This window comes from Macaca mulatta, chromosome 14, assembly GCF_049350105.2.
Source record: "Macaca mulatta isolate MMU2019108-1 chromosome 14, T2T-MMU8v2.0, whole genome shotgun sequence".
In the NCBI taxonomy this organism is placed as follows: Eukaryota; Metazoa; Chordata; class Mammalia; order Primates; family Cercopithecidae; genus Macaca; species Macaca mulatta.
This window is the reverse complement of record NC_133419.1, coordinates 24946279-25018367: the sequence shown is the minus strand read 5'-3', so window position 1 is coordinate 25018367 and position 72089 is coordinate 24946279.

The following is a 72089-nucleotide window of genomic DNA, read 5'->3' as shown; positions in this document are numbered from 1 at the left end:
AAAGATAACCTGCCCCTATTTTTAGGGCCTCATGAAATAAGAATTGTTTTGCAGTTATTTCTTACAGATTCCTTTACAGTTTATTTTCAAAGAAATAGTAAAAAATATTTTAAAAATATATTTAAATAAACCAATATTTATGCACAGGAATTTCTTGCATAATTTGCAATAATGATAAAGTGGAAACAACATCAAGAAAAGACCAGCTAAATACCTTATAGTGTGTTCACCTAAGCAATACTATGCCACCATGAGAAAGAATGAAGCAGCTCCACGTGTAACAACATGGAATAATGTCAAGTGAATAAATGCAGGCAAATGTGCATGGTTTGAATGCATTAAAAAATTATATGTATATTTGACTAGGCACAAAAATTCTTTTGGATAATTCACTCCAAACTGTTAACATTGAAAGCCTTTGAGGAAAAGTGAAGTTGGGTTTGGGACATTGACGTTTTAGTTTAGTCTTTTATATAGTATGTGTCTGTTTTTGTTTTTCTAACGAGTAAGCATTAATCTAATAATAACAAATGTCAAAAAGCAATCTTAGAAAACAGATGTTCCAGTTAGATATTTGGTCTCTGCTTCCTCTTGCAGGTGGTGGTAGAGAGAAGTACAGCATTCATTCTCCAAATGCTACCAAGGTGTACAAAACCTCGAGCTCCTTTCAAAGTCATTTTAACTTTACTTTCAGAAGAGAAATGAAGTCTCATCTTTGTGGGAAAAAATGAACCCTTATGGTGGGTAGGTTTGTGGGGGATGTTAAATCATATCAGGATTTAAGATCCCAATAGATCTAGTAAAATCCAATCATTTTCCCCCTCCTTTTCATTATGCTGAAACATCTGGACTAGAGGTTGCTTTATGAAGTTAATTGCAGATAAGTTAAAAATCTATAAAAGGATCAGCCTCTACATGAGGTTAGCCAGCAGGGGGATATGCACACTCTTGCCAGAACACACTGAGATGAGTAGAAAGGGATGGGGTATTTTTGATGACGGGAGGAAATTTTGTTTGCATCCTTGCTGTTAGCCTTACAAAGGTTCAACACAATGCAGTATAAGTCTTTCTACCTGCCTCTTATTATCTCAGCTCTATCTGGAAATTCTGCTGCTGTTAATCCAACACTTTGTAGACTTGCTACACATTGCCAGTTCCACAAGCACTGACAACTGTTGAGTGAGAAGTTAAGAATGGAAGAGAAATGGGAGTCGAAGTGAATAGAGCCATAAATGGAGGAGCAAATGAAAATAGCGGAAAGGAAAATGAAACAAGCATGAAATAACCAGATCAGATATAGTGACACTAATGGTCTTGTCTCATGACACAAAACACTGGAACAACTAAATTATTATCTAAACTCTTTCTCATGTCAGAAAAATTAAAACAAATCTAATTCACTGACATTTAGCTATCTTAGGCCATAGATGTAATTCCACTCCACCCACTTGGCTCATTTAAATGGTAGGAAATGCTATTAAATTCTGCTCATACTTCCACTTGTTTATTCACTTGTTTGTCTAGCATGCACTGAACACCGACTCTATGCTAAGTACTGTGTACTGTGTTTAATGCTGGTGATAACAAGAATAAATCAGTTGCATTTTTTTTTTGAGACGGAGTCTCGTTCTGTCGCCCAGACTGGAGTGCAGTGGCGCGATCTCGGCTCACTGCAACCTTCACCTCCTGGGTTCAAGTGATCCTCCTGCCTCAGGCTGCTGAGTAGCTGGGACCACAGGTGAGTGCCACCATGCCTGGCTAATTTTTTTATTTTTAGTAGATATGGGGTTTCACCATGTTAGCCAGGATTGTCTCGATCTCCTGAACTCATGATCTGCCTGCCTTGGCCTCCCAAAATTCTGGGATTACAGCTGTGAGCCACTGCACCTGGACAGTCACAGTTACTTCTATGGCCTCCTTCCCTACAACTCTCATCTTCCTCACTTTGATCCAGCCACTTTTTTTAAGCCCATCTGTGCTTGCACCTTTAGGGTTTTGTGTGGTCTGTTTGCTCCACTTGGGATGTCCTGTCCCTAGACATGCATAGCTATCTCTCTCAGTGTCATTAAATCTTTGCTCAAATATCATTGTATCAAGAATGCCTCCTCTGCCCAGTTCATTTAGCTCTGCAGCTACTGATCCTCTGGCACTTCGTTCCTTAGCATTTATCAGCTTCTGAGATACTATATACTTTATTTCTTTATTAAGTGTATAATTGATCATCTATCTCTGCACTGCAGAAGGAAAGTTTTTGAAAGCAGGGATGTTGTTGATTTTGTTCATGAATGTATCCTGAATACTTAGAATAGTTCCAGGTATAGAGAAGTTGTCCAAGAAATATTTGTTGAATGAGTGAATAAGTGAACAAGACACGTACAAGAAATGTTTTAAATTTCCTGCTCTTCTTATTTCTGAAGACCTTCTTTCCATTTCTGACCTATACTGACTCAAATCTCACTCTATTTCTAGTAGCAGATTCTCTTTTTTTCTGGTCAAGTTTTTTCCTTCTTTCTGACATCTGACCTGTGCTTTGCATCTGCTAGGTGAATTGCTTTCTGTATTGGAATGTTTACACAACCTACTAAAATTTTGCATTTAAAATCATCTTCAGAGATATTTAAGTAAAAACAGCAGTATGTATCAAAAAGTGGATATGTAGAAAACATAGGAAAAACATGAGTAAGTCTAGTATTCATAATAATACAGAGGGTTGGCCAGGGGCAGAGAATGGTCCAGAAGAATCTGGGATGGAGAAAAATAAAAGAAAAAAAAAAACTTCACCTTTAAAAAAATAAAGTTGAGGACCAGGCACGGTGGCTTACACCTGTAATCCCAGCATTTTGGGAGGCTGAGGTGGGTGGATCACTTGAGGTCAGGAGTTCAAGACTAGCCTGGCCAACGTGGTGAAGCCCCGTCTCTACTAAAAATACAAAACAAAATTAGCCGGGCATGGTGGTACACACCTGTGATCCCAGCTACTCAGGAGGCTGAGGCAGGAGAATCACTTGAACCCCAGAGGCGGAGGTTGCAGTGAGCCAAGATCGCGCCATTGCACTCCAGCCGGGGCAACAAGAGTGGAACTCTGTCTCAAAAAATAAAATAAAGCAGAATCACAAATTCTCAGGTAGGCCAGGCATAGTGGCTCTCGCCTGTAATCCCAGCCCTTTGGGAAGCCAAGATGGGTGAATTGCTTAAGGTCAGGAGTTCGAGACCAGAGTGGGTAACATGGTGAAGCCCTGTCTCTATAAAAAATACAAAAAATTAGCCAGATGTGGTGGCAGATGCCTGTAGTCCCAGCTATTTGGGAGGCTGAGGTGGAAGGATCACTTGGGTCTGGGAGGTTGAGGCTACAGTGAACCATGATTGTGTCACTGCACTTCAGCCTGGGCAACAGAGTGAGACTCTGTCCTAATAAAAACAAAAGACCAAACCCAAAAAACAAGAAAAAACACAAAAGTCCAGCAAATTCTCAGGCAGAATGACTTGTCTTAAACCTATAAAGTCTCTATTCTTCTTTCAAAGATTATCAGATTAAAAGAAAACTTAATAAATATGTTATGAGGAGTCAAAAGTCACTGAAATGTTTTATAAGGCATTCTGAATCAGAAAGGCTTTATTTTCAAGAATTGCTTCCTTCCAAAAACTAAAATTCAAATTAATACCTGCATAACAGAGTCCTATGAACACCAGCCCTGTCTGCGCCCCAGAATAAAATAAATTCTTTAAATTTTTGTTGTTGTTGTTGGCAGGGTACGGTGGCTTACACCTGTAATCCCAGCACTTTGGGAGGCTGAGGCAGGCAGATCATGAGGTCAGGAGATCGAGACCATCCTGGCCAACATGGTAAAACCCCGTCTCTACTAAAAAAATACAAAAAAAATTAGCTGGCATGATGGCACGCACCTGTTGTCCCAGCTACTTGGGAGGCTGAGGCAGGAGAATGGCATGAATCCGAGAGGCGGAGCTTGCAGTGAGCAGAGATAGTGCCACTGCACTCCAACCTGGGCGACAGAGCGAGACTCCGTCTCGAAAAAAAAAATAAAGAAAAAAAAATATTTTGTTTGTTTGTTTCTGAACTACTGTTATATTCCTACCCAAAGGATGTTAATTGTCAGCCTTGGATTAGACAATCTTGATTCCTTGAGTGGCTACACAGGACTTTTTTTGATTATAGAAGAATGATGGTATTGAAGAGTTGGCTTAGAATTCCAAAAGGATTTTATAACTGTGCTAAAGGCTTGTTATGTGGCTTTGGCAAATAAATTATCCTCAGTGAGTCTCAGTTTTCCCATCTGTAAAATGAGTTCATTTGGAAAAGCTGATCTCTAAGGTCTATCTCTGACATAATATTATTTTAGAAAATAACTTATGAGTGATGGTAATATTTCCCATCTAGCTGAAAGTCAAGTACTTTATAGAAATAGTTGCTGTTTATATAAGTTTCTGCTGGGAAAATGCATTTATATCTCTTGCTTGTAGAATTGAGAAATGTATCTCTTGCTACTGTAGCTCTAGCAACATGAGCAGAAAATCCCCTTCCCTTAACTAGCAGGTTGCTTGAATAAAGTCATAATTGGAGTAAATGATATGACCAGCATTCCTCACTCTTAGCCCAGTCATTTATAATTAGTAGTTATGGACAGAAAATATTTTTCAGTGGTCTTGGTACAGTCAGCAGATATCAAGAAGTAAACATGAAAAAATAATCATTTGAAAATTTAAGAAAATGTAGTTAAAATGAAATCAAGAGATCTGTTCCTATATATTTAAAAAGGCTTGAAGTAAGGAGTGGATGTTTTGTGAGTAGGTTACTCATATTTAGTAAATACATTTCTAAAGAGTAGAAATAATTGCCTACACTTTTTAATGAAAGTCTTAAATAATTGTAGGAAAATTGGGTGGTTTTATTTCATAAAATGAAAGGTCATGTTGTTCTTCAAAATTTTACTTTTCCAAATCCTGAAATGATATTAAGGAAGTAGATATAGTGATAATAATAACAAAATAGCACTACTAATATTTATTAAGTTTCAGGCATTGTGCAACCTCCGCCTCCTGGGTTTAAGCGAATCTCCTGCCTCAGCCTCCCAAATAGCTGGGATTACAGGCATCTACCACCATGTACAGCTAATTTTTGTATTTTTAGTAGAGATGGGGTTTCACCATGGCCAGGCTAGTCTCGAACTCCTGACTTCAAGTGATCCATGCGCCTCATACTCCCAAAATGTTGGGATTACAGGCTTGAGCCACTGTACCCGGCTGCGATGAACTGTTAAACTCCTTTCTCTTATTTACTCTTTGCATCCATCTTAAGAGGTATGTAAACTTAGTTTCATTTCACATTTTACTTAGTTTAACATTGACTTCTTTTAGACTAAGAACTCCTAGACTAGCATTCATTGAGCTAAGGATTCATTATGGATCTCCAAAATCTTTTGAATCAGGTGCAGAAAAAAAAAAAAAAAAAAAAAAAAAAAAAAAAAAAAACCACCAAAACATGTAAGGGTATGTGGATTTCTAAAGGTGAGAATATATGATACCCTTCAGAGCCTCAAAATGCTCTATGACTTTTCATCTCTAAAAAGTTTTAAGAATCTCTTTGAAATAGATATTTAGAAAAAGTAATCTGATACAAATTTAAAAGATGATGAGAAAGAGTTTATAGAAGAAATGGGATGCACTATAGGAGATTTTAGCTAGCATTTATTGCATTTTTGCAGGAACACTAAAATTGATTATTTGATTAGTGATGTGCATAGATTTGTGAAGGATATGCCAACTTTCCCCTTTTGCTCTTTTTCTCCAGCGTTAAATACATGAAATATGACCTAAGTTATTAATCTAAACATTATTCTCATTAGTTTCAAAGCGCAGTTATTGCTCCAAAGTATTTTAACAAATGGCACCCTGCTTCATCTTGGCTTTGCCTTCACATTCAAGACCAAACAAAGCTTGCTACCCCCTCCTTCTCTTCGATGCTGAGCCAAAAAGCAGAGCTTGGTATCTCCAATTCCAGCTGTGCTTTTGTTGTGCTTTACATCAATCAAAGCTTCAAAAAGATTCTAGAAAGATTTTTCTCAGTTTTCACATCAGAGGAGTTAGCTTAAAATCACTGTGCAGTAGGAGGGCACTGATAAGGAATCTCAGAAGGAAGAAAAGTGCACGTATGGCGGGGGGCGGGGGGTGGCTCTGGGAGAAGGTTGGTGAAGGATTATTAATGTCCTAGAAGAAGAAAGTTTTCTGATGGAAAAGCAGTATAGAAGGTTGGTGAAGGATTATTAATGTCCTAGAAGAAAGTTTTCTGATGGAAAAGCAGTACAGTTTGAAGCACAGTGAAAGAGTTATTGACAAAAATCTACAATCTTTCAAGCAACTCTAGATGTTACAATAGGCACAGTGGGTAAAGGAAGGGCAAGATTTACATAGTCAGATGAACCCATTTGAACTTCTCTTACACAGATACAATTATATTCCTAAAGGAATAGAAAGCCTTGCAGTTTTCTGGGACTGGCAAAAGAGCCTTTGACTGTGGCTGGCTGGTCAGCACAGAAATTTCTTTGTACTTTTCATGTGTGTGTGTGTGTGTATATGAGATTAAATTTAAAAATATATATTATATATAGTAGATACATATTTATATATATATATATGTTTTTTTTTTTAAATTGAAGTCCCAATTACTGCCATCCTTGCCTTCTACTACCACAAATCAATCTCTATAATATGTGGTGTTACGTCAAATAAAGAACAATCGGCCAGGCATGGTGGTTCATGCCTCTAATCCCAGCACTTTGGGGGGCTGAGGTGGGCAGATCATGAGGCCAGGAGTTCAAGACCAGCCTGGTCAACACGGTGAAACCATGTCTCGACTAAAAATACAAAAATTAGCCAGGCATGGTGGTACGCGCCTGTAATCTCAGCTACGCAGGAGGCAGAGATTGCAGTGAGCCGACATCGTGCCACCGCACCCCAGCCTGAGCGACAGGGCAAGACTCGAGACTCCATCTCAAAAACAAAACAAAACAAAAACAAACAAACAAAAACCAATCAGACATTCTTAACTATAAGGTATTTTGAGGTTTGTCAATTTTGCCTTGCTAGGCAACCAGTCTCTTGTAATTCTTAGTATGGCGTTTTTCCATTCATTCTTTTTTCTTTTCCCATGCCTATCACCTCTTTAATCTCCACCTCTTTTGCCCCTCTCCTTTCTTTCCTTTTTCTTAACTTTGGTGTTAAAAGTCCCCAAATATTAAACTTCCTGTTAAAATGTTTTGTCATCTATTATATATGGAATATCTAAAATGCCCCAAGAACCATATTAAATACTTCATATGCATCATGCTTTTCTCATAGTAATACCAGCACCAGAGCTATTATCCCCATTTTACAGATAAGGACACTGAGTCTTGAGCATGCCCATTTTGCAATGATACAAAATTGAATATGTGTAGAGTTGGGTCTACTACGCAGGACTTTCCTATTCCAGGGACTCAGCCTATCCTCATTACACTATCATAACTCACAGTACTGAAGATTTACTACAACCCACCCTTGTAGGATAGTTCCAAAGATTTATGATCAGGACCCAAGGAAAAGTCAGCCACCTCAACCTTTGATTCTTGTCTTACCCTCAACAAGATGTGTGTGAGCACAGGTTTTACCAGTGACTTGGTATAAAACTTCAGACAGGTAGTCAGACCTCTTTGATTTTCATATCAGCTGGCACTTAAAATTTTTACTCTATCCACACAACACTGATACCTTGGTGGACTTATATCCTATTAACCTATCCACCCACACATGCCAAGCCTTTTTTTTCCTCTTTGATGTGCCTCTTGCTAATCATCCTGCCCAAGACTTCTCCTTTTAAGTTGCTGCATTTGTATTTTAAGATACAGATGAATCTCCATAATCTTCTTGAAATCCCCTCTGAACTACTTCAGTCCATTGCAGTCTCTCCCGATGTGCTGGTTACTCACAGTGTATGTTACAACACTTTCTGTGCCACAATGTAATAAAACTTATTTCTTGAAAAAGTTTAAGTGTCTTGAGGAAAGCAGCCATTTTATGTTTTAGCCTTTCCCTTTGGTTCTTAACATATTGCTAAAATTACACACTAATAAGACTGAAGTTTCTGTCTGAAAACTACTTATTACTTTGGAAAAGGTAGGACTAGCAGAAAACTGGCAGGCGCTGTCCAAGTGCTGAAATAGTTTTATTTTGGTTGCAGGACATTTAGTATAAAATTGGTCTTCTCCACATGTTTATGGATATCTCCATGTTATCTCAAACTCTAACAGTTTCTTTCTGTTTGAATCTTCCAATTTTACTTTCATCACCTGATTTATTATACTCTGGTTGATTTAGTGGTTCTCAAAATAATTGTGCTCTTTATGTTCATTTTATCAAAAATAACCTTAATGACTCCAAACAATGACCAACCCATAAATAAAAGTGTTATTTAGAGAATTATTATTTTCCCAAGAGATACACTTTTTAAGATCAATAAATAGACCTAATGTTAACAATGAATGTAAAATCAGTAAGTTTATTTATTTTCATCTTGAATGGATATGTTTTGCTTTATGTAACAAATAAGTGTTTCTTGTAGAAAATTAAGGAAAGCATAATGAATAAAAGTCATAATGCAGAGTTAATTATTTAAATTACTAAAATACATATATCTCCAAATACACACACTTCCACATAGCAGACACACTCACACATAGGATTATATTGTACATATATTTTTGTGACTTTTTCACCTACTATGCAAACAGCACTTAGGTTACAAAGTTAACTATAATTCAATAACTGTTTTTAAAAGCTGGATTGTAGATACAATCTCTCTTGACATTACATGATTTTCAACTATTCTATACTATGTTTTGTATATATCATCATATATTATAATTTTTATGTGTTATACATAACAGAACAATAGGAAACATTGCTTGGATATCATACTTCAGAAATTGAGACACAAAAAAGTATTTTAACCGATGAGTTATTGATATAATATATGGGATGAGGTGGGGAGATTGTTTGGAAGGAGAATGGAAGTGCCAAGGAGAGTATTTCAGAGCCTGTAGTTCATAAATCTTAACTTTTTGATTTCCTATAAAACGAGGTGGGCTGAGAAGGGAGAGATAGAGGAAATTGAAAGGAAAGAAAAATTATATAGCTGCTAGCTCCGAAGATGAATTCATAGTGACAGGCTCCCTGACCAAGTTTTGCCTCTCAGCAGCAGATATACTGCAAGACAGAGAACACTCGCATGTACATATATACTTACATATATGTCTAGGTTTACAATATGTAAGCCCATGATATTTATAATGTTGCCCACAGATGATATATGTATAAAAGGAAGTAGTCCAAGGACTTAAAAGTTTGGGAAGATGTGGTTTATGAAGAGCTACTGGTGAGAAACCAGAAGAGTGAGGTGTCCTACAAATGAGAAGAAAGCATTTTAAGTAGGAAAGAAGGACTGGCTTTGTGAAATTTCCAGTTGTTCCAGAGAGTATGAGGACTGAGGAATTTTCAAAAAACTGGAATGAATGCTTGATTAGACAATTATAAAGTTTAAAAAGCCCTAATGGGAAGATTGTGTTCAGGCTCAATAAAAATAGAGGTTTAAACAACTATTTTTCCTTCTTTTCTTATTTCTAAAATTTCTTTATCTGACAGTTTAGTTGAGAATTCAGCAAATCTATTAACTATGATATTATTTGTTTGGGTTCTGTCTCACCTAGCACTCTCATGGTCCCCCACCTACAAAATGTTGATAATAATACTTGCCATTTAGGGTTAGTGGATAGAACATTGGCAATGCACCTAAAAATCTTGGGATGAAATATTCCAGGAAGACACAATATATGTTATTATTATATTCTGCACTGCTCTTTCCTATATGAAGTTTGCTTATTTCTCACCTACCCTAGAGCTTTGACAGGGCGTTCCGGGAGGGTGAGCTGTATTCTTCTGTTATCTGGTAGAGTGTGATAACTGCTAACCTTGCCAATGAGGCAAAAATAGCCAACTCCAGGGCATCTCTTCATTTCCTTGGAGGGCTCCAAAAGCAGCAAGACACATGACTGCTCATTATTCAGCAAGTGGAAAGGCCTGGACACTCTTTCAGGAAGACTAAGAATTAGAACAAAAACTCCATGGGAATCTTTGGAGCAATGGTAGCCCATGATTTTCAACACAATCGTAAGAACTCAATCAGGTGGGTAAAAAATGCCAGACCTACACTTATCTTTTCTGCTATCCCTGCAGGCTCCATGCACAGTTGTTCTTCAGAGTTACTGTTGAACATAATAGAACTCTATAGCTAGTATTATGTCACTTAAGAGAAAAAATAAGCAAACCATCTGAACAATGGTGGCTGAAGTGTCATATTTGATTTAAGTGTACCATTTTAAGTAAAGAGATGTTTTATTTTGCCTGAGTTTTATGGATTTCAAGAAGGGAATATAAAAGAGAAAGAGAGAATGATAGAGATTGACTGGTTTATTTAAAAATGTAACGATATTTTTAAAAGGCCTTAGAATCTTTATTAGTTAATCACTAACCTATTTTTTTGCAACATGCTGAAAAAAATCAACATAATTTTCCCCCAAATCACAAGGGCATTCTTTACCACCTTGCCTGCCAGATAAAACTGAGTGTCAGGAAAGCTAAACATCTGGGTGGGAGTAGGATAAAAATATCTGGGACACCACCACCATATGTTGCAACAAAATGGCCAGCTCCGTTCATCCAGGCTTTGTTTATGCTTTATATTAATGCACCCAGTCAGGGTAACCAGGCAGCCAACTAGCAGCATATGCTCTTCACACTGTGGCTGCCTTGATTCCATTTTCAGAGGGAGTACCCAGGCAGACATTACCCTGTGCCCAACCATTTAAACTGCTATGGCCCAGGCACTTGATCAAACTCCTGAATCTTGAGATGTTAATTTTACCCGCTTCACAAACAGACAGGTAAAACTTTTTGAATTGATATCGATGGTTTTTAAGAGAACTCTGAAGAAAAGATGGGGAAGAGTGATGGGAGGATTAGCCATCTTGCTCCATCTGCATTGATTTACTAGATATTCCTCAGTTCAAATCTTTTCCATTGGCTCTCCATTCACTGGAAGAACAATGGTGAGGACTTTGGCTTCTACTTCAAATAAAACTGGAAGGAATTAGGGAATTCTGAGTAGAGAAGGCACAGGCTCTGACATAAAATTTACAAAGATCACCCTGGCTGCACAGTGGAAAAACAGATTGGAGGGGCAGACATAATGAGAACAGATAAAAATATCACAAATTAAAATATTTATATGCAAAACAATATGCAACTCTTAACCCAAGTGTTGTTTTAGCTCATACCAGTTAATGCCGGGATCCTATAGGGGAATGAGGTGATTGAGAAGGGGAAGGATGGAAAAAATATCCATGAGCATTTGGTTTTGCCTTGTTTATTCTTTTTTCTTTTTCTTTCTTTTTTTTTTTTTTACAACCTTGGAATATCTGTAGGTCATAATCACATCCACACTTTATGTATTGGTCTCTCCAAAATAAATGGTTACTGTAGTCTAGCTTGCATTACTAACATGACCAAAAATTAGCTATGCTCATTTATTCAGAAGACTAACAATTATTATAATTAAATATAAACGCACAGCTTTGGGAAGCCCCATAGAGGGCTTTTTGGGTAGCTTGAGGCATTCATTCATTAATTCATTTCACTTTTAATGACGGCATGCTTATGAACAATAGAGATTCAAAGGCACATGAAACATAACTCCTGCCCCACAAAAGTGTCACTCTAGGGAAGTAGGAGCGTGACCTGAGTAATAAAGGCAAATTGCTTGGCCAGGAGAAATACATTGCCTAGAAAATGCTCCAGTCTAGGCATACAAAGATGGCAAGGGTTAGTTGAACAGAATCTGTCAAACCAGCCTCTCTCCTGTCCTGCTTGAAGAGCCTGGTGTGTGCACCCAAGAGAGAAAGCACAAACTCACATGCTCCAGGACTCAGTAGAGCTATTACAGACTGAATGTATGCCTGAAATGAGCCTTCAAGGCTTGAATGGGAAGAGGCTGAGATGCCATCTGCCAGAAGTGGCCCGAACTGTAACATACCAGCTGACCTGGAGAGAATGGCAGCAGGGATTTCAGAGTGCTAGACCCCAGCACGGTGAAGAACAGCACTGTCAGCAACTGCTCCATTGAGGACTTCAACTACAGCTGGAGTTCCCAACTGAGGCTGGAGACCTCTGGTTGCTTATTGATCGAAAGCCTGACTGAGAGGCTGTTAGAGATGTAAAGGAAGAGAAAAATGGGTCAGACCTCTGAGGCCAGAGGTGGTCTGGGATCAGTAGTTCGAGCTCAGGGGAGGATGGTCCACTTTCGCTCTGGACCAGTCAGGGGTGAGCAGCTGCTAGAGATTAAAAGCATTGTTAGTCTTTTTTATTATATTTTTTGTGGGCTTTCACTTTTCTGATAGTTGTTTTTGATTTCTGGAAGCCAGAGTGAATCATGTTCTCCTAATCAATAACAGAAGCGAGAACTATGAGTGAGTGCTTATTATCCAAGGATATTTTCTTTTTAGTCACCATATTAAGTGGCCCAAGATAAGGATTAGGCCAACCTGCATAATTGTTTCACATATACATATTGTAATTGCAGATCGCACTACTCTGTCCCAACTCCCTACAGTCTGTGTTTCTCAGAGAATCCATGGTTATCCTTGTAATGTGTAAGTTGGAGACTGTCTTTCCAATGACTTTTTTTCTTTTTTTTTTTTTTAGATGGAGTCTTGCTCTGTCACCCAGCCTGGAGTGCAGTGGCACAATCTTGGCTCACTGCAGCCTCTGCCCACCATGTTCCAGCAATTCTCCTGCCTCAGCCTCCTGGGTAGCTGGGATTACAGGCACCCGCCACCATACACAGCTAATTTTTAGTAGAGACTGGGTTTCGCCATGTTGGCCAGGCTGGTCTTGAACTCCTGACCTCAGGTGATTCACATGCCTCGACCTCCCAAATTGCTGGGATTACAGGCGTGAGCCACCGTGCCTGGCCGTGACTTTTTCTTTTTTTTTAGATGGAGCCTTGCTCTGTTGCCAGGCTGGAGTGCAGTGTCACCATCATGGCTTACTGAAACCTCTGCCTCCTGGGTTTGAGCAATTCTTCTGCCTCAGCCTGCCGAGTAGCTGGGACTACAGGTGCACGCCACCATGCCCGGCTAATTTTTGTATTTTTGGTAGAGACGGGGTTTCACCACGTTGGCCAGGATGGTCTAGATCTCTTGACCTCATGATCTACCTGCCTCAGCCTCCCAAAATGCTGGGATTACAGGCGTGAGACACCGCGCTCCGCCTGGCAATGACTTTCTATTTCATTAGAAGTATGAGGCAATGCCCTTGAAGTGACCTTCATGTCTTATGCTCACCAGGCCTCATTGAATATTAACCTCAACTCTGTCAACTCTCCTCTCAGCACACTGTGATCTCAATGAAATGACCTACAGTTTTTCACCACTAGGCATAGTCTAGTGCCACTGTGGGCTCTTACACTTTTTGTTTGTTTTGCCTGATATATTCTTCCCCTAGTTGTCCCTGTAGCTCACTTTCTCATCTTCTGCAAACATTTTCTCACTTCACCTTTTCAGTAAGTCCTTCCTTGACTGTCCTTAAAAAACAAAACCAAGAACATAAACCAAAACCAAAACCAAAGCAATAACAAAAAAACTATAACTGTCACCCCCCAAATTCTTTTCTCACCTTTATTGGTCTCCAAATTCATACTCTAAATTTATGCGTAGGTTCTGTTTGTTGTCTGTATCCCTCCACTAGAATTTAGCCTTCAGGAGGGCAGGGACATTTGTCTTTTTAAGCACTGTTGTGTCCCCAGTGTCTAGAACAAAACCTGGCTAATAGTGGACGCTCAGTAAACATATTGAATAAACAGATATCTATCTGACTACATTAAAGGACTCTGAAAGAGAATAAAAACATTTTATATATCCTTTGTATGCTACACAGTATGTTAATGAGAGATGAATTTGGGCCCATCATAAATGCATATATTTCTTGCCTGATTGGGGGATATTCTGAAATCGCCTACTCATAATTTATCAAATTAAAATTAAGTATCTCACTTTTGTTATTTTATTTTTGCCAAGGCCATGTTAATAATGTCAATATATATTCTTAAGTACTTTTTATCTATATGCCTTGGAAATCAAATTGGGATAAAAATAATACTAGTTTTTCAAACATCCAGGGTTATAAGTAGAACTTTTTTTTTTTTTTTTTTTTTTTTTTTTTTTTGAGAGGGAGTCTCCCTCTGTCGCCCAGGCTGGAATGCAGTGGCATGATCTTGGCTCACTGCAACCTCCACCTGCTGGGTTCATGCCATTCTCCTGACCCAGCCTCCTGAGTAGCTGGGACCACAGGTGCCTGCCTGGCTAATTTTTTTTTTTTTTTTTGTATGTTTAGTAGAGATGGGGTTTCACTGTGTTGACCAGGATGGTCTCGATCTCCTGACCTTGTGATCCACCTGCCTTGGCCTAGCAAAGTACTGGGATTATAGGCATGATCCACCGTGTCTGGCTTATAAATTGCTACTTTTTTACTGATAGAATTTCAAGGACAAGGAAACTAGAAATAACTGGTTAGGAAGCTCAGAATGTATGTGCTATGGGATTTTCTAGTTTACTGGTTTCCTTATTTATAAAGTGTGAGAATTAGGCTCAGAATTAAATGATATTTATTAAGTTCCCATTATGAGTAATAAGGCCTCTTGTATAAACTAATTCATTTATTCCTTTTTTTTTTTTTTGAGACAAAGTCTCCCTCTGTTGCCCAGGCTGGAGTGCAGTGGTGCGATCACAGCTCACTGAAACCCCCACCTCCCAGGCTCAAGCAATTCTTCTGCCGCAGCCTCCCCAGTAGCTGGGTTTACAGGCATGCACCACCACACCTGGCTAATTTTTGTGTTTTTAGTAGAGATGGGGTGTCACCATCTTGGTCAGGCTGGTCTTGAACTCCTGACCTCGTGATCCACCCATCTCGGCCTCCCAAAGTGCTGGGATTGTAGGCATGAGTCACCACACCCAGCACATTTATTCTTTAAATGCCTATGTGAAGTAGTTACTACTACTTTTAAAAGTGCAAAAACAAATTTGGAAGAAAAAGTAACATGGCTCAGGTCCTACAACTAGTTATGTGGTAAAGCCTCAAGCAGCAACCTGCTAGACCAAGGGAAGGCAAACTATAACCATTAGGCCACACACCCCCTGTCACTTGTTCTTTTAAATAAAGTTTTGTTTGAACACACTCATGCCAATTTGTTTATGGATTATTACCAGCTGCTTTCAGCATTGCAATGACACAGTTGAACAGCTGCAATAGAGATAGTCTGGCCTGCAAAGTCAAAATTATTTACTATGTGGATCTTTAGAGGAAAAGTTTTCAAAATCCTGTACTGAACTATAAGTTGCATGAGGGCAGGGAGCTTGTCTGTTATTCTCTCTGCTGCATTCCCAGCACCTAGGACATTTCCTGGCATAGAGTAGATGCTGATAAATTTGTTTTAAATGAATAAATTAATGACCCAGATCAGTGTGACTCTTAAATGACAAAATCTTTAGTTTGGTCTTTTTTTTTGATACATTTTTTTTCTCCGAAGCTCCAAACTGATTTTCTAGAAAGATTTACTTAAATAACAATCCCATCATATTTAGGGAGAAATTACCATCAAAATATATTTAAAGTAGAATACATATTTTCAACCTCAGCCTTGGTCGTAATTAACAAAAGGCCAGGATAATATTCCACCTTTGGTAAATTTCTCACAATCCCTCATACTTATTAAATATCATTCTCTTGAAAAGTAAGTTGAAAGGCAGGAAAGAATTTCCATATTCATTCTCTATTGATATGTAATCTACTTGCTTCACTTTTTAAGTGAAAAAGTACTTTTCTATTGAGGGACATTATTTATTCATACAGAGTAATAAAGATATAATAAATGGTGATCATATTATAGCTCTTGTGGTGATCTGAAAACCCAGCTTTGTTCTCTCCACCTTCTTTATAGCTAAAATTAATAGATGCTGTACAACACAGCTAACAGTTCTGCTGAGGATGCACCAGGCTGAAGGGAGTCTGTTCACCTTGTGCACAGCTGCAATCTCTTAGCCAGTAGGGAATTTTTAATTTTTTTTTATTAGTGCAGCAAATAGGTAAGATAGGGTTGCTCTTATTTCCTGTTTGAACAAGCCTGTTTTTTGACTTCATACTCAAGTTACTAAACCCATTACTTCTAAACACTTACTGGAATAAACTATGCATCAAAAGGAAGTATCAAATAAACTAAGCAGGGTTCGATTTGATGACTGCTGAAGATTGTTGGGGAAGCACTCCTCCACTCTTTTTCTGGGCCATTCTGTTGGGTTTGACATCAGTGTAGTCTTCAGGGATCAGTCCCTCATCCAGTTCTCATCATCAAAGGATTTCATTCTTATAACTGCATTTACTGGTGAGTGTTGAACACAAGGCTCCAGTTGGGTCACTGAAGGACAGGTTGTAGATATTTGCTGAACTGCTCTCTTTGAGTTGAAATTTGTAATGACTCTCTGTAGCTGTTTACAATTATTTTGCAAATTTAAGGGAGATATACTGCTGGAGATTAAAATCAACCCAGAGAAGAGTAGATCCAAAGATAAAAAACAACAACAGTATGATTTCTGGTTGTTTAGTATGATTTGCTGTAACCAAGCATGCCTGAAGGTATTTCTCTGACAACTTTTTTTGTGATACAATGCATTCTTTATTTTACTTAAGACAGGTTGATCTGGGTCTACCATTTGCAACTCAAAGAGCCTTGGCTAATTTAGAATACAGATTTATTTGGGGATTTTTCTTTCTGGAGAGTTCAAATGTTTAAAAAGAACACCATGTTAGAATGGAACATGAACTAAATCTGGAGTCAGAAGACCTCATCTCAAAATTGTAGTCTTTCAATTATCTGAGTTTTTTGAAGTGTTCTATGAGAGGGTGATAATAATATCTGTACCCCCCTACATTACAGGGTTGCTGTGAAGATCATGTAAGACAATGAATGTGAAAATTCTCCAGAAATTGAAAGTGTTGGGTAAAAGTAATGGTAGATCAAGTTCCTTCAAAACACACAGCAGGTCATTTCACATCATAAAAAGATGAACCGGCTGGACATGGTGGCTCACGCCTGTAATCCCAGCACTTTGGGAGGCCGAGGCGGGCGGATTACCAGGTCAGGATATCAAGATCATCTTGGCTAACACGGTGAAACCCCGTCTCTGCTAAAAAATACAAAAAATTAGCCAGGTGCGGTGGCGGGCGCCTGTAGTCCCAGCTACTCTGGGAGGCTGAGGCAGGAGAATGGCGTGAATCCGGGAGGCGGAGCTTGCAGTGAGCGGAGATCCAGCCACTGCACTCCAGCCTGGGTGACAGAGACTCTGTCTAAAACAAACAAACAAACAAACAAACAAACAAACAAACATGAACTGCCTAGTATTCCTTTACTGTAAAAGTCATTACAAAAGTAGAAAGTGTCTCATTATGAAACTACTGAGTATATGAATTCGACTTGTGTCACAAGTTCTTAGGCAAGTTTTGTGTCATGGCAAGAAAAGCTGAGAGCCCAGATGAGAACTTTATTTATTTACTAATTTAGAAAACATTTATGAGCACCAACCGCCAAGTCAGGTACTAAAAATGGCCCCCAGAACTTAGGCAGCAAAACCACTCCAGGTGCAGCAGGAGAGATAGACCAATACGTAAAAAAATTGAAAAGGGATAAGATAAATGCTATGATAGAGATAAGAATCAAATACTATGGAACCAGAGACAAAGAATCTACCATCAACCCTTCAATGTGCTGGGGAAAGTTACAGTGAGAACCCGACCTTTAAGCTCTGTCTCAAAGCCTAAAATATGATTCTCCAGGGAGACAGAGTTGAAGTAGCTTCTGCAAATTTTAGACTTGAAGGTAACTATGGAGATCATATAAGCTTTTAGCAGCAGAAAAAGCTTATTGAATTTCTATACAGAACATTTGTATTCCAATATCAGTTCCACTGATAACTCACTGTACAGCCATTCTAAGATTTTCTGATTTCTCTGGTCTTGCATCTCAATTTAGAAATGAGAGGGTGTTAGATGACAATCAGTATGTTTCAGCAAAAATCGCCTATACTTTACGTTTAAAACTCCACTTTACAGATGCAAAATGTTGAATGCTGAAAGTGTAACTTGCCCAAAGAGTGGATGTAAATGTAGGAAATAAGTCATTCAAAAACTCTAATATATAATTGCTGTACATGTCCAAAGTTATTCCATTGGAAATTAATCTCATTATATGTTTAATTTCTCCACAGATATTTTTATGATTGGCCAACTGAGACTCATAAGAAGAGCTGGTTCAGTGTATGATCAATCAGGCATGTGGTTGTAGCCTGTATTTTGTTTACTTTTATAAATGGAGAAAAGAAGGGTAATGATTGGCTGCACCAGGAGATTATACCTTTTTGTCCTGGCACCATAGAAATTTCCCCTGTAGTAGGGAAAGACAACGCAACTGTGATGACAAACAAGATATTATCTTGAAACTTTCCCTAAAAATTTCTGTGGCAGCGCTTTCTTTGCTATTACAAATATAGACCTTAAGTAAATTACTATTCTGGCTAAGAAGTTTTGGACTTTTGAATTAGCAAATTCCTATACCAACTTTGTTCTGGATTACAGAATGATGTCAAAGATGAGACCCTTTTTCTAGTTATTTGCATATCATCAGGTGAAATTTTTCTAAGTTGGGCATTAGCTCTTTCAGTCAGATTCCACTCTACATCAAAAACTCTCCAAGCATTTTCCTCAGTGACCAGTTGGTCATTCTCAGTAAAGTGCCCTGAGGAGACAGATCAGTATTAACATAGCATATCTTCATCACTTAGTAGCAACTCAGTAAATATTAATTTGATTGGAGTGTTACCATTGCATTCTTAATGAACACCTGTGGTATTTACAGTGTGAAGGTAGCGATATGAAGCAGAAAAATAAAATTTTAAAAACGTATTTTTAAAAATAAAAATTGTGTTCTAGCACAATGTTTTACTAATCGTCTTTCCAGTGGCATTCACATTTTGAGTTAGCAATCTAAGCATCATTAACCACCCTTCATCATGAAATGCTACGTTGGCATTGTTCATTTTTAAAGAACATGATATTCAAAATATGAAATTTTATATGATGTAAGTTAGGGAATTCACATTATAAAAAAGTTAGTTTATTTTCAGCTGAATTTCATTCAATACAACAAATTCTGTTGAAAGCCTTATGATGGGAAAATAATTTAGGGATGCCTTACAGGGGATAAAAGGATGAATAATATTTTCTGACATTTATTGAGTGTGCCATGCAGTGTTGAAACACTTTATGTTAGTTCATCTAGTCTTCCTATCCACATGGTGAAGTAGTACTATTATTAGCCCATTCTGCAAGTGGGAAGACTGAGAATCAGAGGGCTTATGTAAATTCCCTAAGAACACAAGTAGTTAGTGAAAGACTCTGGGTTTTAGCTAAGGAATCCTAATACCAGAGCCGTTTCTTCTAACCTCTGCCTTAACACTTTCAATTATTAATGTTTAATGATCTTAGAATTATACAAATTGGGATTACTTTATCTAATGTTTCCCAATAAGCATCTATTGATGAATGTGAGTTGAGTTTAACTGAATTGGTTTTACTTATACTCATTATATAGATGATAATGAAACAAAATCATATTTAAAAAGAATGACTCTATACAAGCTTTTATTTGCCTAATTTTTTGTTTTTCTTTTTGATATTCATAAAGATTTACTTTATTCTCAGTGTTCAATAAGATGGCCCTGCCTGATCTGGCATTTCCAATGTGCAGAACTATTTTTCTGTTTTGTTTTTTAAGAAACTAACTTGCTGTTAAAAGCCACAACACAAGATTCTTTCCTATGTGAATTTTGCCATATACAAGGACTGTCAACTTCTCTCAGGAAGCTCTGAAAGTGAATTAGCCGCAGTGGGCTATTTGCGTTGTAACCGAAACAGATCATACATCCAATGGTTCAACAGATTAGGTATGTATTTTCTCACTTATGTAAGGTACAAAGGGAGAGTTCTTGGGAGTAGAGGTGGGAAGACCTCTCCTCTCTTCACTACACTTCTTCTTTCTTAAATCTTAGTGATCAGTTACCCCTAGTGGCTCCCAAGGTCAACCTGGGGGTCATCTGACCTTCATCCCCACAAGGCATAAGCAACTGGGGAGGACCACAGAAAAAGTATTTGTTGCCAAGGCTCTAAATAATGTTCATCATTTCTGTCCATATTCCCTATAAAAATCTCAGTTTTGCATGGTACTAACCATACCACAAAAATGGGAGACTGAGAAATGCGAAGTGTGCATCCTGAAGCATAGAGAATAATTTTCGGAGAACAGTCATGATCTGACATACATTATTTCACCCTTGTGTTAATTTCTCTAATGCTTGCTAAGTCATAATGTCTGGGGAAAGGCTCTTCCATGTTTATTACATTCATAAGGGTTTCCACTTGTGAGTTTTCTGTGTCTAGTGATGAGTAACCAGTTTACAGTATTCTCTTACACTCATGATATTCATAGGTTTTTACTCCCCTATGAGAGTTCTCTGATGTCTGCTGAGGTGTGACCTCTGGCCAAAAGATTTTCCAACATTCATGACATTCATAGGGTTTTTCCCAGTTTGAATGCCATGAGGATTCTTGAGGCTTGGCATCCAGCCTCCACATTCATCTCATTCATAAGGTTTATTGCATGTGTGAGTTCTCTGAAGCGTGGCAAGGCCTCTCTTCTCGCAGGAGGTTTTCCCACATACCTTACATTCATAAAAATTTTCCCCTGTGTGAATACACTGAGGCTTCCTGAGGTTTGGATTCCAGTGAAAAATTTTTTTGACGTTCATGACATTTATAGGATATTTCCCTTGTGTTAATGAGCAGAAGCAACCTGAGGTGAGACTTCCAGTGAAAAGCTTTTCCATATTCATTAGATTCATAAGGTTTTTCCCTTGTGAGTTCTCTGATGTCTAGTGGGGACTGCCTTCAAACAGGAGGTTTTCCCACACTCATTACATTCATAGAATTTTTCTATTGTGTGAATATCCTGATATTTTCTGAGATTTGACTTGAGTTGAAAAGTTTTCACACATTCTTTACACACATATGATTTTCCCCCATGTGTATTCTCTGAATACATGCTGAGTCTTGATTTGTCCTGAAAAATTTTCCCACATACATGACATTCAAAAGTTTTACTACCTGAGTTATGTCTTAGGACATGAGAGCTGACTGATCACAAGATTTTCCATATTTGTTACATCCACGGGAGGTCTCTCCCATATGACCATGCTCATGTGTCAAAAATATTGTCTGCATGCTAAAGCAATGTCTACTGTATTCAAAATATTGCTGTCAGCTTGAATTTTATGATGCTGTCTGAAATGCTCATGATTTGTGAGACATTCATGGTAAAATTACAGGCATCTAGATTCTCTCAAGACTCCACTGCATCAGGATCACTAAGGCAAAGCTTGTTCTGATGTACAGTTAACTCCTCATGCCTCATTACTGAATGGTTTCCATTATTTATATTCAGATTTAAGGTATAGTTTGTGGTAAAATTACATGTTTCTTTTTATAATTCAACTTTCTCCTTAGTTGATATGTGGATGTGTGATTGCAATTTGCCACAAATGTCTGCTCTGACTTTCTTGGCTCCTCTTAATTAAGTCATCAACTGTGTCGACATCTGGGAGACTTGGTTTTGGCAGTGTATTAGTCTGTTGTCAAATTGCTATAAGGAAATACCTGAGACTGGGTAATTTACAAAGAAAACAGATTTAGTTGGCTCATGGTTCTACATGACTGGGAAGGCCTCAGGAAACTTACAATCATGGTGGAAGGTGACGGGGTGCAGGTACCTTCCTTACAAGCAGGTGAGAGAAAGACCAAAGGAAGAACTTGCCAAACACTTATAAAACCATCAGCTCTCGTGACACCTCACTCACTATCACAAGAACAGCATGAGAGAAACCACCTGCATGGTTCAGTTATCTCCAACTGGTCTCTCCCTTGACACATGGGGATAATGAGATTATGGGGATTACAATTCCAGGTGAGATTTGGGGTGGGGGCACAGCCAAACCATATCAGGCATTGCTTCTACCATTTATGGCTCTGCTCCTTGTTCCAACTAAAAAGTGCCTCAGGTTTCACCATGCAATGTCCCAAGGACATCAGCAGGTCTCCAGGATTACGTCCCTGTACTGGATCTTCTGAGTGTCATCCAGGTCCTGCCACTCCTCCCAGGTGAAGTCAACAGCCCACATCTTCACCAATCCCTGTAATGGCACATTTCCCCTCAACTCAAGTCATCAGCCTCCTGAATACATCCTCCCCATGGACTCATAATTAAGATCAACATATGTGTTGGATAAAACCATAGTTCTTGAAAGATTGAACTGGAGACATCATTTCTTCTTGCTCTTGGAAACACATAGAGAACTCTAGTAGCATCACTTCACAGATTAAGAATCCAACCCCAGACCAGCAGAGAAGTGCCTAGAAAGCAAGGGGTCCAGAAAGGATGGAAGAAAACATGTTTGCTTGTCTTCAAGATGGATTATTTATCTCAACTAAATTGCCTAAGTTCAAGGGACCATTGCTATCATCCCCTTAACCTTATATGATAGGGCTCTCTCAACAATCCAGGGGTCTTTTGTTTGTATTTTAATAAGACAATGAAAAAGAATTTCACACAAGAATTGAGAAGAAAACATAAAGCACATCTATTTTATAAAGATGAGACTCAAGAAAATTATGTTGTTGAAAAGTAAACAATCAGAGCTGGAACTTGGGACAGTTTTCCCATCTAAGCAAACTCTCTGTCTCCAAGTGAAGGCTTCTGCGTGGATTAAGGTCTTATCACATGTGGAGAAAGTGGACCCACCTCAGCAGCTTCACTGTAGAGCTTGACTGTCAAAGATCCACACAAGCAGCAAATGCATTCTGTTTTGTTGGTTTTTTGTTTGTTGTGTTTTGAGACTGAGTCTCGCTCTGTTGCACAGGCTGGAGTGCAATGGCATGATCTTGGCTCACTGCAACATCTGCCTCCCAGGTTCAAGAGATACTCCTGCCTCAGCCTACTGAGTAGCTGGGATTACAGGTGCTTGCCACAATGGCCATCTAATTTTTGTATTTTTAGTACAGGCGGGGTTTCACCATGTTGGTCACGCTGGTCTCAAACTCCTGACCACCAACCTTGGTCACCCCAAAGTGCTGGGATAACAGGCATGAACCACTGCACCCAGCCAACAAATGCATTCTGGATACTCCTGCTAAGCTAATACCATTGCAGTTCCACAAGGCCCTGTCTAACTTATTGAATGCCTCTAGAGAAATTCATGAGACATTTTACTTAAAATTCAGGGAGATCTTGGTCTACTCTTCCTCACTACCTTTTAAAAAATTATTACATGTTAAGCTCTGGGATACATGTACAGAACGTGCAGGTTTGTTACATAGGTATATACATGAGATGGTGGTTTGCTGCAACCATCAACCCATCATCTATATTAGGTATTTCTCCTAATGCTATCTCTCCCCTAGCTCCACACCCCCTGACAGGTCCTGGTGTGTGATGTTCCCTTCCCTGTGTCCATGTGTTCTCATTGTTCAACTCCCACTTATGAGAGAGAACATGTGGTGTTTGGTTTTCTGTTCCTGTGTTAGTTTGCTGAGAAGGATGGTTTCTAGCTTCATCCATGTCCCTGCAAAGGACATGAACTCACACTTTTTTTTTTACGGCTGCATAGTATTCCGTGGCGTATATGTGCCAAATTTTTTTTTATCCACTCTAACATTGATGGGCATTTGGGTTGGTTCCAAGTTTTTGCTATTGTGAATAGTGTTGCAATAAACATATGTGTGCATGTGTCTTTGTAGTAGAATGATTAATAATCTTTGTGTATATACCCAGTAATGGGATTGCTGGGTCAAATGGTATTTCTGGTTCTAGATCCTTGAGGAATTGCCATACTGTCTTCCACAATAGTTGAACTAATTTATACTCCCATCAACAGTGTAAAAGTGTTCCTATTTCTCTACATACTCTTTAGCATCTGTTGTTTCCTGGCATTTTAATGATCGCCATTCTAACTGGCATGAGGTGGTATCTCATTGTGGTTTTAATTTGCATTTATCTAATGACTAGTAATGAGTTTTTTTTTCATGTTTCTTGACCGCATACATGTCTTTTTTTGAGAGCTGTCTGTTCATATCCTTTGCCCACTTTTTGATGTTTTTTTTTTCTTGTAAATTTGTTTAAATTGTTTGTAGATTCTGGATATTAGCTCTTTGTCAGATGGCTAGATTGCAAAAATTTTCTCCCATTCTGTAGGCTGCCTGTTCACTCTGATAGTTTCTTTTGCTGTGCAGAAGCTCTTCTGTAAGAATTCATCTCTGCTTCTTCCAAACATTGGGGTATTTGCTTTGCTTTTTGCTTTTTGATACTCACTTAACTCAAATAAAACAAAACAAAACAAAAGAAGCAATAAAAAAAATCAACTAAATCAACAAATGAAAAAACTCCAGGTCCTGTGGATTCCTAGGAGAAGGCATGTCCTTTTTAGGGCAGAAATAAACAGTGAAATCTTTTTACCTTTCATTTACTCTGGTGAAATAAAAAATCCTTAAACATAAGTTTCAGTGATTACTTAATCAAAGCCCTTTATTTTAAAGCTAGGGAAAACTGAGGCCCCCAAAGTTAAGGACCTTGTGCAAGGTCACTTGTTTAATTAATCCAGAATCAAGTTTTGACAACTAACTTCCCAGCCCGTTGTTTATGACTTGCAATTATGTCCCTGCTCCCATGAATGCATGCCCCACTCTAGGCATGAATGGACGCTAATACTTTTGGCTAGTGTGACTTTGATGGTTTTATCATTTTTATAATGGCATCCCTAGAGGAATGGCAGCAGGACTGTCTTGAATTTACACGTTTGAACAAAATAAATATAGCAGGTGCTCTTGAGAAAAGAAAGCAAAACAGCATTAAAGTTCAGTGAAAGCTTGCTATCTGGAGAAATATATTTTCATGTGAGGGGAAAGCTGTCCAGAACTCACCCTGAGAATATGAGGAGTGTGAAATTTAAGTTTAATCTCCACTTTGGCAATTACCTTGGGTGTTCAATAAAGTCTGGTTAATTATCCTTAAAGGCATAGTGATTTTAGATTAGGTAGTATTTTTTTAATGCTCCATTAGTTGTGTTTATCATCAGTCATAAAATAAAAACCAGTAATGTATTGTTATTATAGCAATCCCTCATTATTATATGTGCAGGTGTAGGGCAAAGGTCATGAAGAAGACCCACTCACTAAATATGCACTTCCCTTCCGCATCTCCTCTTGTCAATATTTATGTTTGATTAGTTAATATATATGTTCTTCATCTCAGTAGTGGTAACAGACAAGTTATTGATGGAAACAGACTTCTAGCCAATATATTTTGTGTTTATGGGTTAAATAGTTTGGTTGCTAATTATGATTAATATATCACTTTTCCTTCTAGAAGAGTAGGAAAAAATGTATATGACCTGTGTGATGTGTGTGGATTTCTATATTATAGCTCATAGGTAAAAAGGTTTATTATTTTGGATATAAACAGTGACTATAGGTATCAAGGAAACAAAGACAACAATGACCTTAAATGATTAGCCCAAAATTATTTTTTTAAACTGAAATAAGGGAACAGGTTTTCTGGTGCATATGTAAGTAGGAGTGTACTACTGTTTCCTTAGTGCTATAATCATTTAACAAAGCCCAGGCACGGAGCCTGTTGGAAAAGTATTACACATTATACAATTCGAAATGTTATAGTTACAAGGCCTTAAAACATTCATCGATATATTTAAAGACTTGGAATCACCCCCTGTGACATCAGTTTACCTATACAACAAACCTGCACATGTATTCCTGAAAATAAAAATAAAAAAAGGAAGAATTGTGATCATACAAAGTATGCTCTCTAAGCCCAATGTAATTAAATGAGAAACCAGGAAGAGAAGGAAATTTTGGAAATTCGTAAACATGTGGAATTTAAATAATACACTTCTACGGAACTAATGGGTCAAAGAAGAAATCATGAACAAATTAAATAATATCTTGAGGTAAGTGAAAATGAAAATACAACATACCGAAACTTATAAGAAAAATAGTTATTAGATGGAAGTTAATAGATGTAATTGTCTCTCTCTTTCTCTCTCTCTCTATATATTTATATATACACATAATATATATATTTATACAAATCCTTAAATCAGTAGCTTATCTAACAATGAAAAAAAAAAAGAAAAAAACTAGAACAAGAGCAAACTAAACCCACAGTAAGCAGAATGAGAAAATAATAAAGATCAGAGCAAAAGTAGGTAAGTAGACAATGAAAAATAATAGAAAAAAAAATCAATGCATCGAAAGCCAGCTGCCTAGAAAACAGAAAAAAATGATAAGCCTTTAGTTAAATAACCAAGACAAAAAAGAAATAAGACCCAAATTACCGAAATCAGGAATGGAAGAGTGACATCACTATTGGCCTTACAGAAATAATGATTTTTTTTTTTTTTTCTGAGGCAGAGTCTCACTCTGTTGCCCAGGCTGCAGTGCAGTGGCCCAATCTCCTCTCACCACAACCTCCGCCTCCCGGGTTCAAGCAATTCTCCTGCCTCAGCCTCCTCAGTAGCTGGGACTACAGGCGTGCACCACCATGCCTGGCTAATTTTTGTATTTTTAGTAGAGATGGGGATTTCACTATGTTGGCCAGGCTGGTCTCAAACTCCTGACCTCATGGTCCACCCACCTTGGCCTCCCAAAGTGCTGGGATTACAGGCATAAGCCACCACGCCCAGCCAGAAATAATGATTTTAAGGGAAAACTATGAACAACTGTATGGTAACTAATTAGAATACTTAGATGAAATGGACAAATTTGTAGAAACACAAACTACTAGACTGATTTTAAAATAAATGGAAAATTTAAATTGTCCCATAACAACTAAAGAAATTGAATTAATCATTTTGAAACTTCCCATGAAGAAAAGCTCCGGGCAATACAGCTGGTGAATTCTATCAGATATTGAAAGAAATAATTAATACCAATTCTTATGTATTAATACAATCCCAATGAATATAAAACTCTTTTAAAGAAGCAAAAGAGAGGAGGACATTTCTATCTCGTTTTACAATGCCAGTATTACTGTGATACGAAAACCATAAAAAGGCATTCTAAGAAAAAAAAACGACGACGGAACAATATCCCTTATCAGTAAAGATATAAAAATTCTCAGCAAAATACTAGCAAACCAAATTCAGGAATATATAAAAAGATCTGCATATGCACATTATATGACATGTTCAGAATCAGAACATCTATACAGAAAGAAAGAAAAATAGTGATTGTTTAGGGCTTATGGTTGGGTGAGAAATCAATGCACATTGGTACTACAATTCTTTCTGGGTAGTGTACATGTTCTCAACTTAGATAGTAGTGTTGCATAACCCTATGAAATACCAAAACCATTGAATTACATATTTTCAATGAGTATATTTTATGATAAGTGAATTATATCTCACTAAATAAGTTAAAAATACTATAGCTACAAATGGCAAAGACCTGTGGTTGAGTGGTTATCTGTCAATGAGCAGTGCTAAAAGGGGATCCGTGAGATTTCCTGAATCTTCTATCTTTAACACTATTCTTTTCTGACTTATCTGTTGTATTTGGAGAATCTTTCCCTAGTGTTTCCCCCATATAATTATAAAATGACCACTTGATTAAAGTTTTGTTTTTTGTTTTTTAACAGTGAGTCATTTGTTACCAACAGCTGTAACGTAGATGTCATGCTCATGTGCAACTTACCATAGTTAAAATACTATTTCAGATAAGATTGAGTAATATTCCTATAATCTTCTCATTCTCACTTACTTATACTGTACTATCTTTTCAAATATGAGAGCTATAGAATATGTTGAATTACAGGTAGTAAACTTAGAGAATTTTTTTTTTTTTTTTTGTATTCTAACACTTCTCCCTTTGCTTTTAGTGTAAAACTCTCTGACATCTTAGAAGTGCTCAGAAGAGATATCTGCTCATCTTTCTAACTCACTGCCTTTATCTTTTGGCACAAAGGGAGATTTATCTGAAAGATAACAGTGGGAAGGAAACTTGTGCAATTCAACAACTTCTTATCTCTCCCTTTTGGACTTGTCTGCTTTGACAGTGTATGCATTTTTTTCTGATCCTTATTTTCAGTGTGGTAAACACAGCTACGTTAAAATACCTATGACTTCTATATACATGTCTGAATATTCATCCCTCTCTACCCCTGCGTTGGGGTTCAATGTAATGAAGTAAATATTTCTCATTTACCTTTTCAGGTACATATCTAATTTTCAGACTCCTTTTGGGGTGAGCTGGTTTAAAGACAAGGCTTGAGGTGGGAGTGAAGTTGAGAAAAAAAAAATTAGATCCAGTATTTATTCTCTACTTAGTTTTTTTCAATAATAAAGCTTACATGTGATTCCTGCTTCAGTTTTCAGATAGTTCCAGAATGGGAGGTATAAAGTGGGATGTTATTTATTATACTCTTAAATGGGAGCAACATGTCAGAAATAGCCCAAAGCCTTGGGCATACTATGCATGAGAAGGTCATCTGTCACATACGTCACAACTATGAAAACAGCACAACTGGCTTCAACCAGTTGTCCACACTTGGAAAGAGTGAGTGACGAAATCACACCACGTGAAAAATCACACCCCAAAATATAACTTGCCTTGGCGAAAAGGGAAATATAATGCTCCTGAAGCGCATATTTCACAACAAAATCATGCAGCATGTCATTTAAACAGCATGGGTCCTGCTGTTTTACAAAACGGGGTGTTCACTAGTTCCAGATGAAAGCAGGCTGACATGTGGCTTTTGTGTCCATCCTCACTCCTGTGTCCCTGCTCTCAAAGGATAGGCATCCATCTGTCCAGAATTATTTAACTAGAGTTCTGCCAAGAGGCAGGAAGCTGGGCAACACAGCCAGACTTCTGTAATATTCCCAAAGTGTACTTCTACTCTGTTTATTTCAGTGATAGTTTTGAGATACCACAAGAGAAGAAGGGAAGGTGAAATGAGGGGCAGCTAGTTTCCTATTTCCCATGCACTTAATATTCCATGCTTGAATTGTTCATCTGTCCTATTCTCTTTTACCTGAGTCCTAATTTCATTTCACATTCCCAATGACAGAGAGAAAAAGGTCTTTCTATCACCTTTCCCTGGGCACATTCTCTTTTGGCAGACATTGTTGTCTTCAGAATTCATCAAAATAGTTGTATGTGTCTCTACTTTAAATGTCCCTCTGCAACTCTTTATATTGGTGACATTGGTACCCTTATCTCAGACCTATAATTGAAATAAATAGTGCAGAACTGTATTGTGGGCATTTTTTTTTTCTCTGTGCTGGCCAACTCATTTTATCTTCAAATTTTAAACTGCATGGAGATGAATATTAATGGCCATATTAGTATGTAAAAGTGGCATTGAGATTGATACATGGTAAATGTTCCAATGAGGAAGTGTGGAATTGCCTATCTCTTTGATTAATTCCATGTTCTCAATACCTAACTAGAAACTCTTGAGACCTATATCTTTTGCCTTTATTCTACTGGCATATGACTTCCTCTCATTGAGAGGCTACCTGGGAGAAAAATGCCTACAAAATGGCAGAAGAAAGCAATATATGTTACCAATATTAATCAACCTAAGCCTCCTCTTTAGCGTATCAGTCATCAACTAAGGATTTTGAGAAATTTGAGCAAAATGAAGAAGCAAAATCAACCTATAGAAAGTTTAATTCAAATTAAATTTATCTATATGTATATTGTAGCAACTTATTAAATGCCATGATGCTATCAAAAAATGTATGAGATACTAAGTATCTAAATTATGACTATAATAAACATTTGAGTGGAATCTTGAATCTGATTACCTAATTGAACATCTGAAAGATAAAAGTCAAGGAAATCTCCCAGAATACAGAGCAAGAAAAAAAGGTGATAGAAAATATGGAAGAACTCTATTATTATTATTATTATTTATTATACTTTAAGTTCTAGGGTACATGTGCACAACGTGCAAGTTTGTTACATATGTATACTTGTGCCATGTTGGTGTGCTGCACCCATTAACTCGTCATTTACATTAGGTATAACTCCCAATGCCATCCCTCCCCAATCCCCCCAACCCACAACAGGCCAGGGTGTGTGATGTTCCCCTTCCTGTTTCCACGTGCTCTCATTGTTCAATTCCCACCTATGAGTGAGAACATACGGTATTTGGCTTTCTGTTCTTGCAATAGTTTGCTGAGAATGATGGTTTCCAGCTGCATCCATGTCCCTACAAAGGACACGAACTCATCCTTTTTTATGGCTGCATAGTATTCCATGGTGTATATGTGCCACATTTTCTTAATCCAGTCTGTCATTGATGGACATTTGGGTTGGTTCCAAGTCTTTGCTATTGCTAATAGTGCCACAATGAACATATGTGTGCATGTGTCTTTATAGCAGCATGATTTATAATCCTTTGGTTATATACCCAGTAATGGGATGGCTGGTTCAAATGGTATTTCTGGTTCTAGATCCTTGAGGAATTGCCACACTGTCTTCCACAATGGTTGAACTAGTTTACACTCCCACCAACAGTGTAAAAGTGTTCCTATTTCTCCACATCCTCTCCAGCACCTGTTGTTTCCTGATGTTTTAATGATCGCCATTCTAAATGGTGTGAGATGGTATCTCATTGTGGTTTTGATTTGCATTTCTCTGATGACTAGTGATGATAAACATTTTTTTCATCTGTCTGTTGGCTGCATAAATGGGAAGAACTCAAGTTAGAAGAATAGACTGAGAAGCTTCAATGATTTCTAAGTGAAGTTTTACAACAAAAGAACAGAGAAAAGAGAGGGAGAGAAATAATAGCAGAAAAAAATGTTTGCAAGTTAAAGAAAATTCCGTCTTTAGATTGAAAAAATTCTCTCCAGTGTCCAATAGCATCAGCAAATTCAAATCAAAAACATACCCAGGCTTATGTTAAAGAAAACTTGGTATTGTAAAAATAATTTCACGTTTTTAGAGAGTATATAGAAAGCTAGGAAGAGGACAGGTTGTGTGACCTTGTACAAAAAGAAGAGGGAAGGAAAGGAAAGGAAGGAAGGGAAGGAAGGAAGAGAGAGAAGGAGAAAGGAGGTGAGGGAGGGAGGGAAGAAGGAAAGAAAGGAAGGAACAAAAAGAAAACTTGAATGGTTTAAAATTATTTAAAAATTTTGTGTGCTAGACAGTAGTTCACTGTCTTTGAAATGCAAAATAATTTAGAACCTGAACTCCTAAATCTAGTTAAAATGAGGACATTTTAAAAGGTCAACAGCTCAGAATTTTAGCTTTCCTGTGTATTTCTTTAAAAAAAAAAAAAAAAAAAAAAAAAAAAGACCAGTTACTTGAGGATATACACAGCAATTTTTTTTTAAAAAAAGAATCTCAAACACAATCCAATCAAACAAATCACATGTTGATTGATATGAAGCAGAAAACAATTATAAAAAATATTTAAAAATTACAGAAAGGGAGATATTTTTAAGAAACTATACCCATTGTATAAATATAAAATCAAGAACAAAAAAGGTTTAATTGTATGATGAAGGTATATGTATGTATTAAAAAGAAAATCTCTCACACTCAACCAAGTATTGCTTACTACTAAATTTAGAGTCTCCTTTAAGGCAGGGCACTTGTATCATTTATCTTTGCATCTCAAATACCTGACCACACCTCTTGTGCATTTCTCGGTTCCATTTTTCCAATCAAACTTTCTTTCCCATATTTATTCTCCTAGGTGCACCATCACATCTAGCCAGAAAACTGAGAATGAGAGTTAACTTCAGTCCTTTAATAGTTTAATAACTGTCAGAGAATCACCAAATACTGCTATCTCCACTTGTTGAATGAATCTTCAATTTGTTGAGTCTTTGATTTCCACTTTCCTAGCTTGGACACTAAATACTGTTACAAGAGCATCTTAACTAGTCTCCCTTCCTGATGGCTCCCCTCCTTCAATTAAATCCACTATTTCTAATAAAACATTCTATCTTGTACAGTATGAAATTTTTTATGTCATATTATTGCAGAAGTCACTGTTTTTCTTGCAGTAGCCATTCTTCTTTTCTTCTACAGCAATACAACTCAAATTCTCACCTGGTTATGTGACTGAGTAGAACAAACATTACCTTTCTAATTCCTTGCCCAGATAGATGTAGTTACGTTCTGCCTAAAGTAATGCAGATAAAAGTGGTTTGTGCAACTTCCAGAAAATGTATTTAAATGGCACAGAGTATCCTTCTTTACTCCTTTCTGAAAGGCTAGGAGATACTATCTTTTCATGGGAATGGACAAGATAAAAAGTTGTAAATCATATGGAGAAGATGTTGAATTTGGGTCTCTGATGACAATAGAATCCTTGTTATTAGCCATGGACTGCCTCTGTGTGCGTGCGTGCGTGTGTGTGTGTGTGTGTGTGTGTGTGTGTATGTAGAAGAAACAAACTACTATTATATATATATAATCATAGTAAATCTGTCATGCAATTCCATTATGCATATCTATATAAACCCTTGTAATCCTGTAATTCTGTGATGCAAATATTTAAGACAATCTAACAGACCTACTGAAAAATATCCAGACTCCTTCAATGACCATCAAGGAATTCATAATTTGTCTTAAATCTGTCTTTCAAACATCATATACTACTAATTCTTGTATTCTTGCCAGTGCAACCATTTACCATTTCTTCTTTTTATTCATCATCCGTGAAGTTTCTTTATTCTTTCTATAACCTTATTCTCATCCAGTGTCTCCTAAGTCTTTGGTTTTCAAAGTCATTCTCAGGTCAGTATTTGATGGGGAACTTGAGCAAATATAAAATAGCTTTTCTCATCTAAACTTGTTTTCTTTTGTAGGCAAGGATTCCAACAGTCTACTGAAAAAATAAGAGAATCTAGAATTTCAAATCACTTTGGAAATCCAAAAATCTCATACGATGTCAACCCCTCTTAAATGTTACTATATTTTAATATATTCACCTTCACTTGGCTTCAAATACTAATAAATTCAAACAGAATGTTTTCCTAGGTTTTTTATTTGTATATCCTACTACAATATGTCTTGCTAAGAGTGAATATAGTTAATCAGTAAGTTCTTTGGAAATTTAAGGGGAGGAAGATGGAAAAAAAAGCCTAGATAAGCAGATACAGAGATAAAAATGCACACACGTACATGCATATACAGAGATAAGAAAGCACACACATGCATGCATACACATGAGGGTATCTAACATATAAATGTATTATGCTCTTCAAGTTGATTGTCTCTAGATCTTGGGAAACCAGCTACTGAGTACTTTTTATGACCTTTCGTCTTTCATATGCATATACACCACCATTGACTTCTATTTTATAAGTGTTCTCTTATTCAATGTTTCAATACTAACTTCCTGTTACTGTTGAGTCCAAATTCAAAATTTGATGAATACACCCCAATTACATCCAATTTGGAAGCAGTATGCAATTTATTTGAAAGATCTATCACTTTCATTGGCACTCATTTGCAGCATCATTGTACTATTTCCCATTTGCCAGAGTAGTGATCGTCAGCACTTAGGAATCTGTCAGCCGGCTTAAAGGTGCCCATCTCAGTCAGAGGGGAAAAATGACAAAAGGAAGCATTGTAACTTATTAAATGATATTACAGACACTGCCGTGCTCTAATCTGTAATTGAAAATAATTTCAAAATCACACAAAGAATGGCCTCCTGTGAATTTTCTAACACCTTCAAATTCAGATCCAGTTTTAAGACATTTAATGATTACATTATGCAGTCAATTCATCCAGCCAGAAAAGCTGCCTCTCTCCATTCTTAGAGCTGGAGCAGCTACATTAGAGACAAAACAGAGCCCTCAGGAAAGAAGAAAAAGGGTGACGACTCACAAGGCTCTATTTGGGAGTCTGAATTTGGGGAGAATCTTGCTGTTGTAGACTGATGTCCACCACATAAAGCCATCACAACGAGGGGTCCTTGTTGGTGGTGCCACAGAGCAAGAGCAGCCACCTGTGTGCATGCTAACTACCTTTTCACCTCGCAAGTTTTGCTAGGTGAACTTTGAAACACATCCATGATGCAGCACTATGTTTGCATTATGCCTGCAAAAGCTATTGAGGATTGGATACAGACAAAAGCCTTTCACTATCTCTGGCTGACAATCAAGTTCCTTTTAGCAACAATGTATGTTTTCAGGGTAGGGTAAAAGCTAAGAACAGAAAGCAGCAAGACAATTGCAGTAGTCATACTGAAAGTTAAAATATCCGGGGTAGTTTACTCTTTCTACAAAAACTTTAATCCTACTTTCCTTCTCGAGGTGATTAGTGGTCTCACTGGGACCAATTGCAGTCACTTAAATTGAGTTTTCCTTTATGTTATATTATTTGAGCAAATAGTATACATCAGGCACTGTGTTACATGTTTGCAATACATGGTTTCTGTACTACAGACCTAACATTTGAAAGGAACGGAGGGATTTTAATTTCCCCTCCCACAAGCATTTATTTGCTTGTGCTTGAAATTAAAGCATCACCCATGATACAGACAATGAAAAATAATAGCTAAAATACAAACATGGCATGCCTGCAGATAATAAAATAGAAAAGGAGAAAAGAAGAGGACTTTAGTGAAATCTCATAAGGAGTGTACCTACAAAAAATATCTGGATTGGCTGAGACAGCATTCTGGATAATTATGGAGGAAACTTCTTATATTACTATATCTCATGAATCAACCAGAGCCTAACAAAAGTAAACATTTTTCAGTTCACAGTAATGCGACATTTGAAATAAATTGGCAGTAAGCTTTGGGAAGCAATATTTAGTTAGCCACAATTTCGTAATTTTTGAAGGATGTGATAAAATAAAATAACCAGACTTTCCCAGCTATAGCTATGCACCAGACAAGATGCTCCACGAAGACAGCGGCTTTGCCTTTTTCATTATTGTATCTTGAGGACCTAAAACACCATGGGGCATATATGAGAAACTTGACTGCAAGTGACTGAATGACTGACTGAATAAATAAATGAATGTGGAAAGCCTTCATATAAAAACAATTATGAGATACTGAAACAACCAAATGCATTTCCTGAATATGTGAAAAGGATGGTAAAATAACTGTATTTCTACTTCCCTTGTCTGGCAGCAAACTCAAATGCTAAATCCCAGCCAAATGTACCTATGGTAAGTACAGCTTTCCAAAATAGTACTTCTGCAGTTAAATGCCCAAGCCTAAAGTTTAAACAGATGGGCATAGGTTTAAATAAATAATGTCAACAACAAAACAAACAAAGAATCTTTATCGATGGGGAGTTTACTGAGATTTCTTCAGGGTTAAACAGCTTATTCAAGAGTACATTATTAGTGGCAAGGCTAAAATGAGAATTCAGGAGCACTGAAACCTTGGATTTTGCTGGAACATTATAGAAAGTGTATGGGCTTTAAACTAAGCTTCATCTGGGATTGAATGATGACTTTCCCATAAACTGGTAGGATGCAGTCACGCATAGCTTTTTGCTGGATTGCTTAGCTTTGACTTGCAGCTCTTCTATTTACTAGCTGTGTGGCCATAGGCAACATTTGTAACTTTCTAGAGCCTTATGTTTTCATCTATAAAATGGGTATAATTTTAAAAACTTCATTGAAGTTGCTGTGAAGATGAAATAAGTTAATGCAGCTAAAGTGTTTTGTACAGTGTCTGACACATACTCAGTGCTCAGTAAATAACTAGAGGTAATATGTTTTTCTCGAATTGTTTGATAACTCAATGAAATAACCAACTTAAACCACATATCTCAGTGCCTAGAACATATGATGCTTTCCCTAATTTGTATCCTCCCATTATAATAACCTTAAAAATATTTGCATGTAGTTTTACACGGACCTTATATTTGGTGAAGATTATTACTTTAAAGTAAATAATGGATGGGAAATCATCAGTAGGAAAGGGATCTATGAAATAAAGAGTAAAAAATAAAAAGTTAAATATGGGTTTTATAATAAGCATAGTTATAAATTATAAAAAGTAAAGGAAGGAAGAGAAGAAAGGACAGAGGGAGAGAAGAAGGGAGGAATGATGGAAAGGAGGGGAAAAGGAAGACTACGTAGTCCATTTGTTAGAGTGGATCCCTTTATTCCACATGTCTATACTATCTCTAAATTTTCTTGAACATGAAGTCTGTTCAATATAATGTATTTTCAGTATAGACTTTGTAAATGGCCCCAAATGAAGTCATCTTAACACTGAAGTTTATTGATGATATAAGCCTATGAATTCCCCAATTGTTAAGTATTGATAATACCAATAGAGGATAAAACTAAACATTCTTTCTATTCATAATGTAAGAGTTTATTTAAAACTTTGTATAGAAACAATTACATCAATTATCCATGGCAAAGGAGGGAACATATTATTAGTCTTTATTATGCAGGAACAATTGGAAGCAGAGATTTGCTTTTTATCTTCAGCAACAGCAAATAGTTCAGATGATTTGATGTTACTCAAATTAAAGGGGTAGATTTTCATTCTTCATTCTTTAATTTATAGAGAATACGTAGAGTGTTAAAAATAACATGAACCTCTAACAAAGATTAATGAATTAAATTAAACAAAACTTTATTGAGTCTTACTTAGAGGCGAGGCATAATGCTTTGTAAACCTATTGAGATAAGACAGATAATAGGATTTCTGTTCTCAAAGACCTTAGGAAGGGTGGTGAGAAGGAATAAAAATACACACACAAATAAATACATATTATTGATTAATCAAAATTATTTCAGTTAGGAGACTTTATTTTAGTTAAAATAGATACTTAAAAAAGATTGGAAGCAGCAAGAAGAACTACTGACTTGTACCAATATAAAACCCAGATGTAGAGTTGCCTCCAGCTAGTATCAATTCAATGGAACCAAAGATCAGATTTATCTCTTTTTTATCCTATCATTTTCATCATCTAAAGCTCCTTAGGTTTCATCCAAAATAACCTAAATGGATGGTCCTACTCAAAAAATGGATGGAGAACCTACAAGTCTCACATCATCCTTATCCTAGATCATCTGTAAATATAAAGTGTCCCATACAGTACTCACCAACAAGTCTTACAATTTACTCTCTGCTGGTTTCAATTAGCTCTATGCCTGTCACTGAACAAGGAACTATGGTCAAGAGGATGGGAGATGCTGACCAATCCCTAGAGCCAAGAGTGTGATAACTTCTCCCAAGTTGCTTTGTTTACAGTGAAGAAGAAAAACACTTTTGATGAGGCATAGAAGTATTGTTGGGAAGAGACAGGTGTGCGCATGTGTTACTGGTGTGTGTATGTGTTACTGGTGTGTGTGTGTGTGTGTGTGTTTGGTTGAAAGAACAGGAATGGCAGCAGGATGTTGTGATAGCATATAGATCTTGGGAAAACAGTTAACAAATTCTCACTACAGATATTGAGTTTAATTTAAATTTGTAGTAAAAAGAGAAAGTGGTCTTTTCAAAATTGGTAGATAAGACAGAAATATCAGAAATTTATCTTTCAGTAATGTTTTCAAGGATGAATAGGATCTCACACTATCATTATCAACAAAAGGCTGGAAATAACTCAATGTAAAAAAGAAGTTTGGGGAATTTTGGCAATTCTTTTCAAGAATAGTATTTCAAAATATTCTAATGTACGTGTTATGTAACCTTAGACCTACAAAATGCTCAACAAACAAAGAGTTGCTTGTTTAAATACATTAGAACCACCACATTCTATAGCTTCTTTTGGGGAATCATATTTAAAATTAACCTATTAAAGGCTTTAAGAAGCCTTATGGTAAAGTAATAGGTCTAATCCATCATTTCTAAACTTACTTGGCCATATAATCTACTTGAGGAATATCTGTAACAGTCTAAAGAAAATTATTCTCGGCACTCCACCGAGTTCTATTATCCCTGTCTTAAAATATCAACAAGAAAAATTACTCTGAGAATATGGAGGGAATTATCCTTAACTCATTCTGCATGGCCAGAATCATCCTGATACCAAATCCAAGCAAGCACACAACAACAACAACAACAACAACAACAACAAAATAAAACCACAGACCTACATGCCTGATAAACATACACACAAAAATCCTGAATTAAATACTAGTAAACTGAATGCAGTAGCTCATTAAAAAGAGAGTATACCATGATCAAGTGGGTTTTATTGCAGGGATGCGACGATGTTTCATACACAAATCAATAAATGATTCACCACATAAACAGAACTGTAAACAAAACCATACAATCATTTCAGTAGATGAGGAAAATAATTGATAGAATTCAGCATCAATTGGTGAGAAAAACACTTAATAAACTAGGCATCAAAAGAACATACATCAAAATAATAAAAGCCATATAAGACTAACCCAGCCAACATCATACTGCATAAGGAAAAGTTGAAAGCTTTTCCCCAAGACCCAGAGCAAGGCAAGGGTGGCCACTTTCACACACTCCTATTCAACATAACACTGGAAGTCCTAGCAAAATGAATCAGGCAAGAGAAAGAAATAAAAGGCATTCAAATTGGAAAAGAGGAAGTCAAATTATCCTTTTTTTTTTTTTTTGCTGCTTATATGATCTAATACCTGCAAAACTCTAAGGACTCCTCCAAAAGACTCCTAGATTTCATAAATAAATTCCATAAGGTTTCACAAAACAAAATTAACATATAAAATTCAGTAGCATATATATACAGCAATAACTATCAAGCTGGGAACCAAATCAGTAAGTCAATCCCTTTAATAATAGCTACCAGTAAACAAATAAAACAGGATGAAAGATCTCTATAGAGAAAAACTACAAAACACTGATGCAAATAATTTTAGATGACATGAGCAAATAGAAAAACAGCTCATGCACATGGATTGGAAGAATCAATATTGTTAAATTACCATCCTCTCCAAAGCAATCTATAGATTCAATGCAATTTCTGTCAAAATACCTACATCATTTTTCACAGAATTAGAGAAAAACAGGTCTAAAATTCAAAACAGTTCTAAAACCAAAAAAGCACCTGAATAGTCAAAGAAATCCTAAGCAGAAAGAACACAGCTGGAGGCATCAAATATTATTTCAAACTGTACTACTAGAATATAGTAACTAAAACAGCATGGTATGATATAAAATAGACTCATAAATCAATGGAACAGAATAGAGAATCCAGAAATCAATCCCCATACCTACAGACAACCCATCTTCAAAAAAGCCAACAAAAACATACTCTCAGGAAAGAAAGCTCTGTTCAATAAATGTTGTTGGGAAATTTGGATAGCCATATCCACAAAAATGAAACTGGTCACATGTCTCTCAGGATATAAAAAAATTATCTCAAGACAGATTAATGACTTAGATGTAAGATCTAAAACTATTAAAATTCCAGAAGAAAACCTAGATAAAATTCTTTTGGACATAGGGCTACACTAAGAATTCATGACTTAGACCCCAAAGCAAATGCAACAAAACCAAAAACACTTAATTAAACTAAAAAAGCTTCTGCACTGTAAAAGGTATAATCAACAGAGTGAACAAGAACCTACAGACTGGGAGAAACTATATGCAAACTATGCCTTAAACAAAGGGCTAATATCCAGATCCTACAAGGAACCCAAACAACTAAACAGGAAAAAATAAAAAATAAATAACCCCATCAAAAAGTGGACAAAGTACAGGAGTAGACATTTTGAAAGAAAAATTTACAAATGGTGAACAAGCATATGAATAAATGCTCAATGTTATTAATCACCAGAGAACTGCAAATTAAAACCATGGTAAGACACCAGTCAGAATGTCTATTACTATAAAGCTAAAAAATAACAGATGTTGGTGAGGATGCAAAGAAAAGGGAATGTTTATACACTATTGGTGGGAATAGAGATTAGTACAACTTCTATAGACAACAGTGCAGAGATTTCTCAAAGAATTAAAAAATGGAACTACCAGTCGATCCAGCAATTCTGCTATTGGGTATCTACCCAGCGGAAAATAAACCATTGTATCAAAAAGATGTTGGCACTTACATATTTATTTCAGCTGTATTCATGAGAGCAAAAATATAGAATCAATCTAAGTGTCCACCAATGGATGACTGAATAAAGAAAATGTACATATACATACACCACATTACTCAGCCATAAAAAAGAATGAAACCATGTCTTTTGCTGAAATGTGGATGGAATTGGAGGTGATTATCCTAAGTGAAACAACTCAAAAACCGAAAGTCAAATACCACATGCTCTCACTTGTAAGTGGGAGCTAAATAATGTGTACACATGGAGAGAGAGAGGAAATTAAAAGACATTCAAAAGTTAGAAATGTGGGAGAATGGGAGGAGAGTAAAGGATGATAAATTACCTGATGGATGCAATGTACACTATTCAGATGATGGATACAATAAAAGCCTAGACTTGACCATGATGCAATATATCCATGTAACAAAACTTCCCTCATAACCCCTAAATCCACAAAAATAAAAAATAAGTTTTTCTAAAAAGAAAAATTACTCTGAAAATACTATGCTTGGAAAATAAAAGCAGGCAGTTAATAATTATTATATACCTACCATTTTTCAGACAGAATGCAAATAATAGTATGTGCAATTTTTCCTTTAATTCTTATAGGTTTTTTTGTATTTTTATTGCCATAATTTTACATATTACAAAGCCTTAGAAATATGAACTAACTTGATGAAGATAATAATCATGTAATATGATTAGAATTTGAATCCAGCTCTTAATGACAAGATATCTTTTGTTTTTAATATTATAGAGTATTGATTTATTATTGAAATAAAATATAAGGGCAAAGAAAGGATATTTTACTGCTACATTCATCAAGAAAATCTAAGAAATTTTTATTATGTATCATTATTTCTTAATTCCTTCTCTTCTCCTGTAAATAAGTTTTGTTCATTTCAGTTTAAACCACAATGTTTTCAAGTCATAGGCCTGGATCTGTCATGTTTAATTTACCAAATGAATATATGATCATTTACATTTTCATAAATTATGGTTTTGTTTGATGAAGTATGCATGTTTGAAATGATTCATATGAGTTTCAATTTTCTTAAAAGGAAAAGATGCAGCCTCAGTGTCATTACTGAAAAGAAAGTTGCATATTTTTCAGAACGGGATTGCCAAATTCCTAGGACCTCTCGACCTTTATTTTGTTATGAATTATGGACTCTTAAACTGCCTCAGTGAAGGTGAGTTGAGGTAGAGAGTAGAAGTGAGATACTTGTATAAGATGTGCAAAAACTCAGAGAAAGTTGAAAATCCCACTTCTCTTCTGTTTAAAAATTTCTTCTTTCTCTTCATTCTTCTTTAGCATTTTGTTGTGCTCTGTGTGAGACTCATTTCTTCTTTTAAAAAATCGTCACTATTACTTTGAACTAGATTGAATTGCCCTACCAACTACTAAGAAGGGTGTATTGAAAATCGTGCCATATGCATGATTATTCCATTAGTCCTAGTACAATGTAATTACCAAATGGAAAGTCATAGCATATCTATGCAAATATATGCCCTAGGAGGGAAAGAAGAGGGAAGAAAGAATTTTCAGAGCACTGGAAACCTAGGCACAGTAGTCTAGACACTGACTCTATTGTATCCTCTGTTTGAGGATATGGTTTCAGTAGGTCTCAGCTTGTTTCAAAAATAGAGAGAACTGGATGTTTGCAAAAATGTTCTTGAACAGAAATGAGTAGTTTGTTAGGGTAAAATATGCAAAAATGGACAGTGACACAGCAAGACATTTGCTATTTTCAAAATTCTAACAGAACCCTAACTGTGCCAAGAATACCATCTCTTGGAGCAATATGCTCTATGGAAAACGGAGGCAAGAGAAAAGCCAGGCCAAGATAGACTATATTGCAGTACAGATAGATCTCCCTCCTAGTATATCACACTTGAAATCACTGCCATTTTTTATTTGTTTGTTTGTTTGTTTTGTTTTATTGACTGATGGAATTGTTGGGAAAGTAGAAATTGCTGAAGACCAGAAATGACAAGGCTGTGCAAATTTGCTGCAAGCAAGTATTTCAGTGGGTATTTGCACTGGAAGTATCAGCAATTCCTGGTAGCCTGGAGCATTGCAGTTGGGAAGCTATGTGACTTTGCTCCTGCATTTTTGTATGCTTCTTTTCTGCTAAATTCTTCATATTTATATATAAGTGATTAACAGAATTAGAATTTTCCAGAGAAACAGAACCAGTAGGATATGTATATGGATTATGTGTATAAACATAAACATAAATATAAATATATTGAAAGAGAATTTCCTTTTAAAAATTGTCTAAATCTGTAATTTTCAGGACAGTTCAACACTGGAAATTCTGGCAGAATTGATGTTGTAGTCTGGAGTCCAAAGGCAGCCTGGAGACAGAATTTCTTCCTCCTCAGTTAGGCAGTTCTTTGTATTTTATCTAAAGGACTTCAACTGTTTGGATAAGGCAATCCAACATACGGAGATTAACCTACTTTTCTTGAATTCTATTAATTTCACTGTTAATCTCATCTAAAAAATACTTTCACAGTAACATCTAGAATGGTTTTTGATCTAACAACTGGGCATATAGCCTAACTAGGTTGACTTAAAATTAACCATCACAGGAAACAATAGCTTAAAGGCGTGTATGTGAGTGTGTGAGTTTAACAAAGAGATTTTCTATTCAGGCTGACATTTTGATTAGTGTGTGTGTATGTGTGTATTTGTATATATATTTGTATAAATGCACCTGTCTAATCTTTTGAAATAGATTGTTACTCAATCCCAAACTTATAAGTCAAACTAAGTATTACAAAAAAGAAACCTGAAAAAAATACCAGGGAAATATAACTGAGTACACTTTCAATTGTTTGTTACAGGCATCATTTTGATAAAGACCAATATTTTATTAGGCTGTATTCTAATAACTGAAGATTAGACTAAAAAAAGTCATATTCTTTTGCATTTAAAAAATGTGTTCTGTCACACATTATTCTTATCTGTAAAATATCTTTAAAATCCGTAAAAATCTGTAAAATAAAAGTAACACAATGTTGGGCACTCAGCCCCACAAAGCAGTGACATGTAGTAAAATAAAGGCACTTATATGTATTGGGGAAAAAGGGAGGCCATAGGGCAAGATGGCCTAATAGGAACAGCTCTGGTCTGCAGCTTCCAGCAAGATCAACGCGGAAGGTGGGTGATTTTTGCACTTCCACCTGAGGTACCCGGCTCATTTCACTAGGACTGGTTAGACAGTGGATGCAGCCCATGGAGGGCGAGGGTTGGGTGTTGCCTCACCTGGGAAGCAAAAGGGGTCAGGGAGCTGCCTCCCCTAGCCAAGGGAAGCCGCGAGGGACCATGCCGTGAGGAATAGGTGTTATCCAGCGCATGTACTATGCTTTTCCCATGGTCTTTGCAACTCACAGACCAGGAGATTCCCTCGGGTGACTATACTACCAGGGCCTGGGTTTCAAGCACAAAACTGGGCAGCCATTTGAGCAGACACTAAGTTAGTTGCAGTTTTTTCCCATATCCCAGTAGCACCTGGAGCACCAGTGAGACAGAACTATTCACTCCCCTGGAATGGGGGCTGAAGCCAGGGAGCCAAGTGGTCTAGCTCTGTGGATCCCAATACCGCGGAGCCCAGCAAGCTATGATCCACTGGCTTGAAATTCTCGCTGCAAGGACAGCAGTCTGAAGTCAACCAGAAACACTCGAGCTTGGTGAGGGGAGGGACATTCACCATCACTGAGGCTTGAGTAGACAGTTTTCCCCTCACAAGGTAAAAAAGCCTCTGGGAAGTTTGAACTGGGTGGAGCCCACCAGAGCTTGGCAAAGCCACTGTAGCCAGACTGCCTCTCTAGATTTCTCCTCTCTGGGGAAGGCATCTCTGAAAGAAAGGCAGCAGCCCCAGTCAGGGGCTTATAGATAAAACTCCCATCTCCCTGGGACAGAGCACCTGGGAGAAGGGATGGCTATGGGAGCAGTTTCAGCAGACTTAAATGTTCTTGCATGATGACTCTGAAGAGAGCAGTGGCTCTCCCAGCACAGTACTCGAGCACTGCTAAGGGACAGGCTGCCTCCTCAAGTGGGTCCCTGACCCCCATGCCTCCTGACTAGGAGACACCTCCCAGCAGGGGTCGACAGACACCTCATAGAGGAGAGCATTGGCTGGCATCTGGTGGGTGCCCCTCTGGCATGAAGCTTTCAGTGGAAGAAACAGGCAGCAATCTTTGCTGTTCTGCAGCTTCTGCTGGTGATACCCAGGCAAACAGGGTCTGGAGTGGACCTCCAGCAAACTCCAGCAGACCTGCAGAAGAGGGGTCTGTTAGAAGGAAAACTAACAAACAGAAAGGAATAGTATCAACGTCGACAAAAAGGACATCCACACAAAAACCCCATCCAAAGGTCATCAACATCAAAGATCAAAGGTAGATAAATCCATGAAGATGATAAAAAACCAGCTCAAAAAGGCTGAAAATTCCAAAAACACAGAATGCCTCTTCTCCTCCAAAGGATCACAACTCCTCGCCAGCAAGGAAACAAAACTGGACGGAGAATGAGTTTGACAAATTGACAGAAGTAGGTTTCAGAAGGTGGGTAATAACAAACTCTTCTGAGTTAAAGGAGCAAGTTCTAACCCAATGCAAGGAAGCTAAGAACCTTGATATAAGGTTACAGGAACTGCTAACTAGAATAAACAGTTTAGAGAAGAATATGAATGACCTCATGGAGCTGAAATACACAGCATGAGACCTTTGTGAAGCATACACAAGTATCAATAGCCAAATCAATGAAGCAGAAGAAAGGATATCAGAGATTGAAGATCAACTTAATGAAATAAAGCATGAAAACAAAATTAGAGAAAAAAGAATGAAAAGGAACTAATAAAGCCTCCAAGAAATGAGGCACTACGTGAAAAGACCAAAGCTACATTTGATTGGTGTACCTGAAAGTGACGGGGAGATTGGAACCAAGTTGGAAAACACTTTTCAGGATATTATCTAGTAGAACTTCTCAAACCTAGCAAGACAGGCCAGCATTCAAATTCAGGAAATACAGAGAACACCACACAGGTACTCCTTTAGAAGAGCAACCCCAAGACACATAATTGTCAGGTTCACCAAGGCTGAAATGAAGGAAAAATGTTAAGGGCAGCCAGAGAGAAAGGTTGGGTTACCCACGAATGGAAGCCCATCAAAATAATAGCAGATCTCTCTGTAAAAACCCTTCAAAAATCAATGACCCTATAAGCCAGAATAGAGTGGGGGACAATATTCAACATCCTTAAAGAAAAGAATTTTCAACCCAGAATTTCATATTTAGCCAAACTAAGCTTCATAAGTTAAGGAGAAATAAAATCCTTTACAGACAAGAAAATGCTGGGGGATTTTGTCACCACCAGGCCTGCTTGTAAGAGCTCCTAAAGGAAGCACTAAATATATAAAGGACCAACTGGTACCAGCCACTGCAAAAACATACCAAATTGTAAAGGTCATTGACACTATGAAGAAACTACATTAACTAACGGTCAAAATAACCAGCTAGCATCATAATGACAGACTCAAATTAACACATAACAATATTAACCTTAAATGTAAACGAACTAAATGCCCCAATTAAAAGTTCCATCAGTGTGCTGTATTCAGGAGACCCATCTCACGTGCAAAGACACACATAGGCTCAAAATAAAGGGATGGAGGAATATTTACCAAGCAAATGGAAAGCAAAATAAATAAATAAATAAATATAAAAATAAAAAGTAGGGGTTGCAATCCTAGTCTCTGACAAAACAGGCTTTAAACCAATATTAGATAGATCAACGAGACAAAAAATAACATGGATATTCAGGACTTGAACTCAGCTCTGGAGCAAGCAGACCTAATAGACATCTACAGAACTCTCCACCACAAATCAACATTCTTCTCAGCACTACGTTGCACTTATACTAAAATTGACCACATATTTGGAAGTAAAACACTTCTCGGCAAATGCAAAAGAATGGAAATCATAACAAACAGTCTCTCAGACCACAGTGCAATCAAATTAGAACTCCGGATTAAGAAACTCACTCAAGGCCGGGCACAGTGGCTCATGTCTGTAATCCCAGCACTTTGGGAGGCCAAGGTGGGTGGGTCATGAGGTCAGGAGATTGAGACCATCCTGGCTAATGTGGTGAAACCCTGTCTCTACTAAAAAAAACAAAAAATTAGCTGGGCGTGGTTGTGGGTGCCTGTAGTCCCAGCTACTTGGCAGGCTGAGGCAGGAGAATGGCATGAACCTGGGAGGCGGAGCTTGCAGTGAGCCGAGATTGCACCACTGCACTCCAGCCTGGGCGACAGAGAGAGACTCCATCTCAAAAAAAAAAAAGAAAAAGAAACCCACTCAAAATCGCACAACTACATGAAAACTGAACAACCTGCTCCTGAGTGACTACTGGGTAAATAATGAAATTAAGACAGAAATAAATAAGTTATTTGAAACCAATAAGAACAAAGACACAAGGTACCAGAATCTCTGGGACACAGCTAAAGCAGTGTTTAGAGGGAAATTTATAGCACTAAATGCCCACAGGAGAAAGCAGGAAAGATCTAAAATCGACATCCTAACATCACAATTAAAAGAACTAGAGAAATAAGAGAAAACAAATTCAAAAGCTAGCAGAAGACAAGAAATAACTAAGATCAGAGCAGAACTGAAGGAGATAGAGATATGAAAAACCCTTCAAAAATCAATGACTCCAGGTGCTGGTTTTTTTGAAAAGATTAACAAAATAGACCACTAGCCAGACTAATAAAGAAGAAAAGAGAGAATAATCAAATAGACACAACAAAAAATGATAAAGGGGATATCAATACTGACCTCACAGAAATACAAACTACCATCAGAGAATACTATAAACACCTTTACACAAATAAACTAGAAAATCTGAAGAAATGGATAAATTGCTGGACACATACACCCTCCCAAGTCTAAACCAGGAAGAAGTCGAATCCCTGAATAGAACAATAACAAGTTCTGAAATTGAGGCAGTAGTTAATAGCCTACCAACCAAAACAGCCCAGGACTGGACAGACTTACAGCTGAATTCTACCAGAGGTACAAAGAGGACCTGGCACCACTCCTTCTGAAATTATTCCAAACAATAGAAAAAGAGGGGCTCCTCCCTAACTCATTTTATGAAACCAGCATCATCCTGATACAAAACTTGGCAGAGATGTAACAACAACAACAAAAAGAACTTCAGGCCAATATCCCTGATGAACATTGATGCAAAAATCCTCAATAAAATACTGGCAAACCAAATCCAGCAGCACATTAAAAAGCTTATCCACCACGATCAAGACGGCATCATCCCTGGGATGCAAGGCTGGTTCAACATACATGAATCGATAAAAGTAATCCATCACATAAACAGAACCATTGACAAAAACCACACGATTATCTCAATAGATGCAGAAAAGGTCTTTGACAAAATTCAACACCCCTTCCTGCTAAAACTCTTGATAAACTCAGTATTGATGGAGCGTATCTTAAAATAATAAGAGTTATTTAGACTAATCCACAGTCAATATCACACTGAATGGGCAAAAAAATGGAAGCATTCCCTTTGAAAGCTGGCACAAGACAAGGAAGCCCTCGCTCACCACTCTAATTCAATATGGTACTGGAAGTTCTGCCCAGCGCAAGCAGGCAGGAGAAAGAAAGAAAGAGTATTCAAATAGGAAGAGGGAAAGTCAAATTGTCTTTGTTTACAGATGACATGATTGTATATTTAGAAAACCCCATCGTCTCAGCCCAAAATCTCCTTAAGCTGCCAAGCAACGTCAGCAAAGTCTCAGGATACAAAATCAATGGGCAAAAATCACAGGCATTCCTACACACCGTAATAGACAAACAGAGAGCCAAATCATCAGTGAACTCCCATTTACAATTGCTACAAAGAGAATAAAATACCTAGGAATACAACTTAGAAGGTATGTGAAGGAACTCTTCAAGGAAAACTACAAACCACTGCTCACGGAAATAAGAGAGGACACAAACAAATGGAAAAACGTTCCATGCTCATGGATAGGAAGAATCAATATCATGAAAATGGCCATACTGCCCAAAGTAATTTATAGATTCAATGCTATACGATTAAGCTACCGTTCACTTTCTTCACAGAATTAGAAAAAAAAAATACTTTAAATTTCATACAAAACCAAAAAGAGCCCATATATCCAAGACAATCCTAAGCAAAATGAACAACACTGGAGACATCACACTACCTGACTTCAAACTATACTACAAGGCTACAATAACCAAAATAGCATGGTACTGGTACCAAAACAGATATATAGACCAATGGAACAGAACAGAGGCCTCAAAAATAACACCACACATCTACAACCATTGGATCTTTGACAAACCTGACAAAAACAAGCAATGAGGAAAGGATTCCCTATTTAATAAATGGTGCTGGGAAAACTGGCTAGCCATATGCAGAAAACTGAAACTGGACCCCTTCCCCACATCTTATAAAAAATTAATTCAAGATGGGTTAAAGACTTAAACATAAGACCTAAAACCATAAAAACCCTTGAATAAAATCTAGGCAATACCATTCAGGACATAGGCATGGGCAACAACTTCATGACTAAAACATCAAAAGCTATGGCAACAAAAGGCAAAATTGACAAATGGGATCTAATTAAAGAGCTTCTGCACAGCAAAAGAAACTATCATCAGAGTGAACAGGCAACTAACAGAATGGGAGAACAGTTTTTCAATTTATCCATCTGACAAAAGGCTAATATCCAGAATCTACAAAGAACTTAAACAAATTTACAAGAAAAAAACAATGCCATCAAAAAGTGGGCGAAGGATGTGAACAGACACTTCTCAAGATAAAACATTTATGTGGCCAAAAAACATATGAAAAAAAGCTCATCATCACTGGTAATTAGATAAATGTAAGTCAAAACCACAAGGAGATACCTCTCATGCCAGTTAGAATGGCGATCATTAAAATGTCAGGAAACAACAGGTGCTGCGAGGAAGTGGAGAAATAGGAACACTTTTACACTGTTGGTGGGAGTGTAAATTAGTTCAACCATCGTGGAAGACAGTATGGCAATTCCTCAAGGATCTAGAACCAGAAATACCATTTGATTCGGCAATTCCATTACTGGGTATATACCCAAAAGGAGTATAAATCATTCTGTTACAAAGATACATACACATATGTGTTCACTGCAGCACTATTCACAATAACAAAGACTTGGAACCAACCCAAATGCCCATCAATGATAGACTGGATTAAAAAAATCTGGCAAATATACACCACGGAATAATATGCAGTCATAAAAAAGGATAAGTTCAAGTTTTTTGCAGCTGGAAATTATCCTTCTCGGCAAACTAACACAGGAACAGAAAACCAAATACCTCATATTCTCACTTATAAGTGGAAGTTGAACAATTAGAACACATGGACACAGGGAGGGGACCATCACACACTGGGGTCTGTCAGTGAGTGGGGGCTAGGGGAGGGATAGCATTGTGAGAAATACCTAACATAGATGCTGGGTTGATGAGTGTAGCAAACCACAGTGGCAAGTGTATACCTCTGTAACAAACCTTCACGTTGTGCACATGTATCCTAGAACTTAAAGTATAACTATAATAAAAAATCCAAGTTAAGGACTAGTTTAACATTCTGGGTCAGTGGCGCTACTAATGGGGTGGGATTTGAGGGAGCGTTAGAGTCCTGTCTTATTCTTTCATATACACAATTGATATTTATACAACTTTACAAAATTGTTAGACAAACTGTGCTCCAACTTTCCTCTTCTTATCAGAATGCCACTCCTAAGCCCCTCCTTTGTAATAATTATAGAGCCATCCTAGCATCACAGTTCCTGGATTGTCTCATTCTAAATTCCTCCCTATTTACTCTACCTTTGCTACTCATCAGTGTGCCTACACCCAGGGTTTCTCACCCTTGGCACTGTTGACATGTGGGGCTTGATAATTGTTTGCTGTGGGGAGCTGTGCTGTGCATTTTAGGATATTTAGCCGCATCTCTGGCCTCTACCCGCTAGGTGCCAGTAATACCCTCCTCCATCCCCAGACACTGCAAAATGTTCTGTGCAGGACCAAGTTGCCCATGATTGAGAATCATTTGGCTATACCTTATCATCCTAGGCCTGTCTGAGACTGAAGCCAATATTCTTTGTATATTCCAACTAGAAGTGTGTGCGTGCATGTACATGCATGCCACATGCATCCATACACACACATATATGGCATGGCTTAAAATTATTTGGGGTTCTGCTACTTTTAACCCAAAGAATCTTGACTAACATACTGTAAAGGGATGAAAACTAATGAGTGCACATTCTTCTTTTTCTTTTTTTTTGGGGGGGCGGGGAGACAGAGTCTCAGTTTGTTGTCCAGGCTGGAGTGTATTGGTGTGATCTTGGCTCACCACAGCCTCCGCCTCCCGGGTTCAAGTGATTCTCTTGCCTCAGCCTCCCAAGTAGCTGGGACTACAGATGCATGCCACTATGTCTGGCTAATTTTTGTATTTTTACTAGAGACAGGTTTTCACTATGTTGGCCAGGCTGGTCTCAAACTCATGACCTTGTGATCCACCTCCCTCAGCCTCCCAAACTGCTGGGATTACAGGTGTGAGCCACCGCGCCCAGTCGAGTGCACAATTTTCTTAAACATTAAATTCTAACTTATATTGCCTTGTATGCTCTAGAATAAGGGCTGTAAAATAACAAAGATATTTTCTTACAGGCGTGAGCCACCACGCCCAGCCGAGTGCACAATTTTCTTAAACGTTAAATTCTAACTTCTATTGCCTTGTATGCTCTAGAATAAGGGCTGTATAATAACAAAGATATTTTCTTTGAATGTAAAATTTTTAAGTTTTTTCTCTTTGGCCTATTTTAACTTTTAATGGTAAGAATAAACTTGGTTCATGCATTATACACATTTAAAAAAAGGAGGCTGTAAATATTAGGGCACATTTAAACTACTCATCTTAGACAAATAGCCAACAAAATGTTTTCTAATTTATCCTGTCCTAAGATCAACTTAATTAATATGCATCAGAGAAGTGTAGTCATCTTTGCCTTTTCCCACAAAAAAATGGACTGATCCTTTTTTATCTTTTTCCTTTTATAATTTCAGCAATAATTCAGTTTAGTTAGGTCTAAGGCCAGAACTCTCTGATTTATCCAAGTTAAAAACTAATAGTCCATTCTGCTCAGGTATTATTTTCATTTTCTGGCACTTGTTCCATTAAATTTGGGGGATTCACCTATGAAAGGAGACATTTGAGCTGGGTGCCATTGAAGGCCCCTTTTAGATTTGAATTTAAAATTTTTAGATATTGTAAATGATATACTTTTAAATGGAAAGAAAGAGTGCCACACACTTTTAGCTCAAAAATGGTGCTACTGAGTTTGAGAGACAACATCAAGGAAAAAAGTCAAACTCCTTAATTCAGAACCAGCTGCTTGGTCTTCTATCCTATAGTTACTTCTTCTCTGTAAGAAACTAATTAGGAGAGGGATGATCTGGCTTTGGTATAATCCACCTCTTTTTGAAAGTATTCAAACAACCCCATCAAAAAGTGGGCAAAGGATATGAACAGACATTTCTCAAAAGAAGACATTCATACAGCCAACAGACACATGAAAAAATGCTCATCATCACTGGCCATCAGAGAAATGCAAATTAAAACCACAATGAGATACCATCTCACACCAGTTAGAATGGTGATCATTAAAAAGTCAGGAAACAACAGGTGCTGGAGAGGATGTGGAGAAATAGGAACACTTTTACACTGTTGGTGGGATTGTAAACTAGTTCAACCATTATGGAAAACAGTATGGCAATTCCTCAAGGATCTAGAACTAGATGTACCATATGACCCAGCCATCCCATTACTGGGTATATACCCAAAGGATTATAAATCGTGCTGCTATAAAGACACATGCACACGTATGTTTATTGCGGCACTATTCACAATAGCAAAGACTTGGAATCAACCCAAATGTCCATCAGTGACAGACTGGATTAAGAAAATGTGGCACATATACACCATGGAATACTATGCAGCCATCAAAAAGGATGAGTTTGTGTCCTTTGTAGGGACATGGATGCAGCTGGAAACCATCATTCTTAGCAAACTATCACAAGAACAGAAAATCAAACACCGCATGTTCTCACTCATAGGTGGGAACTGAACAATGAGATCACTTGGACTCGGGAAGGGGAACATCACACACCAGGGCCTATCATGGGGAGGGGGGAGGGGGGAGGGGGGAGGGATTGCATTGGGAGTTATACCTGATGTAAATGATGAGTTGATGGGTGCTGATGAGTTGATGGGTGCAGCACAGCAACATGGCACAAGTATACATATGTAACAAACCTGCACGTTATGCACATGTACCCTAGAACTTAAAGTATAATAATAAAAAATAAATAAAAAAGAAAGTATTCTCTCCTTAAAATGGATGCATCAATATATTCATTACCCACCTGCTTTTATTTTCAGAATAATACAATTATTTTCATTGTTACCTTCCTTTACATCATTCCCTTCTAAAAAAAAAAAAGTCCTCTAATTGCTTACTCATTTCCTTATGTTTAAATATGGTTTGACTTCCTTTTTCTTTTTCCCTTATATTGACTGCCATTTAATTTTTTCCTTTGCCTACTCTAGATTCCATGTGGCTCTAAGAGTTCATCAAACAATTTCATCCTTGTGAATTGCTTAGCAGCCACCTTTTTAGTACAATACTTTGGAAAGAAGAGCAGTTTTGGAAAATATCCGAGGAAATGGATTTTAGTCTTGGTTTGACACTTACTGTGTGATGTGGTTTGGCTCTGTGTCCTCAACCATATCTCATCCTGTATCTCCTATAATTCCCATGTGTTATGGGAGGGACTGGTGAGAGATAATTGAATCATGGGGGCTGGTCTTTCTGGTGCTATTCTCATGATAGTGAGTAAGTCTCACGAGGTCCGATGGTTTTACAAATGGGAGTTTCCCTGCACAAGCTCTCTTTCTTTGCCTGCTGTCATCCATGTAAGATGTGACTTGCTCCTCCTTGCCTTCCACCATGATTGTGAGGCCTTTCCAGCCACGTGGAACTGTAAGTCCATTAAATCTCTTTCTTTTGCAAATTTCCCAGTCTTGGTAATGTCTTTATCAGCAGCATGAAAACGGACTAATACACTGTGAGACTGAGAAAAAGTCACTGGTTCTTTATTCCCTATTTATCTATGTTTTTACTTGCCAGCGTAAATAAAAATGGAACTTAAAAAATAATCTAGACTAAAGGAATAAAATTCTCTGAGAACAAGCTTTTAAACTCCTCTTTTTAATGAAGGTAAGTTATCCTATTAATTCTGGCAAGAACTTCTACATGACAAAAAGTGTACATGCAGGGTGGTTTAGGAAGTTCCAGTCCAAGCTATGGTTTCTTTAGCTTCTGTCATGCAATTGAGTTTGTATGTTGGAGATTAGTTTTTTAGGGTCTGGTATGGCCCTGTGAATTAGGCTGGTGAGATTGCAAGTTAAGAATGTTTATTTTCCCATTCTGGTTATTATTTTTATACTTTAAGTTCTAGGGTACATGTGCACAATGTACAGGTTTATTGCATAGGTATATATGTGCCATGTTAGTTTGCTGCACCCATTAACTCATCATTTACATTAGTAATTTTAATGTTTATTTTTGGGGCACAGAGGAATCCAGTAAAACCCTATTCAAAATACTAAAAGATCATTGGGCCAAAATAGACTTCCCTGAACAAAAGAGAAGACTCCTTAAAATTGTTTTTTTCTGTTTCTTCTTCCTTCTCATTGTAATAAAGATGTACATCAAGAGTAGAAGTGAGAGTACTGAAGGAAATCTACATTAGGAGGTTTCTGAAATACTAATAAAGCTTTGGAAAGGTGTATGCCATTCTACTAATGTTGGTTAATTCAGAGAAGTAAAATTGCATTGGTTGTTATAGTGGAGAATGAAACTATTAACTTTTAAAACACTTTTATTTAATGTTTGCTTTATTATACAAAATGATTATTACTCTGAAATTCATATTTGTTTTTATTAAAATTATATATTTATCTATTGTTATATATTTGAGAGAATGGGGCTTGAACTGGAATGTCCAATGTTAATAATTACAAGCAGCAAATGAGACAGTGAACATAAAAGCATTTTGTAATTTTATATGCCATAAAAATGGAAGAGTCTGTTGTTTCTAAAACCACTCAGTGAGAGTATTACATTATAATCCTATTAATTTAATAATGTTATTTGGCCTAATTCCTAGAGTATGACATATAAATATCTTTCATTCAAAATTAATTTTTTCTTTAAAAATTAGTTATTCAAGCAACCTTCAAAAAGGTCTGCTGTGTACTGGATTCTCTTTTAGGAAAGTGGTCCATTTTGAGCTACCCAGACAAGGTGCCTGTTCTTCTGGAGCTTATGTTTCAGAGAGGAGGGGAGTGCCAATGTGAGAGTGAATGACCTGACAGTTACAGATTGCTGTGAGAGCAGTGAAGAACTGCTATGATAGGGAGGGACTGTGGCAGGCCAAATTCAGATGGTATATATGTGTACAATGAAATATTATTCAACTATAAAAAAGGAGAAAATCCAGAATCAGATCAAATTCATCCATGATAAAATGAAGGAAGTAAGCTGGATCAGGTTAAGCTGCTGAGGGAGGCGGCTGCTTTAAACATAGTGCCATGTTCCTATCGCAGACCGTCACTCTTGAATCTCTTGAGGATCATGCTCATATGTAATTGGTACTGACTGATCAGTTTATTTCTTAAGAAAACCCAATGTTTGTTTCCTTGCAAGATTTTCATTTAAAAAATCAGTGGAAAGACTGAAGTAAGAGGTAACCGCATAGTTTTCTTTATTAGAAAGAACACAGGTTTATGACATTGATAATCTAGGTTCAGACCAGATGCCTTCCTAGTTGTAACATTGGAAAACCTTATTTTCTGCATCTGCATAACAAAAGCATTTGAAAAGATGACCTCTATTATTCCTTGCTTCTACTGGATGTATGAGTCTGAATACAAACAAATAGTTGTTCTGTTTAAATTGGTTTTCCTTGAAGACTGTTAATCCTATATTTGAAAGGCAATTAAGCTGAAAGCAAGGACAAGGATTAAAGCAAACTGAAGTACCATAAGGAAAGCTACCCTCCATAAAACAGCGATATAAAGCTAACTAGAGAGGTTCTTTCCTTAAAAGTGTTCATATTTGAGTTGGCCTAATATAGAGGAAAAAACAGGGGGGCTTCTGTGTCGATTTAAAATCTTGAAATCGACACTTACAGCTGTGTAACACTGTGAAAGTTTTTTGTTTGCTTGCTTCTGTTTTTTTTTAATCTACTTTGAGCCTCAGTTTTCTCCTCTCCCATCTATGAAGTAAAACAAAATACCACATGTTCTCACTTAAAAGTGGGAGCTGAACAGTGAGTACACATGGACACCAAGAAGGGAACAACAAACACCAGGGTATACTTGAAGGTAGACAGTGGGAGAAGGTGGGGGATCAAAAAACTACCTGTCAGATACTATGCCTATTACCTTGGTGAGGAAATAATCTGGACACTAAACCCCTGCAACACGTAATTCACCATATAACAAAGCTGCACATGTACTCCTGAACCTAAAATAAAAGTCAAAAAAGAAAATATAGTGTATGTATAGATACAGATTCTTTCTATATATATCATATATATGTATATATACATGCAATAGAAAATATATACACATTAGAATATGTACAATGAAATATTGTTCAACTATAAAAAAGGAGAAAATCCAGCCCTTTAAAACAACATGGATGGACCTGAAATACAGTAGGCTAAGTGAAGTAAGTCAGGCATAGAATGACCAACACTGCATGTTTTTAGTTAGATGGGGAATCTACAAAGGCAAACTCATAGAAGCAGAGAGAAGAATGGTGCTTGTCAGGGCCTGAGGGTGGAAAAGTGGAGAGAGGTTGTTTAAAGGGTCTACATTTTCAGTTTTAATATGCAGAAGTTTGGGAAATCTAATGTAGAGTATTATGTCTATAGTTAATAACACTATATTATAGAAATAAAATGTTTTACAACAGTAAAAAAAAAACTCTGCTAGGAATAAATGAGATGGTGTTTTAAATATGTCCAACATGAAGGAGGTACTTAGTAAATGTTAACTGGTGTACTTCACTTAGCAGTGTGTGGGAGGGTGCTTTCTTTTTTTTTAAATTGCACCGGTCAGGACAGAAGTGTACACTATCATTTATCACAGCTAACTCTTCTTGCCTCTCTGTGTGGCATTCAACAATAGGCTTCCTTCTTTACAATACAGTCATCTTTCTAACTGTCATTAATATTTTATATTCTGGTTCTAGATCCTTGAGGAATCGCCATACTGTTTTCCATAATGGTTGAACTAGTTTACAATCCCACCAACAGTGTAAAAGCGTTCCTATTTCTCCACATCCTCTCCAGCACCTGTTGTTTCCTGACTTTTTAATGATCGCCATTCTAACTGGTGTGAGATGGTATCTCATTGTGGTTTTGATTTGCATTTCTCTGATGGCCAGTGATGATGAGCATTTTTTCATGTGTCTGTTGGCTGTATGAATGTCTTCTTTTGAGAAATGTCTGTTCATATCCTTTGCCCACTTTTTGATGGGGTTGTTTGGTTTTTTCTTGTAAATTTGTTTGAGTTCTTTGTAGGTTCTGGATATTAGCCCTTTGTCAGATGAGTAGATTGCAAAAATTTTCTCCCATTCTGTAGGTTGCCTGTTCACTCTGATGGTAGTTTCTTTTGCTGTGCAGAAGCTCTTTAGTTTAATTAGATCCCATTTGTCAATTTTGGCTTTTGCTGCTGTTGCTTTTGGTGTTTTAGACATGACCCAGCCATCCCATTACTGGGTATATACCCAAAGGATTATAAATTATGCTGCTATAAAGACACATGCACACGTATGTTTATTGCAGCACTATTCACAATAGCAAAGACTTGGAATCAACCCAAATGTCCATCAGTGACAGATTGGATTAAGAAAATGTGGCACATATACACCATGGAATACTATGCAGCCATCAAAAAGGATGAGTTTGTGTCCTTTGTAGGGACATGGATGCAGCTGGAAACCATCATTCTTAGCAAACTATCACAAGAACAGAAAACCAAACACCGCATGTTCTCACTCATAGGTGGGAACTGAACAATGAGATCACTTGGACTCGGGAAGGGGAACATCACACACCGGGGCCTATCATGGGGAGGGGGGAGGGGGGAGGGATTGCATTGGGAGTTATACCTGATGTAAATGACGAGTTGATGGGTGCAGCACAGCAACATGGCACAAGTATACATATGTAACAAACCTGCACATTATGCACATGTACCCTACAACTTAAAGTATAATAATAATAAATAAATAAATAAAAATTTTATATTCTGGCAAATGGTCATGAATATGAGCAAACATTTTGATGATTTTCTAAAGAATAAACAAACATAACACTATTTCAATGCTTAATATACATACTGGGTGTTAAAATTCAATATTTTACTGTTAGAGACTGTAGAGTGTCAGAAGGATAGGGGCCTAACTCTAAATTTAGAAATGGTCACTATAAGGACAATCTAATGAATGCTCAAAAAAGACCAGGAAGTAAACTTTTTTTTTCAAATTCTTTTGAATATAAGTAATAAGGAAATTGAATTGGGTTTTATGGACCCCATACAATACTGCTTCTTTCAACACTTCCATTTTAAGGAATGTACCCTCTATGATAAATAAAGCAAGACTGTGATACTTTTTAAAATACAATTTTCTTTGTTACGTTCTTTTATTTTTGAAAGGTATTGTTTGTTTGGTATATATTTCTTTTTACTGATTTGCTTATTTTCAAAGAATTGAGATATCAGATAAGTCATAAATATGAACAGAATAAAAGGTCTTTAAAATCAGATGCTGAAAAGATAGAGCTATTTCGTATGGTGTACCTTGGCAAACATCAATTTCATCAATTTTATTATATGGCAATAATACTACCTGGTAGGAATATTGTGAACATGAGGTTAAATAATGTTTGTGAAAGATTAGAAAGTTCAAACAAATCAATGATTAATACTCAGAATGATAATATAAGCTCTGTCACTTGTGGCGTCTACCACTTGGTTCATTAGAGACATAAATTTCACTTGTTATTTTGGTAACAATCATATAGATCTTTGACTCAAGAATGGTCTCCGGTGGCTGTGAAGTCCATCTTCTATAACCAATAGAGCAGATCAAAGAGTCATCACATGGATAAATGACAGGTGAAAAAAACAGGAACTTGCTACTCAGGTAGACTGGTGAACAAACCTTGGGCTGGTAGTTCAGGAAAAATCCTTAGGATGTCCCGATTAATTTTGCATTAAGAAGGAGGCAAATTTAGTTCTTTAAAATAAATTCCTGGCCGGGCGCGGTGGCTCAAGCCTGTAATCCCAGCACTTTGGGAGGCCGAGACGGGCGGATCACGAGGTCAGGAGATCGAGACCATCCTGGCTAACACGGTGAAACCCCGTCTCTACTAAAAAATACAAAAAAACCAGCCGGGCGAGGTGGCGGGCGCCTGTAGTCCCAGCTACTCGGGAGGCTGAGGCAGGAGAATGGTCTAAACCCGGGAGGCAGAGCTTGCAGTGAGCTGAGATCCGGCCACTGCACCCCAGCCTGGGCGACAGAGCAAGACTCTGTCTCAAAAAAAAAAAAAAAAAAAAAAAAAAAAAACTCCTATGAGTTTTCTTTTTTCTTTTTCTTTGAGACAGAGTCTTGCTATGTCACCCACGCTGGAATGCAGTGGCATCATCTAGGCTCACTGCAAGCTCCGCCTCCCGGGTTCACGCCATTCTCCTGCCTCAGCCTCCCGAGTAGCTGGGGCTACAGGCACCCACCATCGCACCTGGCTAATTTTTTTGTATTTTTAGTGGAGACGGGGTTTCACCATGTCAGCCAGGATGGTCTAGATCTCCTGACCTCATGATCCACCCGCCTCGGCCTCCCAAAGTGCTGGGATTACAGGCGTGAGCCACCGCGCCCTGTCGAGTTTTCAAATAGAGTGTAGGAAATTAAATGAGACTTTCTCCCACTGTAGAAATCAGAAAAGACAATAAGCTAATAGAAACATCAATTATAGAAGTTTTGTTAGTTTTGCATTGTTTTTGAGATAGAGTCCTACTCTGTTACCGAGGCTGGAGTGCAATGGCTCAATGTCAGCTCACTGCAACCTCCGCCTCCTGGGGCTCAAGTGATTCTCTCACCTCGCCTCCTGAGTAGCTGGGACTACAGGCACGCACTATGCCCAGTTAATTTTTGTATTTTTTTTTTGTAGAGATGGGGTTTTCCTGTGTTGCCCAAGGCTGGTTGCAAAACTCCTGGGCTCGAGCAATCTGACTGCCTCGGTCTCCCAAAGAGCTGGGATTACAGGTGTGAGCCACCGCATCTTCCTGTCAATTATAGCTTTAAAAAACACATCGAGAGCTAAAAATACAAAGAGCCTAAATCAAACGAATTTCAGAAAGGGGCAAATCTTAGGAAACAAAGACCTCTGTTTGATTTCAGTCCTAATAGAATAGCACAATGAAGAGTAAATGTATGTTCAATGGGAGGAATGAGAAATAAGCCAAACTCTTAGTAAACTTTTATAACATCTTCATGGGTTTTGGATGCATATTGCAATCTCAAGTAGACTCATTCACAAAGAAAGTCCCCATTTACCTGTATTTTCTTCTCTGTTGATCCTTGACTTTGTACACAGCCACAACATGTATAAGACTAGGCACAAGGGAAATCCTTTTCAGGTGTGAGAGACCTTCATGTAGTCAAGGAAGCAGCCCATCTCTGGCTGGGATTAGGGCATGAAAGCTGAGAGAAAATCTCAAGGAGCACTGGGCATCATCCTATGCACAGCAGGAGCTGACTGAGGCTGGAGACAAAGCTAGAGGGAGGGATGGGACCCCTTGAGCTGGTGAAAGTCAGGGAGGAGATGAAGAGAAAAAAAGAATTACCCACGGGCTAAAAATATCTGGTGCTTGTAGGAGAGAGAAAGAGAGCTCTTTCATGTTTGGGATCATGGTGAAGTGACCAAAACTAATAGAGAGCTCTCCCAAGTCTTGCTGCAAAGAAACAAGATAATGTGAGCTTAAATAACAAATTAACGTGGTTTAAGTAACAAAATCAATGGGAGCAACCAATATGATTTAGGCAATTACAAATGTGAAAAAGAGCACATATCAGAAATGGAAATATTCTGAATAAAAGTGAATAAAATCTAGGAAGACTGAAATAGTTGGTGATTGATTGCAAGAAAAAAAAAATGGAAGACGACAAAACTATCCAAAACAAAGAACAATTATAACAAAGGGAAGGCATATGGACATTGAAGATAGATATTAAAAGAATCCTAAATAAATGAAATCAAAGCTAAAACATTGGTAAAATGATTTTTAAATGTAATTTAATATAGAAGATAGGCAAGGAATGTCTGTGTGTGTATATATATACACAAACATATATACACACACACACACATATATACATATTATATAGAATGTAATTTTTATGAAGAGAAAAAATTCAATACTTAAGTAGAACTGATATTTAAAACAATAATCCAAAAAGCATTTCCAGAAACAAAAAAAGGCAATTCACTGTAAAAGGAAAACAAATGGCCCCCAAATGTATAAAAAGAAGCCTAACTTAACCAATAATAAGTAATGGGTAAATTAAAAACAGTACTAAAATACCATTCCACATTTATCAATTTGGCGAAAATTTTGTTTGGCAATATGCACAGCTAGAAAGGCTGGAGAGAAATGGCTACTTTCACATATTCCTGATAGAAGTACAAAATGTACTAATCCAGCGTTTGCAAATGTTTTGATATCTAACAAAAATACTTTATTTCCTTTGATCCAATTGTCCCACTTCCTGAAATCTACCCTGCAGATACCCCTCTACAAATATAAAATGGTATACAGTTATTCACTGTAGCATTAATTTGTAATAGTAAAAGATTTTAAAAATGCAAATGCCCATCAATAGGGAACATGAAAACAATGGAGTATTACGGCATCCTAAAATGTAAACACATAAACCAGCCAACAAATGAAGTTTTATTTTGTGTACTGTTTTGTAGTGATCTCCGAGAAAAGAAAAGGTATGGTGAATACTGATGTATCTGGTAGTCCTTTTCTTAATACAGGAAAAGGATGGAAATAAGTATATGTTAGGTAGGAAAAATTACAGAAAATACAAACAAGAAACTAATAATTATTAGTTCTATGAGTTGAAATAGTAAAAACTGAGATGGAAGAAAATAAATTTAAAAAGACACTTCTGCATATGCTTTATGGAACTATTTAAATGCTTTAAAAATTATATAAAATTAAAACATACAAAACTTAGACTTAAAAACAAACTGAATTTATTCTAAATATATATAAAATTTCTAATATATCAATGGAAATAAAGAATTATTTCTAATAGCATAAATATAGTTCTCTTTAAGACATGCAGAACAACAACAAAAAACCTGAGAAATAATAAACTTTACTCTGAAGACTTACAGTCAATGTACTATTGACAGTGTAATTGGAAATAATTTTTGAATCTCACAAAATAAAATATACATGTAAATATTTAAATATGATTAGGAGAACAGGTTTTGGTGTCAGAGAAATGACATACATGTTTGCTAGCACTATTTGTTTGAAAAGCCTAGAAACAGTAGCACCTCAAAAGACCTGACATCCAGATCTTTCTTGATTACTCTAAGGGGGAAAATCAGAAGGTGAACCTGGGAATTTTTACTGTGTCTGATAGGAGGAAGAACTCAAAATCACAAGGGATATTTCAATAAGATGCAGAAGGCAGCTTAAAGAAGCATTTACTGGCCAAATTTGATATAATTTGAACACAAAAAACACAAATGAGTATACTTCATTTTAAAACAGTAAATAAAAATATGGTGATAAGAGGGACACACACACACATGTATTTGCCATCAGTGGAAGTGACTGCTACACCAATCCCTTCGTCTGAAAATTAGTAACAAAAAGAAAATAATTTAGCTTCTCTCTCATGCGTGCGCTCTCTCTCTCTCTCTTCCTCTTTCCCTCCCTCTTTCATATATTAGAGTTATATGTTTATTATGTTTTTTTTTTTGGCAAAGTTCTTTCTCAGAATACCAGCTAATACGTGAAATGAATATATTAATAGAGAAATGCCATTTCAAGTCCCTAATGAACTCATCATTTCAGAAAAATATGGATGCTAAAACCATCAAAAATGGCTAGTTACAGGGTACCTAAGAATCACCCCACAAACCTTTTCAAAGTGATCTGACAACCACACCTTAACACCATTCAATCCAGCAATCCTGTTACTGGGTGTATACCCAAAGGAATATAAATCTTTCTATTATAAAGACACATGCACATGTATGTTCATTGCAGCGCTATTCACAAAAGACATGGAATCAGTCTAAATGAACATCAATGATAGACTGGATAAAGAAAATGTGGTACATATACACTGTGGAATACTGCACAGCCATAAAAAAAAATGAGATCGTGCCCTTTGCAGGGATATGGATAGAGCCATTATCCTTAGCAAACTAACACAGGAACAGAAAACCAAATACCACATATTCTCACTTATCAGTGGGAGCTAAATGATAACACATGGACACATACCAGTGAACAACACACTGAGGCCTATGGGAGGGTGAAGGGTGAGAGGAGAGCAAGGATCAGAAAAAATAACGAATGAGTACTAGGCTTAACACCTGGATGATGAAATAATCTGTACAATAAACCCCCATGACACAAGTTTACCTGTGTAACAAACCTGCACATGTACCCCTGAACTTAAGACAAAAGTTAAAAAAAAAAAAAAAAGTAGCCAGAGTTAGAATCACTAATATTGATGCAATCAGACCATATGGGCCTTCTGACAAGATGAAAACTGCATATAAGTTTATTTTTTCAAGCCTTTTCTTTTTGCCAAAAGACAAAAATCAAGCCTTTAGTCCAAACTTACACTTTACAATATAATGGGTATAGGAGAAAAAGTTAAAACGTTCACAGGGAAATTATCTGATAAAGTTGAAACATAAGACACATTAAAAGACAACTGTCCTAATTTCTTCACACAGTCAACATCAGGGGGAAAATAGGAAATTATTGTAGGTTAAAAAATCAAAAAGATCTGACAAGTATGATGCATGCGCTTAACTATGATTGGTTCTCTGGCTTTAAAAACTACTGTGTAAGAATTTTTAAGGCAAAAGAGGAAATTTGAGCTTGAACACTAGCTAATATCAGGAAATTGTTAATTTTCTTAGATGTGATGATGTTGAGGTAGTGTAGGTGAATATTCTTACATAGAAGACACCTGCTGAAGTGTTTAGGGGTAAACAATTATGACATGTACGACTTATTTCCAACCTTTCAATTGGTTAAGATTAGAGTAGTAAAACAAATATGCAAAAATGATGGGTATATAGATATGCTACTCTTCTAATATTTTAAAATTATTTCAATGTTTGTACATTTGCATAATAAAACATTTATTATGATTGTCTACATTGTAAACAACGCTAAGGAGAAGTGAAATCTTGTTTGGATAATGCTCAAAATAGAACTACTTCCTGGTTAATTTGGCATCAGTTAGCTGTCTAAACAATATTCACTCCTTCAATCTTTTTTTGTATCAGAAACTGGAAATCGGCTCCACAGAAAACCTCCTTTGCAAATAGAGGAAGCTGACAGGGTTAAGAAAAGTTGTATGGCGGGTCTCCTAGAAAGTCTGTTAACTTATTTCTCTTCGTGTTCTCTGTGTTAGTTGGGCTACAAACTTGATGGCTGAAGGTTTAGCTACTCTCCGTGAACTGACATGAGAAGTTGGAAGATCAAAGATTCTGCATTCCTCTATGTGAGTGAATTTTCTATTGTTAAACTTATTTTAATGAGAGAAAAATAAAATCTGTTTAAGTCACTGGAATTTGAGGCTTCTGTTATTTGCAGTTTAACTTAATCCTAACAAATATAACATTTATAAAGAATTTTCCTCTTCAGACTCTTGTGGTTATACAAGAAACATTTTCATGGGCAATCAAGGTAGACCAACTAATGCTCTTCAAATGATATCCATGTCTTAATACCAGAAACATGTCAGGATTCCAACAGACTCTGTATGGAAAAAAGGACTATGAAAATGTGATTGAATCAATACTTTTGAAATGGAGAGATTATCCTGGACCACCTGGGTGGGCCTTAATTGGGATCATAGGTATTATGAAGAGTTAAAGAGAAAAATAAATTCCACGATGCATTACCTTGTAGGGAATTTTGAAGAACTCGTCAACTAGTGAAACAGATTATAAAACCTGCCTCTTTAATTGTGAGAAGTGAATTTCCATTACAAAAAAACACAGAGCTCACTTAAAAGTTATAAAAGGAATTTATATAAATGGTCAACTTATGTAAAACTCTTTATATAATCGTTAAATTGTACAGATTTTGATCTTGTTTAAAAATTTGTATTGAGCTCCTGAGTGCAAGAATTGCTTTTTATTATAAGAGAAAAACAGATTTATCTTGATTTATGTGACAACTATAGATTTTAATGCTGTTTACTTATAAATGATATATATACCATTGTTTCTTAGTGTTTTGCATGTTGCTTAGAATTTCCACAAATTACATAATCTACAACTCACAACATGGTAAGATGTGTATATTATCAACAACATCCACATTAAGGATGAGTAAAGTGAATTTCAAGATTTTAATTAGTTCTCTATAGTCACATAGCAAGTGAATGCTAAATTAGCCCTTCAACTGAGATCTTTCAGATTTCAAAGACTACCCAGAATTTTAGCTGCAACACATTACCAGGGAACTGCAAGAAAAATCTCAGAGATGGGAGTATATATTAACTAGGAAAATGACAAACAGAATTTGCATGAGTGTAAGCTCTTGGCACACGGATTTCCAATTCTTCTGGTTTAACTCAAACCATTTGAAATCAAAAGCACACATGTTTTCTCTCTCTCTCTCTCCCTTAAAGGAAAATATCTTCAATGACCTTCCTGGCATCTTGCCTTGTAACTTTGTAACTTATAGAGCAGAGTCCACAGAATTTCTCTGGGCCATTTGACCCTTACTCAGCTCATGAGACCACAGATTCCCATGGGGGAAATACAGAGTCTTTTTTATCAGCACTTTACTGATACAGTAATAGTGCATCAACCTTGCTACAAACTTTGCTTAGTCTATAGTATTCTAGTTCTCCAAGAACAGGAACTTTCTTATTCTGCCCTGATTTGGTCCTTGTCTAGTATTTTATTCCTCCTACATTTGAACTTGTCCGTGACCTTGTGGCTTTCTGCAACTGAATCTTCTCTTTCAGCAGCTAGATCCTCCCTGTGTTGCTTCCCTGTTGGGATTCTTACGTGACTAAATCCTAAATGGATTCCTACGAGTTACGGCTTAGAATTCTCTTCATTTTGGACTTGACACATTCTGTGTTTCCCTTTTTCTGTGCCTTGAATCTTTAACTAGAGCTTTCTATCTGCCTCCACTATCTACATATCAGCCCATTTGCTCATCCTCACCTCATGAACTATCCGTATCTACCTTAACTTCTATTTTTACTTTTCCCCAGTGAATGATCTTATGCCTGACCAGTGATATTATGGTTTCTCCTTTATTTTTTAAAAATGGAGTATAGTATAATGGAAGACAGCATAAAAGGTTTTGGGCTCAGACAGAGCTGGGATAAATTCCTGGTGCTGCAATTAACTCACTGAGGAAATCACCTGGAAAAGGTCCCTTTCTTCTCCGTTGGGATTATCATCCACATTTAAAATCACCAGGTCCTGTCTACCTTTCCCCTTAATTTCTGTCTAATCCCACTTCATTCTATCCCATGTTACTGCTTTAGTCCAGGCTCTTGTAATTTCCCACCCATATCATGTACAGACTTTTAAGAAACATTGTGCTTCAAAGTTTTGCCTATTTTAAAGTTCATTCTCTTTGCTGCTTTCGTAACCTTATCTTTATGTAAGTCACTCTCTGCCTACAATGTCCCCCTTGTTCCCCTGGAAAGCTAACTCCAACACATTTTTCAAAACTCAGTTTAGATATTACCATCCCTGGGATGACCACTTTCATAACCCTCTTTCCCCACCCACACGCATACTCGCAGCTCTCTGGGTCAGGCAGGCCTCTTTCTCATGTAATCCCACATGACTTCAAAAGATACTTCATATTTATAGCCTGCCAGGTTGTCGTTATTATCTTTGAGGGCAGGAATTTATTATTTCTGTTTCTGTAGTTTCTAGTACCTGGAACATATTCAGTAGTCTGAAAAATAACAAGGGTTGGAGCAACCACTGTTTTACCTAGAAACAATTGAGAACTCACAAGAAGCGGAACTCCCCTTTATTGTTTTGCAACACGTGCTTTTTCTACCTTTCCTTTTTTCCCTTCCAGCTGTGAGAGTCTAATAGGTCAGGTCCCATTTACTATTTTATTACATTTGAAGATGAATGTTAAGGTAGACAAATATGAGACTTTTATTGACTTGATTTTGTAAAATTCTTCTAAGTAGTGAGTGAACCGATCCTTTATCCATTTATTCATTTAACATACATTTATTGAGCACTCACTGTGTGTCTGGACCTCTGTTAAGAAACTATTGGTACAAAAAAATGGAAAATATAGGCTTTCAAGTTCATAGGCTAGCAGAAATATATTGAAAATGCCCACTGTCCCTCCTCAGTTGCCTTTTGAAGAAGGAACTACTCATGATCAGTCCATGCCATCTTTGTGTCAAACAATGCCTGCCATATAGTATATGTTCAATAAATATTTGTTAAATAAAATTTATAAGTAAATAAATAAAATGTATGACTAAAAAAAATAGTAGTTTCTCCATCTAATATTCAGTCCTAGAAGTTGGAGCTTATTCACAAAGTTGTGGATTTTTTTTTTCCTTCTGACTTTCAATAGTACTTGGCCAAGCTGACATTAATCTTTTAGTTATTATTAGATAAAGCACTCATCTGCCTTTTCACCACTCTTGCACCTAAAGGCATCACCTTATATTAGTGGACATTGGACATGACACAATGTCAAGCTGGGCTTCTGTAATGAAATTCTGGATGTCTCTGGGATGACCTCTAACTTGGCCTTGTAGTGCATGTACACCTGTTGCATGCATCTCTTTCCAAAAATTCCCATCTATAATTACTTGGATTTTTATATTGCTAATAGGAGAGAGTTTTAAAGGAGAAAAAAACATTCAACATTCTTTATTTTCTAACTTTGGTCTCCACTTTCTCTTCACCCTTGGGCCTGAGGAATGAATTGTACTGAATGTAGCTCCTCACTGAAACAGCTATGGAAAACACTTCTTTTCTACTGGTGAAGATACTAAAGGGAATAATAGTAAGCCTGGAACTCCTTGGCAGCCTCTATCTCTCATAAAACATAATTTATATTGTATTAACTTATCAGGATTATTTTAAAAACCTGGTTTGGGAAATGCAAAATAAACAGGAGAACTTTTATTTTCTAGGAGAAAGCTCAAAAAGAGTATCATTTCCTTTCTGACATATGGATTACTCCTGAGTGACTGTACTGCTTGTCTAAACACAGACTACTTTAATAATGGGAAAAATTATGTGTGGAAATGGTAACTGTCTATTATAAAAATGTGTATAGGCAGGGCACGTTGGCTCACACCTGTACCTCCTGCACTTTGGAAGGCTGAAGCAGGCAGATCATTTGAGGCCAGGAGTAGAGACCAGCCTGGTCAACATAGTAAAACCCCATCTCTACTAAAAAATACAAAACAAATTAGCTGGATGTGATGACAGACACCTGTAACGCCAGGCACTCGGGAGGCTGAGGCATGAAAATCGTTTGAACCCAGGAGGTGAAGGTTGCAGTGAGCTGAGATTGCATCACGACACTCCAGCCTGGGCAATAGAGCAAGACTCTGTCTCACACGCAAAATAAATAATCTGAAGAAGCCATATTTATTAGCTTCTGTTGCTGTGTAGCAACAAATTTAGCAGCCTAAAACAACACACATTTATAATTTTGCCATTTCCACAGGTCAGGAAACTGGGCACAACTTACCTTAGTCTTCTGCTCAGGCACTTACACGGTTGCAGTCAAGGTGTTGGCTAGGGATGCAATCTCACTTGAGGCTTGGGGTTCTCTTTCAATCTCACCGTCTATTGACAGAATTCAGTTTCTTGTGGTTGTAGGAATGCATACCTCATCTCTTAGAGGCTGCTGATTACTTCATGTCACACAGTTCTCTACACAACACGGCTATTCGATTCTTCAAGGATAATGAGTGCATCTGTTTCGCACCTCTAAACCTTTTTTTTTTTTTTTTTTTTTTGAGACAGAGTCTCGCTGTGTCGCCCAGGCTGGAGTGCAGTGGCGCGATCTCGGCTCACTGCAAGCTCCGACTCCCGGGTTCACGCCGTTCTCCTGCCTCAGTCTCCTGAGTAGCTGGGACTACAGACGCCCGCCATCTCGCCCGGCTAATTTTTTTGTATTTTTAGTAGAGACGGGGTTTCACCATGTTAGCCAGAATGGTCTCGGTCTCCTGACCATGTGATCTGCCTACCTCGGCCTCCCAAAGTGCTGGGATTACAGGCATGTGCCACCGCTCCCGGCCCTAAACCATCTTTTAAAGAACTCATCTGATTAGGTCGAGTTCTGCTAAAACGTGCTTCCTATTTACTAACTCAGAATCAACTGATTAGGGGCTTTATTATATCTAAACAAACTTTTCATTTTTGCTATGTAGTATATCATCTCATGGATATGAATCTCATCATGTTCACAGTCCCACCCATACTCACAGAGGGGAATTACACAGGGTGAATACACCAGGAGACAGGAAACTTGGAGGCCATTCTATAATTCTGCCTACCATACCCTATTATAGCACAAGTTTTAGTAATTCAGAGAACTTCGTTTAATAGTACCCAAAGGAGATAGCTTTATATGTTGAATTGACACAGTTCATTAGAGACTATGATGTTTTGCACATACACATAATTTTTCTAGAGGCTTTCTTTAAAGGGATAGCACTAGAGAGTTCAGATACAAAATAAGAGGTTAGTAAGCAACTTGTTACACATATAATTGCAAATGTTCACTAAACATGCAAAGACCATACTTTTGTTTGGCTGGCTTGAAAAATTTGTTGAATTGTATTTTTATTTACACATTTGTCACTCTCCTACATTGTCAAATCTTTACTATTACTTGAGTCATATTTCTAGAACCTTTTATTACTTTAATGATTGGTTAATGGTTAAGATTCATTTTCAGTAGATCCCACAGATATACAAATTATGAAAGACCATTTTGCTTTCAGCTGCCAAGGTTAATGTGCTTTTATTTACTTTCCATTTAATTTTTAGTTTTGGAGGAATGTTTTATTTTCAAGGATGATTTGTTTGTATGTTTTGATTTTTAAAATTCATGTTTCATTTTCCCTAGTATCTAAGTCACCTTACACGTTATTACGTATCTTTCAGTAAACGACTCTTGTCTTTTCCTTCTGCACTTAGTCTGTTGACAAAGCTTGTTTCAAACAATTTAACTGTTTCTTCCAAGGCTGACATTATCTTTTCTTTTAAAAATCTTTCTAGGTAATAGAATCTTGTCATTGAAACCTAATATTTAGGTATGTGCCTCACAAAAAAAGTTATGAAATATTTAGGAGGATATCTAAAAGCGAGACATCAACAGGTTTTACCTATGCCTCAACTGCAAGAGTATTCTGTCTTTCTCTCTATATATAGATATCTGCAGTTATTTCTTCAGTGATGGTAAAATGGCCCAAAGCAGATTATGAGAATGATCCTATAGGCTTTTGCTAGAAATATTGGAGGATTTCTCTTTCTGCTGCATTGCTAAAATTTTATACCATCACCTCTAATTCCCAAGGGTCATCTTTGCTACCTGTTTTAAGTGAGAAGGCCTACTTGAAAATGGAAAACAGTGGCAAGATAAAGATGCATCTATAAATATATATAACTATATGGTTACCATATTTAATACATACAATATATTAAATATAAATATAGAGATAAATGGATGGTTGGATATATGGATTATATAGAAATAAAGATAGCTAAATTTATGCTTCTAACAATCACCGAAGTATAGAAGTTTAATCTTTTCTAAACACAGACTACTTTAAGAATGGGAAAAATTATGTAAGGAAATGATAACTTTATATAATAAAAATGCATATAGGTTTATACTATATAATTTTTGAGCCTGTAGATCCAGCTTTGTCTATACCTATTCTAAAATATACCTGCATAATCTACAGATATGTAAATTAAACAAGTCTTTCCCTTAAAATGGTTTTGATTCCATGTTTGATATTTGCAACCAAGAAAGTCCTGACACAACAATCACACTGTGTACTGGTCATTAGAACACAAAAATAGAATGAAATAAGTGCAACTGACATGATTACAGCAATCACAGATGTGCTCATGAAGATGGTAGGAAACTTCTCAGAATGAATGAGTAAAGGTAAAAAACAAATTCAGTGTGATTGATGTGTACTCAGAATTGTTAAAGTTGTTAAGTTCTGTAAGACTGTACTATAAATTCTTAGCTTGATAAAATATTAGAACAAATAGTAACAACTATCTAACACAAGTAGTGAGTTATAGGCACTCTTTATGATACAAGATACAAGATGATAGCTTAAAAATTTGGAGCCTAATCCTCAGCAATACCAACCAACCAAGGTTATTAAGTGCATTTAAGTGGAATGTCGAATTACCAGTTAGAAAGACCAAATCATTCTGGGTGATGACTGTTTTCTCTCAGCCTCCCTAAATCTACTGTTTACCTTTTTCCATCCTACTCTAAATCTTGGGAGGCTGACCTTGACATTCTCCTTTATGTGATTTCCTAGCGCTCCAGTTAAAAGAAGTTATCAAAAGAACTTTCAGAAGTGGTAGGAAGATGACATCAGGGAATTAATTTTCTCTATCCCCGCTAAGCCACGGTGGCTTAGCTATATTTATCTAATGAAGGCCAAGGCTTCTTTCAAGAATCCCTCTCCATATTGCTACCATCGTGGGGTTCCACCATTCCCTCCACTTCTCCTTTCAGGCTTAGGGGTGGTAATGGCTCTCCAGTATTAGTCCTCTAGGAAACTTCTTAATTTCTCTAAGCATTGCAAAATTACTTGAATTGAGCATGCCATCTGTTTTCCGACAGTACTCAAACTGAAAAAGTTATTTTTATTTGTCTTTTATATTACATCCTGTAATTTCCAAATATTCTACAAAGTTCATGCTTGCCTTTTAAATCAGTTAACAACAAATAGTGTTGGAATATATTATCTGAATATACCTGATAAACATTTGCAGAAACTCGCATTTCAAGAAAGAGAATAGTGATGATTTCTGAGGGAAAGGAATTAACATATGTTGACATTTATATGCTGGGTACCACCATTAGGGACTTTGAATAAATTACCTCATTTATGCAATGGTATTATAGTTTTCTATGTTTCTATTTTACATATGACATAAATCAGACTTTGTTTATACATCTAGCACACAGAAGCAGTAATTCAAGATTAAACCACACATCTAGATATAATCAGTGGTAAATTGTATGCATTGAAAA